Source organism: Homo sapiens, chromosome 5 (assembly GCF_000001405.40).
Source record: "Homo sapiens chromosome 5, GRCh38.p14 Primary Assembly".
NCBI classification, from domain to species: domain Eukaryota; kingdom Metazoa; phylum Chordata; class Mammalia; order Primates; family Hominidae; genus Homo; species Homo sapiens.
In genome coordinates, this window is record NC_000005.10 from 23,502,885 (window position 1) to 23,574,973 (window position 72,089).

General features: G+C 37.1%; 1 protein-coding gene across 2 annotated transcripts, besides 1 other annotated feature; it reads left to right on the top strand.

The window, feature by feature from the left end:
• Positions 3,780 to 4,279: an enhancer, noted in NCBI's record as "H3K4me1 hESC enhancer chr5:23506773-23507272 (GRCh37/hg19 assembly coordinates)". NCBI's record gives its function as "activates a minimal SCP1, AML or CMV promoter by ChIP-STARR-seq in naive H9 embryonic stem cells {active_cell/tissue: H9 hESC(naive)}" and the evidence as "EXISTENCE:reporter gene assay evidence [ECO:0000049][PMID:30033119]".
• On the top strand, positions 4,271 to 25,209 carry PRDM9 (PR/SET domain 9). 2 transcript variants are annotated; one of them, NM_001376900.1, is made up of 11 exons: positions 4,271 to 4,443; positions 6,066 to 6,218; positions 6,586 to 6,709; positions 7,036 to 7,143; positions 14,997 to 15,046; positions 18,139 to 18,295; positions 19,420 to 19,521; positions 19,730 to 20,001; positions 20,407 to 20,474; positions 21,450 to 21,643; positions 23,349 to 25,209. In NM_001376900.1, exons 2-11 carry the CDS (start codon positions 6,150 to 6,152, stop codon positions 24,887 to 24,889), a joined length of 2,685 nt encoding a protein of 894 aa, NP_001363829.1. In that variant the 5' UTR covers positions 4,271 to 4,443; positions 6,066 to 6,149; the 3' UTR covers positions 24,890 to 25,209. The 2 variants fall into 2 exon arrangements, with proteins under 2 accessions (NP_001363829.1, NP_064612.2); NM_020227.4 differs by lacking the exon at positions 4,271 to 4,443 and adding an exon at positions 4,725 to 4,828.
• Positions 25,210 to 72,089: the final 46,880 nt, after the last annotated feature.

Genomic DNA, 72,089 nt, shown 5'->3' on the forward strand with positions numbered 1-72,089 from the left:
AGCCAAGGTAGGCGGATCACGAGGTCAGGAGATTGAGACCATCCTGGCCAACATGGTGAAACCTCGTCTGTACTAAAAATACACAAATTAGCTGAGTGTGGTAGTGTGTGCCTGTAATCCCAGCTACTCGGGAGGCTGAGGCAGGAGAATCACTTGAACCCAGGAGGCAGAGATTGCAGTGAGCCGAGATTGTGCCACTGGACTCCAGCCTGGCAACTGAGTGAGACTCCATCTAAAAAAAAAAAAAAAAAAAAAAAGCAATATGCAAAGTAAGTTTGCCACACTGTTATTGATTGCACAAATTGCACACATTTCTTTAAAGTTCAGCAAGACATTTTCAAACATTATTGAAATTTGAGTTAAAGCTTTTGAATCTTTAGAACTTGAATCTCACATATAAGGTAATAGCAGTTTTGTTTAACACGTTAAAAAGCATGGTTACTATTCATTTGGAAAAATAAAGATAAAATTAGCAAACTAAAAAGTACAAATACCAATTTATTGAAGTATGTCTTTTCATCTACTAAATTGTGCATTAAGAAATAAGATAATTTATCCTTTATTTTTCATCTCCCCAATGGTCCTTAAAATAATGCTTTATTAATGCAGGTTTTTACAAAATTGGCATACGGTTTGCACTTAAAGAGACTGATATGAAACCACTATCCTCTAACACTTTATAAAATCCTGGAGAAAGTATGGATTTTCATTTGCTTCAGGTTTTATTCATCTTAAACTTACAACTAACTCTTTTAAAGTATGGTCTATAATTGTAGCTGTATAGATTCCCCCACTGACATGGCAAGAGATAAAAATGTTTATTTTTTTTTAACAAAGAAACACACACATACATACTTGAAGCAATGAAAGATAACACATTTCTCTTATGCTTGTGATATGGTTTGGATTGGTGTCCCTGCCCAAATCTCATGTCGTATTGTAATCCCGTATGTTGAAGGAGGGATCTGTTGGCAGGTAATTACATCATGGTGGTAAATTCTCTCTTGCTGTCCTTGTGATAATAAGTTCCCATTAGATCTGGTTGTTTAAAAATGGGTAGAACTTGTGCCTTCACCCTCTTCCTCCTGCTCCAGCCATGTAAGACGTGCCTCCTTCCTCTTTGCCTTTCACCGTGATTGTAAATTTCCTGAGGCCTCCCAAGCCATGCTTTCTGGACAGCCTGCAGAACCATGAGCCAATTAAACCTCTTTTCTTTATAAATTACCCACAAAGACACAAACTTCATGGCTCAACCAAAAAATCACTCAAGATAATCTATAGACTTAAATTTCCAAATATAAAATTGTAGAAGTTATAGAAGAAAACCTACATGGATTTGGGTTGGTGATAAATTTTTAGATACAATAGCAAAAGCAAGTCCATCAAAGAAAAAAAATTGATGATGTGGACTTTATTAAAATTTGAAATGTCTACTCTGAAACATCCTGCTACGAGAATGAAAAACCAAGCCACAGACTGAGAGAAAATATTTATAAAACAAACCTGAAAGGGATTTATATGCAAAATATACAAAGAAATTCTAATGCTCAGCAAGAAGACAACACAATTAAAAGGTAGACACCTCACTAAAAAAGATAAGACAACAAACAAGCATCCAAAAGAATGCTCATGGCACTTGTCATAGGGAAAAGCAAATTAATGCAACAATGGTATACCACTGAGCATCTACTAATGTGACTAAAACCTTTTTTTAATGTAATAAAAATTACAACAGGAGGCTGGGAACAGTGGCTCATGCCTGTAATCCCATCACTTTGGGAAGCAAAGTCGGGAGGATCACTTGAAACCAGTTCAAGACCAGCCTGGGCAACATGTGAGACCCCCATCTTTACCAAAAATTTAAAAATAAAATAAAATTAACCAGCCCTGGTGGCACACACCTGTAATCCCAGCTGAGATGGGAGAATTGCTTGAGCCTGGAAGGTAGAGGCAGCAGTGAGCAGTGTTCGCACCACTGCACTCAGCCTGGGCTACAGAGCAAGACTCTCTCTCAAAAAAACAATTAAATAAATAAAATTAAAATAAGTTGCAACAGGAACTCTCGTTCAATGCTAGTGGAATGCATAATGATACAGCAACTTCAGAAAACAATATGGCAGTTTTTATTAAAGTTAAACATACTCTCACCATAGAGGCACTCCTAGGTTTTGGGGGTTTTTTTGTTTGGTTTTGTTTTTTGTTTTGTTTTGTTTTGTTTTGAGATGGAGTCTCACTCTGTCACCCAGGCTGGAGTACAGTGGTGCAATCTTGGCTCACTGCAGCCTCCATCTCCCGGGTTCAACCAACTCTCCTGCCTCAGCCTCCCAAGTAGCTGGGACTACAGGCAAGTGCCTCCACACCCAGCTAATTTTTTAATTTTTTGTAGTCGGGATCTCCCTATGTTGCCCAGGCTAGTCTTGAACTCCTGGGCTCAAGTGACCCTCCCACCTCAGCCTCCCATGTAGCTTGGACTTAAGGCAGGGACCACAACACCCAGCTAATTAAAAAAACATAATTTGGTAGAGATGGGCCTCAATATGTTGCCCAGGCTAATCTGAAACTCCTGGCCTCAAAGAGTCCTCCCTCTTTGGCCTCCCAAAGTGTTGGGATTACAGGTATAAGCCACTGCATCCCACCTTTGATTTTTTAATCAAGTTATTTTTTGTTGTTGAGCTTTAAGACTTTTTTTTATAAGTTTCTGGATATTAACTCCTTATCAGTTATATGATTTGCAAATGTTTTCTCCCGTTCTATATAGGTTGCTTTGTCACTGTTGATTGTTTCCTTTGCTACACAGACGTTTTTAGGTTTGACGTACTCCCATCTATCTAATTTTGCTTTGGTTGCTTATGCTTTTGGTGTCATATCCAGGAAGTAATTGCTCATTCCAATGTTATAAAGATTTTATTTTTTTTCTTCTTGGAGTTCTGTACTTTTAGGTGTTAGATTTCAGTCTTTAATTTATTTTGAGTTAATGATAACAGATAATGCATCATACGGTAGCATTCCATATAATGGAATGATATGGTTTGGATTTGTGTCCCTGTCCAAATCTTATGTTGAAATGTAATCGCCAGTGTTGGAGGTGGGGCCTGGTGGGAGGCCTGTGAAGTTTGTCACAGGACAAACTTCTTATGAATGGTTTAGCACCATCCCTCTTTGGAACTGTATAGTGAGATCTGGTTGTTTAAAAGTGTATAGCACCTCCCCGCCTTTCTCTCTTCCTCCTGCTCTGGCCACGTGAAGTGCTGACTCCCCTTTCACCTTCTGCCATGAGTGTAAGTCTCCCAAGAAGCCAAGCAGGTGCCAGCATCATGCTTCCTGTACAGCCTGCCGAACAATAAGCCAATTAAATCTATTTTCATTAGAAATTACAGTCTTAGGTATTTCTTTATAGCAGTGCGAGAACGGACTAATAGAGATGCCAATCCCCCAGGCTCCGTATCTCCTTGCAGGAGACTCTGGCATTAGCTGACCTCTGACCCAGGAGACAGCAGGGGCAGCTTCCCTGTGGGACTTGGGTGCCTCTGTTCTGAAAGTCCTCCTGCCCACTGGCCCCTCCCAGGGCCCATGCCTAGCCACTCTGCAAGAGCAGGTGCACACACAGTGCAGCCTCTGCAGCCCAGCCTGAGTGCATCGCTCCACCTGAGTACCTTACCCGTGACCCAGGAGTACATTGGATTCCCCAGCACAGCGAGAGCCCAACCTCAAGCCATACTTCTTGGTGTCCCCAGGGCTGTGGCACGTAGCTAGGGATACCGGGGGCGGGGGGGAGATCTGTGGCTAGCACTTGAACGGGGGAGGAGCCCCCACTCTCAGAGCACTGAGAGAGGTGAGACATTTGGGACACTGGGCAGCGAGGGAGCGAGGCATGCCTCCCTCCAGAGGGCCAGTCCAGAAAAGGGGCGACCTATGCAGCCTCTGCCCGAGGGAGCCCCGCAGCCCAGAACACCTAACAAAAGCAACGCAGGCAGCCACCAGTGATTACAGGAGGCTCCCCCAAGACCTAGGAGCTGGTAAAGGGCTATTGCTCTCCCGTCTCACCGCAAAGCACGCCTGCGAACGCAAAGTACAAAAGAGCCTTGCTACCGGAGATAGCAGCCGTGCCTCTTAAGCACCATCTATTGGATCACGGCCCTAACTACAACACCAAAATTGGCCAGCTAATACAACATCTGTGAAACCAAGCACAATTCACCCACACGTAAGGGTCCTGTACAGAACCCTGGCCCTCTGAAGCATCCAGAAACGAAGCCAGCTGACAATACCCAACTTACACCACAGTTAAAGGAACACCAACCCTCCCAGATGAGAATCAGTGCAAGAACTCTGGCAATTCAAAAAGACACAGTGTCCCCTTGGAAGACCCAGGCCTGCGGAGGGACGTGAGGAGCAGCCCCGACGCCCGACTCAGTCGCAAACACCGGAGTTGGGGAAAACCAAGTAATAAAACCCTCGAAACTGCGCCTGCGCGCCGGAGGGTTACACGCAATCCCCTCTGGGAGGGGAGGGACCTTCCTCAGGGGCGGGAAGAGCCAGGCCCCTCCCCCACCTCCTGAGCCCCAAACCGGGTTGTGCCCGTGACTGACAGGCAAGGCTCCGCCCTACTCCCCGCCCATTTAGCGCCTCCTGACTGCTGAATGGCGGGCTCGCCTTGGTCTCCGTGCTGATTGGCTGGCAGCTGTACAGCCTGGCACTTCGCCCTCCACCACATCTCACCTCCTGAGGGACTCTGAGAGAACGCCCGGCCAGGGTGAACGCCGCGGCAGGAGAGCACGGGAGATTGTGAAGAGCATGGGGAGCCTTTGTCGTGCAGCGTGAAACCCTTGTAAACCCTCATCCCGAGACCTTCAAATTTTAGCTTGGGAGACCCCAGATCCCCTCACCCTGGGAAGCTCCAAATCCTCTCAGCCTCAAGAGACCCCAAATCCTGCCACCTTGAGGGATTTAAAATCCCCTCAGCATGAAACCCCCAAAGTACCTCAGCTTCAGAGACTCCAAATCCCTTCACCCAGAGGAACAGCGAATCTCCTAATGCTTAGAGCACCAAATATTCTGAGCCTGAGAAGCCGCAATTCCCCTCACCCTAAGGCAACCCAAATCCCTCAGCCTGAGGAACCCTAAATATCTCACCCACAGACAGACCAAATTTCCCCAACCTCAGATAACCTAAATAGCCTGAAAACTCAATCCCTTCAGCTTCAAGGACCAAATAACCTCAGTGTCAAAGACCCTAAAACCCCTTAATGAGAGATCCAAATCTCCTTTACCTGAGACCCAGAATTTCCTCAGCCTCAAAGATCTCAAATCCTTTCATCCTGAGGAACCCCAAATCCCCTTAACCTGATGAATCTCAAATCCTGTCAGCTTGAGCACTCCAAATCTCTTCAGCTTAAAAGACCCCAAATCTCATCCTGAAAAAACCACAGATACTATCAGCCTGAGGGATACCAAAGCTCCTCAGCTCGAGATACCCCAAATTTCCTCAACCTGAAAAACCCCAATTTCTTCAGTCTAAGACATCTCAAATCCCCTCAGCCTGAGGGACCCCAAATCTCAACCTGAGAAATAGCTTCCCCTTAGAGATGCAGACTGCTTTACTCCTGGATTTTTCTAGAATCCTCAGGTAGAGGTCCCCAAATCCTGTCTATGCGAAATGTTCATTTTGTCTCGCTGAAACAGAACTCTGCCCCTCAGTCTGACCCAAGTCTCAGCAGTCGGGGGGCCTCAAGGTCTCCTTGGGACTCCTCTGGCTCTCACACCTCAGGACTCCCCTCAAACACCGGTAGCTACAACCCTCCAGGCACCTGTGCCACCCTTCTCCAAATGAGCCTAGCTGCAGGGGAACTAAAAGAACAAAATCCAGCTTACATTAGGTGGTAGCTCATGGCCAGTGGAGGCCTTCCCATCCCATCAGTACCCTCAAATCTCCCTGGGGTGCTCGAGACCTCACCAGGAATCCACATCTTCCTGCTCTGAACACCCAGCCAGATGGAGAAGACAGAGCCTGGTTCTGGGTAGTGCTCAGGGCTGTTGCCCCCTCTCAGCACCTTCTCCTTCCACAGGAGCCTTTGGCCTAGGAGCTGGGAGACTCAGGGCCCTTCTCACACTCAGAATTGGAGCAGGGCCTTCTAGACAGTCCCAGCACCATGAGCCCTGAAAAGTCCCAAGAGGAGAGCCCAGAAGAAGACACAGAGAGAACAGAGCGGAAGCCCATGGTGAGAAGTGGAGGAAGCGAAGCTGGACTCCTAGCAGGAGCTGATCTCTGGAGTGCTGCAGACTCCTGGCCTGTACCCTTGGGGGACCCTATCTGAATGTGCATGGAATGGGGGCAGCTGGTCCTGGCCAGGACATGGGGGAGAAAAGAACACTAGCATCAGCGACTGCTCTGTGTCAGCAGAGAGCTAGGAAAATGCTCAGGGTCTGCTCAGTTAAATGGGACACAGTCTGGAGAAGGAGGGAAGATCTTTATGTTTCACAGAGACTCCCAGAGGCCCCAGGCTATGTCCTACACACAGGGTAGAGGAAAAGGACCAGCTTGATGTGTACTAGTAAATCACTGATGGAATCTGTTACTTCCTCTAGGTCAAAGATGCCTTCAAAGACATTTCCATATACTTCACCAAGGAAGAATGGGCAGAGATGGGAGACTGGGAGAAAACTCGCTATAGGAATGTGAAAAGGAACTATAATGCACTGATTACTATAGGTAACAGGAAGTGCTGGGCACAGACCAGCCTGGGAGACATAAAACAGGTCTTTGGTCCCTATATTATTTTAGTTCTCAGGTGGTGGCATCTGCCCACAATTCCCTTTTTCATGTAGACAAATCTGGAGGGAAATTTTGTTCTTTTGCGTCAGTGCAGGGCTGAGTGTGGATATTGACCATGCAGAGGTCACATCTTGACCTTGTTCAAGACTCTCCCAGCTCATCAGACTGAGCAGCACTGGCTTTGTGGTGCTTTCCATTGCCACTGCCCTTTGTTCCTTCTCCCAGCTCTTCCATTTTAGAACAAAATTTTTGCTTCTTTTCAGGTCTCAGAGCCACTCGACCAGCTTTCATGTGTCACCGAAGGCAGGCCATCAAACTCCAGGTGGATGACACAGAAGATTCTGATGAAGAATGGACCCCTAGGCAGCAAGGTAAGAGGGAAGGGAAGTAGGATTTTTTTTTTTTTTTTTTTTTTGAGATGGAGTTTTGCTCTTTTCACCCAGGCTGGGGTGCAATGGCATGATCTTGGCTCACTGCAATCTCCACCTCCCAGGTTCAAGCGATTCTCCTGCCTCAGCCTCCCAAGTAACTGGGATTACAAGCATCCACCACTACGCCCAGCTAATTTTTTGTAAATTTTTTTTAGTAGAGATGGGGTTTCTCCGTGTTGGTCAAGCTGGTCTCGAACTCCCGACCTCAGGTGATCTACCCATCTTGGCCTTCCAAGGTGCTGGGATTACAGCCATGAGCCACCACGCCTGGCCTATTTTTATTTTTTATTTTTTTGAGACAGGGTCTCCCTCTGTCATCCAGGCTGGATGGTGCAATCTTGGCTCACTGCAGCCTCTGCCTTCCGGGTTAAACAATTCTCCCACCTCAGCTTCTCGAGTAGCTGGGACTACAGATGTGCACCACCATGCCAAGCTAATTTTTGTATTTTTTGTAGAGATGGGGTTTCACCATGTTGGCCAGGCTGGTCTCAAATTCCTGGCCTCAAGTGATCCGCCTGCCTTGGCCTCCCAAAGTGCTGGGATGATGATGATGATGATGATGATGATGATGATGATGATGATGGTGATTGTTACTATTATTACAGACAAGGTCTCACTCTGTCACCCAGGCTGGAGTGCAGTGGTGCAATCATAACTCACTGCAGCCTCAAACTCCTGGGCTTAAGCGATCCTCCCACCTCAGCTTCCCAAAGTGCTAGGATTACAGGCATGAGGCACCGTGCATAGCCCCCAGGAAGATTTAGAAGTGACCTCCTGGCCAGGCACAGTGGCTCACACCTGTAATCCCAGCACTTTGGGAGGCCAAGGTGGTCGTATCACTTGAGGTCTGGAGTTTGAGACAAGCCTGGCCAACATGGTGAAACTCCGTCTCCACTAAAAATTAAAAAAAAAAAAAAAATTAGCCGGGTGTGGTGGTGGGTGCCTATAACCCCAGCTACTCAGGAGGCTGAGGCTGGGGAATAGCTTGAACCCATGAGGCAGAGGTGGCAGTGTGCCTAAATTGTGCCACCACCCTCCAGCCTGGGCAACAGAATGAGAAGACTCCGTCTCAGGGCGGGAAAAATAGTGACCTCCTGAAACCAGCCTGGGTTTAGGTCTCAGCTACATTTCAGAATTTAACAAAGGAAAAAGAATCTTCCCTCAAAAGCATAAATGTTCAACAAACAAGCAAAATGCAAGACAGTATATACAGTAAGAGGTTATTCATATAACGTTTGTTTGTTTGTTTGTTGTTTTTGTTTTTGTTTTTGTTTTTGAGATAGAGTCTCATTCTGTTGCCCAGGCTGGAGTGCAGTGGCACAATATCAGCTCACTGCAACCTCCACCTCCCAAGTTCAAGCGATTTTCCTGTCTCAGTCTCCTGAATAGCTGGGACTACAGGCATGTGCCACCACGCCAAGCTAATTTTTGTATTTTTGGTGGAGATGGGGTTTTGCCATATTAGCCAGGCTGGTCTTGAACTCCTTACCCACCTCAGTCCACCCGCCTTGGTCTCCCAAAGTGCTGGAATTACAGACATGAGCCACCACACCTGGCCTCATATAAAGTTTTAAAACTTGTAAAATATATATAGTATTTATAGATACAATAATAAGTGGTAAATGTATAAAATCTAAATGTGAATAAGAGTGCCAAATTCAGAACATTTATCATCACAACAAAAGAAGGAAGGGCTGGCAGGTGGCTTCACTGTGGCTTGGTTAGTTTTTTTGTATGTTTTTATTTTTGTTTTTAAATTTTGAAATACACATAAAAAGATCTGAAACAATTGTGACAGAATGTTGACATTGGACTGAATGGTGATGGATGTATAGGTTTTCCAGTACCATTCTCCATTGTTTTCTATATGTTTAAAATTTGTCATTCTTTTTTTTTTTTTAAATTGTGTTTGCTAAACATTGTTAATACATCATAGAACAATGAAAGCAAACTTAATTAAACTGTAAATCCACGAAAAAGCTTTCTAATACCAATCTCATAATATTGATTTAAATTTCTTAGAAGAAGAAATAATATTAAGTAAAGATATATCATTTATGTACATTTAATCATACTATATGATCCTCTTATACCAAAATGAATCTACTTCTTTGTCTCGATTCTGGAGCGGGTTTGAGAGAGCTGTTTAGTTTCCCTGATCTTTCCCATATGTCACTGACCAGAGACAGCATCAGGTAAATAAAATAATGTATCATAATTATAAAATAGAAGTGTGAAGCTCATTTCCTCTTCTACTGCTTGGTTAGGAGAGTTTAGAAGTAAAAAGAGTCAATCTACCCAAACTAGAGAAAGCAACTTGGATTGGGTCTACGATTTCCCCATCTATGGATTTTAGATTCCTTAGGACCTAAAAATACTGTAAGAGGTATGAAAGGCCAGTGTTTGCTTTTCTGCCAATGTTTTGACATGAAAAGAATGGCTCTTTAGCGGGAATCTATCTCCCATGGTTTACCACACATCTATACATCTTTATCTGAACTCAGTTAAAATCCCTAATTTAAGTTAATTTATTTTTTACTGTGGTAAGAAATCATATAACATATATTTACTCTTCTAACAATTTTTAAGTGTACAACTTTATTAATTATATGCACATAGTGGTGAAATAGATCCCTAGAACTTTTTATCTTGCATGACTAAAACCCTATACCCATTGAACAATAACACCCCATTTCCTCCTCCCTGCAGCTCCTGGCAACTGCAATTCTGTTTCTATAAATTTGATTACTTTAGATACCTCATATACATGGAATCAGCCATGAAATATTTGTCTTTTTGTCACTGGCTTATTTAATCACTTAGCATAATGTCCCCAAGATTCACCCATGTCATAGCATGTGACAAGATTTTCTTCTTTTTTAAGGCTGAATAATATTCCACTCCATGTATATACCACATTTTAAAAATCCATTCATTTGTCAATGGATATTAGGTTGCTTCACCTCTTGTCTATTGTGAGTAATGCTGTAATAACTATCAGTGTGCAAATATCTCTTTGAGATCCTGTTTTTAATTCTTTTTAATATATTGTATACCCAGAAGTGGAATTTCTGGATCATAAGGTAGTTCTGGTTTTAATTTTTTGTGGAAGTGCTATACTGTATTTTACAGTGTCTGCACCATTTTACATTCCCACTACTATGGTTTGAATGTGTGGAAGTTCATGTATTGGAAACTTAATTGCCATTGTAACAGTATTAAGAGGTGGAGCCTTTAAGAGGTGAATTAGGTAATGATAGCTCCAACCTCATGAATGGATTAACGCCACTATCACAGGAGTGGGTTAGTTATTGCAGGAGTGGGTTCCTGATGAAAAGGATGAGTTGGGCCCTTCCCTGTCTTTCTCTCTGTCTCACATGCACACTTACGCTTCCACCATGTCATGATGCGGTTTGAAGCCCCTTGCAAGATGCCAGGGCCATGCTCTTCAACTTCCCAGCCTCCAGAACCACAAGCCAAATAATTCTTCTCCTTATAAATTACCCACTCTGGGCCAGGCATGGTGGCTCATGCCTGTAATCCTAGCACTTTGGTAGGCCGAGGCAGGTGGATCATGAGGTCAGGAGTTTGAGACCAGCCTGGCCAGCTTGGTGAAACCCCATCTCTACTAAAAATACAAAATTAGCCGGGCATAGTGGCGTGCACCTATAATCCCAGCTACTCGGTAGGCTGAAGTAGAAGAATCACTTGAACCCGGGAGGCAGAGGTTTCAGTGAGCCGAGATCACACCACTGTACTGCAGCCTGGGCAACAGAACGAGACGCCGTGTCAAAACAAAAACAAAAACAAAAAAACCCACACACACACATAAATTACCCACTCTGTTACATTCTAGGAAAGCAGCAGAAAACAGACTAAGCCACCTACCAACAATAAGCAAGTGTTCTAAATTTCTCCGCATCTTCGCCAACACTTGCTATTTTCTGTTTTTTTGACAGAGGCTATCATAACAGGATAAGTGACATCTCGCTGTGGTTTTAATTTTCATTTCCCTGATGATTAGTGATGTTAAGCATATTTTTATATGCTTCTTAGCCATTTATGTATCTTCTTTTGAGAAATGTCTATTCAAGTTTTTTGCCCATTGTATTAGTCAGCCCAGGCTGCCACAAGAAAATACCACACACTGGGTGGCTTAAACAACAGAAATTTATTTTCTGACATTTCTGAAGCCTGGAAGTAAAAAATCAGAGTGCCAGCATGGTTGGGTTCTGGTGAGGGGTCTCTTCCTGACTTGTGGGCAACCTCCATCTCACTGTGTATTTACGTGAATTATTTGTGTTCCCACATCAGGAAGGAGAAGGAATTTCTTCCTCTTCTTATTAAAGCAATAATATCTACTAGAAGATTTTTTTTTTTTAGACAGCCTCACTCTGTTGCCCCAGGCTGGAGTTCAGTGGTGCGATCTCAGCTCACTGCAAACTCCACCTCCTGGGTTCAAGCAATTCTCCTGCCTCAGCCCCCCACGTAGCTGGGACTACAGGGGCACACCAGCTAATTTTTGTATTTTCAGTAGAGATGGGGTTTTACCATGTTGACCAGGCTGGTCTCAAACTCCTGGCCTCAAATTATCTGCCCACCTCCTCGGCCTCCCAAAGTGCTGGGATTATAGGCATGAGCCACTGCGCCAGGCCAAAAGCACTAATGCCATCCTAAGGGTCCCACCCTCATGACATCACCTATCCCTAATTACCTACCAGTGGCTCCATCTTTAAATACCATCATATTGAGGTATTAAATATGCTTCAGCATATGAATTTGGGGGAAACAAAATTCAGTCCATACCACTCATTATTTAATTATTTGTTTTGTTGTTGTTGTATTATAGGAGTTCTTCATATATTCTGAATATTAACTCTTTTTTTTTTTTTTGAGACAGAGTTTCGCTCCTGTTGCCCAGGCTGGAGTGCAATGGAGCGATCTCAGCTCACTGCAACCTACACCTCCCGGGTTCCACCGATTATTCTGCCTCAGCCTCCCGAGTAGCTGGGATTACAGGCACATACCACCACGCCCAGCTAATTTTTTGTATTTTTAGTAGAGACAGGGTTTCACCATGTTGGCCAGGCTGGTCATGAACTCCTGACCTCAAGTGATCCATCTGCCTCGGCCACCCAAAGTGCTGGGATTACAGGCATGAGCCACAGCGCCTGGCCTGGATTTAACTCTTTATCTTCTTTTTTTGAGTCAGAGGTCTCACTATGTTGCTCTGGCTGGTCTCGAACTCCTAGGTTCAAGTTATCCTCCCACCTGAGCCTCTGAATAGCTGAACTATAGTCATGTGCCACTGCACTCAGCAACATTAACCCTTTATCAAATATATGGTTTGCATATATTTTCTTCCACTCTGTAGGATGCCTTGCCACTCTGTTGAATGTTTTCTTTGCTACACAGAAGTTTTTAAGTTTGATGTAGTCTTATTTGTCTATTTTTGCTTTTATTGCTTATGCTTTTGGTGTCATATACAAGAAGTTATTGTTCATTTCAATGTCATAAGCTTTTCCTCTGTGTTTTCTTCTTGAGGTTCTGTACTTATAGGTTTTACATTTCAGTCTTTAATCTATTTTGAGTTAATTTTTATATGAGATATGTGGTAAGAGTCTGTCTTCTCTTTTGCATATGTATATCCAATTTTCCCAACACCATTTCTTGCAGACTGTCCTTTCCTCCATTGTGTAGTCTTGGCATCCTTGCTGAAGATCATTTGACCGCATACACAAGGGTTTATTTCTGGCCTCTCTATTCTGTTCCATTGGTCTATATGTCTGTCTTTATACCAGTACCACACTTTTCTGATCGCTGTAGCTTTGTAATATGCTTTGAAATCAGGAACTATGAGGCCTTTAACTTTATTCTTCTTTTTCAAGATTGGTTCAGCTATTCTGAGTCCTTAGAGATTCTATATGAATTTTTGGATATTTTTCCTTTTCTGAAAATAATGGCATTGGCATTTTGATAGAGATGGCATTGAATCTATAGATCATTTTGATAGTATGAACATGTTAACAATATTAAGTCTTCAAATCCATGAACACAGGATGTCCTTCCATTTATTTGTGTCTCCTTAAATTTCTGTCGGCACCGTTTTGTAGTTTTTAGTGTTCAAGTTTTTTGCCTCCTTGGTTAAGTTTATTTGTAATTATTCTATTCTTTTTGATGCTATTGTGGTTGGGATATTTTTCTTAATTTCCTTTGTGGATTGCTCATTGTTACTAAATAGAAACACAACTGATTTGGGGTGTTGATTTTGTATGGTGAATTCATGTATTATTATTATTTTTTTAGATGGAGTCTGGCTCTGTTGCCCAGGCTGGAGTGCAGTGGCGTGATATCGGCTCACTGCAAGCTCCACTTCCCTGGTTCACGCCATTCTCCTGCCTCAGCCTCTCGAGTAGCTGGGACTACAGGCGCCCGCCACCATGCCTGGATAATTGTTTGTATTTTTAGTAGAGACAGGGTTTCACCGTGTTAGCCAGGATGGTCTCGATCTCCTGACCTCGTGATCTGCGCACCTCAACCTCCCAAAGTGCTGAGATTACAGGCGTGAGCCACCATGCTCGGCCCGAATTCATGTATTACTTCTAACAATTTTTTGGTAAAAATCTTTATAGTTTTCTTTTTTTTTTTTTAAGATGGGGTCTCGCTCTGTCGCCCAGGCTGGAGTGCAGTGGCACGATCTCGGTTCACTGCAACCTCTGCCTCCCAGATTGAAGCGATTCTCCTGCCTCAGCCTCCTGATTAGCTGGGACTACAGGCGCCCGCCACCACACCTGTAATCCTAGCACTTTGGGAGGCCAAGATGGGCAGATCACGAGGTCAGGAGATCAAGACCATCCTGGCTAACATGGTGAAACCCTGTCTCTACTAAAAATAAAAAATTTAAAAATTTAAAAAATTAGCTGGGCGTGGTGGTGGGCGCCTGTAGTCCCAGCTACTCAGGAGGCTGAGGCAGGAGAATGGCATGAACCCACGAGGCGGAGCTTGCAGTGAGCCAAGATTGTACCACTGCACTCCAGCCTGGGCGACAGAGCGAGACTCCATCTCAAAAAAAAAAAAAAAAAAAGGTTGGGGGGGCTTTTCTTTTATGATCTTTTTATGTTAAAGTGATTTCCTTCTATTCCTAGTTTGTTCAGTGTGTTTGTCGTGAAAGGTCAATTTACATTTTAAAAATTAATGTACTAGATACCTTATTAGGTATACTTTAATAGACAGGATGAAACAAAGATGAAGTTTTATCTATTTTTTTAAGTCTTAAGAAAATTAGCAATGCCTTTAATAGAAACATAGGCCTTAATGATACTTCAGAAAACATTTCCAAATCGCCTTTGGATAATACTTGGAATCATCACTCTCTGATTCAGAATTCTCTGTCTCTAATGAGAAACTCCAGAGTTAGGCCCGGCATGGTGGCTCACGCCTGTAATCTCAGCACTTTGGGAGGCAGACGCAGGTGGATCACCTGAGGTCAGGAGTTTGAGACCAGCATCGCCAACATGGAGAAACCCTATCTCTACTAAAAATACAAAAATTAGCCGGGTGTGGTGGCGTACACCTGTAGTTCCCAACAACTCACAAGGCTGAGGCAGGAGAATCGCTTGAATCCGGGAGAGGGAGGTTGCAGTGAGTGGAGATTGAGCCACTGCACTCCAGCCTGGGCGACAGAGGGAGACTCCGTCTCAAAAATAAAAAATAAAAATAAAAAATAGAAGAGAGAATCTCTAGTGTTTGGAAACATTTACCAACCAAACCACTGATTTCTCATCACCTTTTAGTCAAACCTCCTTGGATGGCCTTAAGAGTGGAACAGCGTAAACACCAGAAGGTAAGTATTTCCCAAATCCTATTGACAAGAAACCTTCCTCATGGATCCAAACACAGGTAAGAGGAGGAGAATGTACAGACTATCATAGGAACTAATGCCTTCTTTTCCTGATCTCTTTAGCACAGTGTCTGACATCATCATTATTTTAAGAGTTAATAAGAACAGCAACAATAATTGCTACCATGGTGTTATTTTCTCAGTATTTTCAGACTCTATTTTAAGCATTTTACATGAATAAACTTTACATATAGTTCCTATTCAACTTTATATATAGTACCTATTAAGTAGATGTTGTAACTATAGCCATTTTACAGATGAGAAAACTGAGGTATAAAAATGTTCAGTTATATCCCTGGGATCACATTCAGTGTTGGTGCAGTCTAATCCAAAACTCCTTCTCTAAAGCACTTACAAGATCATTAACACAAGATCATTAAAAGTTTCATAGTTTTATAAAGTTTATGCTGTCTTACCCATATGTGTTACATCATTCGTCCAACTGACTTTTTAACCTCAGTTTTTCTCTGTTATGGTAAAGTGAGATTTGCACTGAAACACTCTGATTAAGGGAAGCTTCCAAGTAAATAGACAGTTCATACTGTGTTTGGTCCCAGAAGGAGATAGGGTCCCTACCCTCATAAGGGACCCATTCTGATCAGAGGAAGCAGCTTCCAGCCCTGAGGAGTTTCAGCTTTGAAGACTGAGAAACAACAAATAAGAAAATGGTTTAAGACTTCATATAGGTTACATCCTATTAAGTAAAAATATATTCTTCTGGAACTGATTTCAAATTCTCATTCCTACAGAAGGCAGTAACAGCTCCTTCCTCTGGGCTCCAATTAGGGAACTGTCATGTTGTTTGGAATTATTTGTTTAGCCTGCCTGCTGCCTCTTCATTGTGAGCTCTTCAGGAGTCTGGTCCATATCTGATTCTTCTCAGAACTCCCAAGCCCAGATCAGGGCCTCTGAGAGCCTCCTTAGTGTTTTCTGAATGACTGATTCCAAGTTTATGAATTAAACTATAAGTAACAGGGTCAAGGAATGCTGAAAATATCTTTGAGTTAGATTTCAACTGTAGAGATGTTATCAGGACTATGAGATAATTTTCATTTGTTTGTTATTTTTCTGGGTGGTGGTGGGGTGATTTGAGACAGAGTCTGGCTCTTTCGCCCAGGCTGGAGTGCAATGACTCAATCTCGGCTTACTGCAGCCTCCATCTCCTAGATTAGTGCGATCCTCCTGCCTCAGCCTCCTGAGTAGCTGGGACCATAGGCATGCACCACCATGCCCAGCTGATTTTTACGTTTTTTGTAGAGACAGGGTTTTGCCATGTAGCTCAGGCTGGTCTTGAACTACTGGGCTCAAGCCATCCTCCCACCTTGGCCTCCCAAAGTGCTGGGATTACATATGTGAGCCATTGCACCCAGTCTGTGAGAAAAATTCTTTTCTTTTGTTGAGACAGAGTTTCACTCTTGTCACCCAGGCTGGAGTGCAGTGGAGTGATCTCGGCTCACTTTAACCTCCCCCTCCTGGGTTCAAGTTGTTCTCCTGCCTCAGCCTCCCAAGTAGCTGGGATTACAGGCACCCGCCACCACACCTGGCTAGTTTTTTGTATTTTTTGTAGATATGGGGTTGGCTAGACTGGTCTCAAAACTCCTGACCTGAGGTGATCCGCCTGCCTTGGCCTCCCAAAGTGCTGGGATTACAGGTGTGAGCCACTGCACCTGGTGAGAAAAATTATTAATCTCACATTCATACTGTATTAAGTAGTTCAAAAAACACTTTGGTGAACATTATTATCTTTCATGTTCACTACAATATTAAGAATTAGCGCCAGGGGCAGTGGCTTACACCTGTAATCCCAGCACTTTGAGAGGTGGAGGTGGGCAGATCACCCGAAGTCAGGAGTTCGAGACCAGCCTGGCCAACATGGTGAAACCCCATCTCTACTAAAACTACAAAAATCAGCTGGGCATGGTGGTGGACACCTGTAATCCCAACTACTCAGGAGCCTGAAGCAGGAGAATCGCTTGAACCCGGGAGGTGAAGGCTGCAGTGAGCTGAGATCGTGCCACTGCACTCCAGCTTAGGCAACAAAGTGAGACTCCCTCTCAAAAAAATAAAAAAAAAAAAGAATTAGCATGGTCTGATGGTCTGAGTGTGGGGGCTCATGCCTATAATCCCAGCACTTTGGGAGGTTGAGGTGGGTGGATCACTTGAGGTGAGGAGTTCGAGACCATCCTGGCCAACCTAGTGAAACCCCGTCTCTAATAAATATACAAAAATTAGCTGGGTATGGTGGCACATGCCTGTAATCCTAGCTTCTCGGGAGGCTGAGGTAGAAGAATCTCTTGAACTTGGGAGGTGGAGGCTGCAGTGAGCTGATATCGTGCCACTGCACTTCAGCCTAGGCAACAGAGCGAGACTCCTTCTCAAAAAAAAAAAAAAAAAAAAAAGCATGTATGCCAATTTCTGGATCAGGAAACTAAAGAGAATTAGCTAACAATACACCCTTATTCAAGCAGACAAGCAGAAGTGGTACAGGAACTAATTAATCTAATTCCAAAGCCAAATATTCTTTCCAGGATATGGCAACATGCAACTTTGACATCATTTTCTTGGTTGTCTAGATATATTTTTGCCAATCGTCTCTTTGTTCTGTTCCCAATCTTACTGCTCTATTACCTCATTTTCCAGAAGTGCTTTGTCCCTCTGTGCTTCTCTACATTTCCCCTTCTATCAAAAGTCTACTAGTTTATGGAAGATTCCCTCCTTCTCTTTGTAAGCCCTTACCCCCTTCTTTCACAGATCTTGTTGATTCTCCAGCTAGTCTTCCCAAGTATTCCTCCTCCTTCCCTTTGACTTACATAGAACATTTTAGAGAAAGTTGAAGGAAAGAGCCTTAAGACATGGGTTAGAGTCCCAGATTCACTACTCACTTAGACCTTCTCTTTTCCCTCTAGTATTTAGACACTCTAGGTATTTTCAAGGTTTGAACATTAACTAGAGTCATGCATATGAAAACATGTTGCAAGCCGTAAAGAACTAAAGAAATTCGTGTTGTCTTTTAATATGTGACTCTCACATTAAAGGGAATGCCCAAGGCGTCATTCAGTAATGAATCTAGTTTGAAAGAATTGTCAAGAACAGCAAATTTACTGAATGCAAGTGGCTCAGAGCAGGCTCAGAAACCAGTGTCCCCTTCTGGAGAAGCAAGTACCTCTGGACAGCACTCAAGACTAAAACTGGGTAAGAAAAAATATTTGCGGGGACTTTAGTCCCTCTATGTCCTCTAGAAAGGTTGATGAGTATGGTCTACCTATGTGGGGTGGACTTTGCATAGGCCTGGGCTTAAGCTGGACTCAACTGTGAGACCAGAAGGTAGATGCAGTATTTTGTTAAAATTATTTATTTATTTGTTCACTGAGACAGAGTCTCACTCTGTTGCCCAGGCTGGAGTGCAGTGGCGCAATCTCGGTTCACTGCAACCTCTGCCTCCATGAAAATAGATGTTTTCTTGCCTCAGTCACCCGAGTAGCTGGGATTATAGGCGTGCGCCACTGTGCCCGGCTGATTTTTGTATTTTTAGTAGAGACAGGGTTTCACCTTGTTGACCAGGCTGGTCTCAAACTCCTGGCCTCAAGAGATCTGCTCACTTCAGCCTCCCAAAATGCTGGGATTACAGGCTTGAGCCACCATGTCCAGCCTTGGATACAGTATTGAATAGCATGTAAGAACATTAACTTTGAAGTCATTCACTTGGGTTATAATCTACATAGAAGCACTGGGGCCTTGGGCAAATCTTATAAATTCTCTGAGCTCCTGAATGGTAATCTGTAAAATGAGACCAAGTATATATAGACCAAGTACATTGTTTGAAAGCATTAAATTAAATATAAATGAACCCATACATGCAAGGTGTCCAATAAGTACCTCTCTGATAATAGATATTCTTTTGTGCATTTCTACATTTCCTCTTCCATCACATGTCTACTAGTTTGTAGAAGATCCCCTATAGAGATCATACTTTATCTTAGTGTTGTATGTCCAGGCCTTTGTTCAATGCCTAAGATGTAATGTGACCTCAAGAAATATCTTCCAAATGAATAAATGCATGAATGAACCATTTTGTAAGTAGAAATGTTGGGAGGTTAATGGTATAATGAGAACAGCCAGAAACTAATATTAAATAGGCATCTGCAGTCAGTGTGGGTGTGGGGTCTAAGTCTCTCTGAAGCAGTAGTTAAAGAGGGGGACACTAGAGTATGTAGAAAGGTAGATGCCAATTTGATGGTAGATTTCACATTTTCTTATGAAACAAGGACAAACACCCCAGATTCCCAATTTTACCCGTCTACTCTTCTCCAACCTAGAACTCAGGAAGAAGGAGACTGAAAGAAAGATGTATAGCCTGCGAGAAAGAAAGGGTCATGCATACAAAGAGGTCAGCGAGCCGCAGGATGATGATTACCTCTGTAAGTGACACTTTTGGCCACTCACACAGCTTGCTGTTATGTCCTGGTGCAATAATTTCATCATTTGGCCCACAAATCATTCCCTTACTCTAATGAATTAGAGTACAGGATTAGGGCTAAATAATGTGAATGCCAAGCTCTTTCTGAAGCTCTTATATCAAGGAACATGCATTACAACTTTCCTAATCTCTGCTTCCCTCACTTCCAGATTGTGAGATGTGTCAGAACTTCTTCATTGACAGCTGTGCTGCCCATGGGCCCCCTACATTTGTAAAGGACAGTGCAGTGGACAAGGGGCACCCCAACCGTTCAGCCCTCAGTCTGCCCCCAGGGCTGAGAATTGGGCCATCAGGCATCCCTCAGGCTGGGCTTGGAGTATGGAATGAGGCATCTGATCTGCCGCTGGGTCTGCACTTTGGCCCTTATGAGGGCCGAATTACAGAAGACGAAGAGGCAGCCAACAATGGATACTCCTGGCTGGTAAGAAGAGCCTGCCATTTCCCCTGTTCTGTCTTCCCACATCCCTTCTGTGCCTTTGGTGGGGCATAATCTTCTACATGTTAGTATATAGGTAAGGATAACATGGTTAGCTCTGTGTACTCAAGGTTCTTTGCATGAACACGGAACTCCTATTTAGAGATCAGAGGTTACATGGGAGCAGAGTGGTACAAAGACAAAGAAGTGCATCCTCCCTGTGGAGCTTCTGCTCTGATTGGACAAACCAACTCAGATGTGTAGATAGATGATGACTAAGGTGCATACCATGTGGTCTCAATTGGCAGCTGAAGCTATGCAGGCCCAAAGGCCATTGACGACAGTGGAGTAAAATAATTCTTCTGATTTTTACCCTCTAAAAAGCCTTTGCCTTGTTTTTCTGAAACTCAGATCACCAAGGGGAGAAACTGCTATGAGTATGTGGATGGAAAAGATAAATCCTGGGCCAACTGGATGAGGTAAGGCCAGTAGCTCTCTGAGTTGCAGAGAGAACCTTCATCTCTCACAAAGCTGGATTTCCTTCCTTATCATTATGCCTCCCTCAATGATTTTCACATTCCCTATTTCTATTTTTCTCCATACAATGCTGTTTTATACCATCAACATTTAGAAATAATAAATAAAAATATAGATATTATGATTTATTGGTATCAAAACATAAATATGTATGCTAGACAAAATTGAGGCACCAAGATAAACCTTGAGAAGCCTAGATTCACGGGGGACTCTGAATTCATGCTTTAATTTATGTAATCCACGTTTATTAAGCACTTTGTATGTTCCAGGTTAGGAAGTGAGGTTCACTACTTGAACAGAAGTGAGCTGCAGGATGACTCAGCCCCTTTCCACAATGGGCTCTCGTTCTATCAGAGAATAGAAAAATGAATCAACTATTACTGTTCTATGTTATTGGGCCAAGAGAAAGAGACTTCTAAGTTTCTCTGGGAATCTGGGGAAGTCAGGTGAATGGCACCTGAATGAACTGTAGGGTGATTAGAGGAAGGTCTGTCAAAGAAAGATGGACTTGGGCTGAGTGTAGAATGATGTGCACTAATCTAGAAGCAGAGTACATGATCAAGCACCAAGTTCTGTGGTATAAAACAGAATTAATTTAGAGTTTAGAGAAGCTAGAAGTCAATGTGTTTTATGGCCAGTCAAGGTGGAGGTAAGTCTGGAGTTGGGCTTTGAAAAAATGGTTGATTAGGCATGGCAGGGAAACATTCTAGGCAGGATGAACACTGTAGTCAGAAGTGCAAGTTCATATGACATTGTGAAAGAGATTTAGGAATGAGCAGAAGGTTCCCGGAGGAGTGGTGGGGGAGTGGTCAGCACTAGACCATGGAGGCCTAGACCAGCAGGTGATGGGCCATACCTGGATCTGATACTGGGAACTCACTGCCTCTTTTCTTTCCCTTTGCCTGCCTTGACCCCAGGTATGTGAACTGTGCCCGGGATGATGAAGAGCAGAACCTGGTGGCCTTCCAGTACCACAGGCAGATCTTCTATAGAACCTGCCGAGTCATTAGGCCAGGCTGTGAACTGCTGGTCTGGTATGGGGATGAATACGGCCAGGAACTGGGCATCAAGTGGGGCAGCAAGTGGAAGAAAGAGCTCATGGCAGGGAGAGGTAGGCATCACTATTACTCTTTTAAAAGGACAGGAAAGAAAGAATTATCCTAGAGAATTTTCATGGTTTAACTCTTAAGTACAGTAAAATGCCATCTAAAGTCAGTAAGATTTCAAATCAGTGGCTTCCAAAATTAAACATTCATGTTATATACCTTTGCCTCTTTGGAACAATTTTCATATTTTTAAATCTTTGTTCTGATTTTATATTCTAAGTACTTCATGCACAAAGTATATAACAGCATATAGTGCTGAAAGACTTAAAGACAAAAATCAAGTTCTCAAACACCTACCAGCTCTCCCAACAAGGTAGTTTCTTCTGGCATTTCCTTGATATTTCCTAATGATATGCATGTGTTGTTATTCATTCATTAATTACCTCAATTAGCTGTCATGTGAATTCCTACTCAGTGCCAGACCATGTTGCAGGAAGTGTAAATATAGATTGATCAAGACAATCAGAAAAACTGCTCTTGACATGTGAATTAGGGAACCATATGATTACATACAGACATATGTGTAATATCAGACAGTGATTAGTGCTTTGAAGTAAATGAATCCAGAAAGAATACCTGGGGATCCGTGTGAGGTGAGAGTAGAGTGTTGCAGCGGATTGTCAGGGAAGATTTCTCTTAGGAGACAGCATTTGAGAAGTGCAAGTGCCTGTGGGCCAAGGGTTCCAGGCACAGGGCGCAGCTAGTGCAATGGTCCTACGGCCAGAAAGAATTCAGCTTTGGTTCATTTTTGGAAAACAGTCTCCAGTGGGTCATCCCCTCAGAGCTGCTCCAGTTTCCAGATGAGAGAGAATGGTGGGCAGGATGAAGGTGGGGAGCACGGAGGTAAGTCTGAGTAGGGATATATTTTGACACAAGACTTCCTATTGTATTTGAAATGGGCTCAGACTGAATGAAATATCTCAAAAATGAATACTTGATGGGCAGCCTGAGAGAGAACATATTCTCATTTTATGATTTGTGGAATCTGAAATGGAATCTATGCACCTAGTTGGGGTAGCAGGACCCAGAGTCCTTTAGTCAGTGGGACCTGGACCACTCTGTGTTGGCCAACCTGAATCCCACTTCCTGATGGAGAACCAGGCACATAACAGTCCTCAATTAAATATGTCCTTTTGAATGAGGAGACTCAAATTCAGATTTGCTCACACATCTTCTCTTTAACCACATTTGTGGATCTCCAGCCTGAGTGCTCTTAATAGATCCTTTTCCCCTCTTAGGAAATCACTAAGGACAATCTCACCTAAGTCATCAAGAGTGTTATTTCTCAATAGAATAAAATAGCTGAAGGTCTCATGTCAGCAAAAGTGCCCAGGGACCAGGGAGGGAGGATGTGGCAGAGGGTGATCAGGGAAGGCTTTATAGGACTTGGAAAATACCTGCAGTGTGGGGAAAAGGTCACTGCAGTTCCATCTATGTAAGGAATGACACTGCCCTGATGCTGGTTGAGGTTACCTAGTCTGGCAGATATGTAGAAAAGGACCAAGATGTGGGATTTCTGGATTTTTTAAGATGTAGTGAATAAAAGTGGAATGGAAAAATGGACTGTAAAGGTCCATCCAGCACTTGGTGGGAAAGAGCTTGCATTGTTAACATATGAAGAATGATTGTTTCTTCATTTGATCTTCATACCTTCATATGTGGTAAGGCCTGAACAAAACATCTACCCTGACCAAAAACTTCCTCTTTCAGAACCAAAGCCAGAGATCCATCCATGTCCCTCATGCTGTCTGGCCTTTTCAAGTCAGAAATTTCTCAGTCAACATGTAGAACGCAATCACTCCTCTCAGAACTTCCCAGGACCATCTGCAAGAAAACTCCTCCAACCAGAGAATCCCTGCCCAGGGGATCAGAATCAGGAGCAGCAATATCCAGATCCACACAGCCGTAATGACAAAACCAAAGGTCAAGAGATCAAAGAAAGGTCCAAACTCTTGAATAAAAGGACATGGCAGAGGGAGATTTCAAGGGCCTTTTCTAGCCCACCCAAAGGACAAATGGGGAGCTGTAGAGTGGGAAAAAGAATAATGGAAGAAGAGTCCAGAACAGGCCAGAAAGTGAATCCAGGGAACACAGGCAAATTATTTGTGGGGGTAGGAATCTCAAGAATTGCAAAAGTCAAGTATGGAGAGTGTGGACAAGGTTTCAGTGTTAAATCAGATGTTATTACACACCAAAGGACACATACAGGGGAGAAGCTCTACGTCTGCAGGGAGTGTGGGCGGGGCTTTAGCTGGAAGTCACACCTCCTCATTCACCAGAGGATACACACAGGGGAGAAGCCCTATGTCTGCAGGGAGTGTGGGCGGGGCTTTAGCTGGCAGTCAGTCCTCCTCACTCACCAGAGGACACACACAGGGGAGAAGCCCTATGTCTGCAGGGAGTGTGGGCGGGGCTTTAGCCGGCAGTCAGTCCTCCTCACTCACCAGAGGAGACACACAGGGGAGAAGCCCTATGTCTGCAGGGAGTGTGGGCGGGGCTTTAGCCGGCAGTCAGTCCTCCTCACTCACCAGAGGAGACACACAGGGGAGAAGCCCTATGTCTGCAGGGAGTGTGGGCGGGGCTTTAGCTGGCAGTCAGTCCTCCTCACTCACCAGAGGACACACACAGGGGAGAAGCCCTATGTCTGCAGGGAGTGTGGGCGGGGCTTTAGCTGGCAGTCAGTCCTCCTCACTCACCAGAGGACACACACAGGGGAGAAGCCCTATGTCTGCAGGGAGTGTGGGCGGGGCTTTAGCAATAAGTCACACCTCCTCAGACACCAGAGGACACACACAGGGGAGAAGCCCTATGTCTGCAGGGAGTGTGGGCGGGGCTTTCGCGATAAGTCACACCTCCTCAGACACCAGAGGACACACACAGGGGAGAAGCCCTATGTCTGCAGGGAGTGTGGGCGGGGCTTTAGAGATAAGTCAAACCTCCTCAGTCACCAGAGGACACACACAGGGGAGAAGCCCTATGTCTGCAGGGAGTGTGGGCGGGGCTTTAGCAATAAGTCACACCTCCTCAGACACCAGAGGACACACACAGGGGAGAAGCCCTATGTCTGCAGGGAGTGTGGGCGGGGCTTTCGCAATAAGTCACACCTCCTCAGACACCAGAGGACACACACAGGGGAGAAGCCCTACGTCTGCAGGGAGTGTGGGCGGGGCTTTAGCGATAGGTCAAGCCTCTGCTATCACCAGAGGACACACACAGGGGAGAAGCCCTACGTCTGCAGGGAGGATGAGTAAGTCATTAGTAATAAAACCTCATCTCAATAGCCACAAAAAGACAAATGTGGTCACCACACACTTGCACACCCCAGCTGTGAGGTGGCTTCAGCGGAAGTCTGCTGACCCCTTATATTCCCCGAGAGTATAAAGAGATCGGAAATAACTGATTAAACAAATCCGCCACTTTCATGACTAGAGATGAGGAAGAACAAGGGATAGTTCTGTAAGTGTTCGGGGGACATCAGCATGTGTGGTTCTTTCCCGCACTGATCCCCTCCATTTTTTGTTTGTTTTTTTGCCTCCTGTTCTAATAAATTTTGTCTCCATACAAATCTGAACCCCAAGTGTGTACCTCATTCTTCCCTTATCACTGAAGGCAAGAAGAGTCCAGAAGGGCCACAGAGAACTCATGTGTTCAGCTCAAGACTCCACAGGAATTCAACCCCCAGAAAGACATAAACTTGGAGTCCGTCTGGTTTAATTATTGGAGAATCGATTCCCAAGTCCAGGAAGAGAAATGTAAGATTCTAGAAAGTCGCAGCAGGAAAGGGAGTTCCCTGGTCTCCTGGGAAGTGTGGCTTCTTCTCCTAATGGACACCTCTCCTCTGCTGCCATACTCTCCCTTGGCTCCCCAGTCTCCTCTCCTGATCTCCTCCAATCTCTGTAGCCCAAGATGTGAAAGCCAGACAAGAACACGCGTGTGTGTATATATGTGTTCGGGTGTGGGGGTATGTGCCCTCCGTGTAGGTAACTGTGTGAGTGTGGGGGGTTTCAAGGGTGTGTTAGGAACAACGCTCAAAATCCTAAGGAAACTGAACACTCGAACGAAGGATTCTTAGCAAAGCAATTTTACTTCTGTGCAGAGGGGTGCCTCCTTGGCCGGTCGCCATGAGAGCACACCTGAACAAAGAGGCAGGAGAGCCTTTATTCCTGACACAAGTCCTGCCCCTGTACCTTTTTCCACTGGCTGGGGTCGGGTCGTACAATCTAAACTAATCCCAGTTGGCTAAAGATTTGATTTTTTTAGATAAGGTGGGCAAGTAAAAAAAAAAAAAATGGAGACGAAGGGGAAGGGGTGTCTGTAATGAGCTAGGAAGTTAGTCCTCTTTCCAAATAAGGAAAGGAATGTGAGCTGGTGGTACTGATAACGCCTAGTACTGTGGTGTGCCTGGGCATCTAACAAAGGCAGAAAGGAAAACAGAAGAAAAAGGAGAAAGGAGGGGAGGTACTATGAATTAAAGAATAAAAGATTGATCAGATTATTTGAAGAGAAACCTCATCATATCCCACAGGTGTGTGTGCATGTGTGTGTATCTGCACACGTATGTGCATGTACTTGTGTGTGCATGTGTGTGTCCAGTTGAGGGCACCAATCAGAGAAGGAATGCCCCTGCTTCTTCCAGGGGAATCCTAGATCCTCATTCTCTTTCTACAGAGCAATAAAAATGTAAAAACAAACACCTTACTCTTTTTTTAACAAAAGATTATGAAAATAAATAAAGGGATAGATTTTTTTTTTAAATTAAGATCCACACTGTCTGTCAAGACCCAGCCAAGCTCGAGGAGGGCAGACAGACCATCCCAGCAGGCCTAGGAAGAAGCTTTCCTGTCTTCCTGGAAGGGCTTCGGAATCAAGCCTCCGTATACCTCCCAGCAGACACATGACTGAAAGGTGCTGAAGTTTCCCTCAGAAGAAAGTTGAACAGGGGTGGTGCAGAGAAGAAGGAAGTACCCCAGATATATGGGCCATCAGCTTTGCTGCCGTGAACAAGCTCAGCCTTTGATTCTGAATCTGATTCTTGAGGTGAGAGAAGGGCTCTCAGACCAAAATGTCCCCAGGGCATGTAGAGTCAAGAGGGGAAATGGAGTGATCAAAATCGAGTCAGTTCCCCGCTTTGAACAATCTAAGTCCCTTTTCTCATTCAGTTAAAGCCAGCAGAATCCTCAGTTGGGACTTGGTAGTAGGGGGTATCTGCTAGATGGTACTAGCCATCAGGCATTTAATGAGGGGACATTTCTATGAAAATAAACAAAAACAAAGGCTAATAGTTGGAAACTCAGTTTCTGAGTCCACAGGGCAGTCAGTGGAGAGGATTTCTAGATGACTTTAAACAATTGCCCCCAGGCGTAGGTGTAGAGATCATGATTGAAGTCCCACACTTATTTCACTCTGGGCCCGATAAAATTTGCACACCTCATAGCTCAGACTGCTCTGAGCTATTTTTCTTTTCTTATCTTATTTTACAATCTAGAACATGTAAAGGATTGTCCTACATATCAGCTAGTTCAGAGGCATTTCAAGTGAAGCAGCTTCAGATCTATATTTAACTATCATTATAGTTAGCCTTTTCTGTTCCACTGCAGTGATCTAAGCCATGACTATGTTCCCGGACCAAACCGAGGGTCGGGCTGCTTGTTCTCACGGCCCAATAACGAGATGCAGACGAACGGAGAGAGAATGGGGAAAAGCTTAAAAGCCTTTCCTCTGAGAAATGAAGCAAGATTAGGATACCTAATATCACAACAGTTATTCAGCACGGTACTGAAAATTTTAGACAAAGCAATTAGGCAATATAAATAAATAAATGGCATACATATCGAAAAATAAGAAGTCAAATTATTTCTATTTGCATATGATATAATCTTATATACATAGAAAAGCCTAAAGACTCTACCAAAAAACAACAAAAAAATCCTCTTAAAACTGAGAAATAAATTCAGTAAAATCGCAGGATACAGTATCAGTACACACAAATCATCAGTACTCCTATATTCCAATAACAAACTACCAGAAAAATAAATAAAAAAAGTGATCCCATTTATAGTAGCTATGAAAAAAATACTTAGGAATAAATTGAACTGAGGAGGTGAATGAAAATCTCTACAATAAAACTCAAAACCACCAATGAAAAAAATTGAAGAGAACCCCTAAAATAAACAGGCATATCATGCTTATGAATTGGAAGAATTACATTGTTAAGATAATCATACTACACAAAGCAATCTACAAGGTCAGCAGAATCTCTCTTAAAATACCAATGACATTCCTCACAGAGGTAGAAAAAAATAGCCCTAAAATTTATATGGAATCAAAAAAGACTCAGAATAGACAAAGCAATCCTGAGCAAAATAGCAAAGCAGGACACATTACACTACTTCACCTCAAAATATATACAAATCTATCTTAACCAAAACAGCATGGTATTGGTATGCAAACAGATGCACAGACCAATGAAACAGAGCAGAGTACCCAGAAATAAATTCAGGTATTTAGAGGCAATTGATTTTTGACAAATTTGCCAAAAGTATGCATTGAGAAAAAGACATTCTTCAATAAATTATGTGGGCAAAACTAAACATCAATATGCAGAAGAATAAACTAACTTCTTATCTCTCACTGTATACATAAATCAACTCAAAATGAATTAAATACTTAAATTTATGACCTGAAACTATAAAAATACTTCCATAGGGGAAATGCTTCAGGACATCAGTCTAGGCAAATATTTCATGCATAAGTCTTTGAAAGTACAAACAACAGAAACACAAATAGACAAATGGGATTATATCAAACTTAAAGCATTCTGCACAGCAAAGGAAGCAGCCAACAGAATGAAGAGACAATCTGCAGAATAGGAGAAGATATTTGTAAATTATTATTCCTCTGACAATGGATTTCTGTTCAGAATATACTAGGAACTCAAACAACTCAACATCAAAAAAAATTGATTACAAAATGGGCAAAGAATATAAATAGACATTTCTCATAGAAAGACATACAAATGACCAATAAACAGATGAAGAAAAAATTCAACATCACTAATCATCAGGGAAATGCAAATCAAAATCAAAATGAGATTCTACCTCTCATCCCAGTTAGAATGATTATTAAGAACATGAAAACTAGCAAATGCTGGCAAGGATGTGGAGTAAAGGTGGTTGTTATACATTGTTAGTGGACATAGAAATTAATACATTCATTATAGAAACAGTATGGAGTTCTCTCAAACTAAAAATAGAACTGCCGAAAGACTCAGGTTCCCACTATTTTGTATTTATTCAAAAGAAAAGAAATCAGTATATCAAATATATGCCTGTACCCTCCATATTTATTGCGGCACTATTCACAATAGCTAAGATACAAAATATACCTAAATGCCCATCAACAGATAATTGTATAAAGAAAATGTGATTATATATAATGAAATATTATTGAGCTATAAAAAATGAAATCTTGTCATTCCCAGAAACATGGATAAGCATGTAGGACACTATGTTAAGTGAAATAAGTCAAGGTACAGCAAGATAAATACCACATATTTTCACTTATATGTTGGAGCTAAAAAAATAGCTGAGCTCAGAAATAGAGAGCAGAAAAAATATTACTAGAAGCTAGAAAGGTCTTAGGGAGAAGAAAATAGAGAGAGGTTAGTTAACGGATACAACATTATAGCTAGATAAGAATACTCTCTAGTACACTATAGCACTGTAGGGTGTATATAGTTAACAATAATTTTCAAAAAGCTGGAAAAAAGGATTTTGAATGTTCCCAACACAAAGAAATAATAAACATTTGAGATGTATGCATTGTGTACATGTATTGAATTATCCTTTTATATTCCATAAATATGTACAATTATTAAATGTAAACTAAAAATAAAAGGGAAGAAAAGAAATCTATAAACTTGGAACATCCATAGGGTAGATCTCATCTATATCCTTCATCCATAATCAAGTTTTTTATAGAGGAGAACTCCAGAGAACTTCCTTCATTTATCTCTACATTTTCGGATTATGCTTTTCTCCTTTCGTTAAAAATCACGTCTACGATACTTTATAAGTTGTCCTAAAATAAATTCTTTCTCTATGTTCAATCAAAAAAGAAAAGATTTGACTTAATAGTAGGTATAAGAGGTAGAGAAAGTTAATAGAAAACAAAGGAAGATTTTTATTAACCTACTCAACAAATCCATATATTTAAATTAGACATCCTATCTGTAAAGGGGCAGAATATTTAATGACCATCACTTAAATTCATTATCGGTGAAATATTACTTAACTAGCACATTTTCATCAAAAAATTCTCTGAGTGAGCATTGTGCTTCCGCCTTAGATATATGACATGATAATTTCCCTTTTTTTGTAAGACATTTTATACTACTTTTATATTATCCAACCACCTTCTACAGAAAAAAAGATACGTGACTAAAGTCTATACTTTGTCTGATAGCATTATTACCAACTTAAAATTGTCTAGTATTAAAATTTTAGAGAGATGAGCTTATTCCTGCAAGAATGGCTATAATGAAAAAAAATAAAAAATAATAGATGTTGGCATGGATGCAGTGAAAAGGGAACACTTCTAGACTGCTGGTGGGAATATAAACTAGTACAACCACTACGGAAAAGAGTGTGGAGACTCCTTAAAGAAGAGACTTTCAAATTTGCTTAATTAAAAATCCTCATTTTAATAGTGAGCAAAAAGAAATCAAGCAAGACTAAATTATTTTCCTTAGCTTCTCATTCACAGAGTTAATATGTACATAGATCTAATTCCCACTCCAATTTTTCCTTTCCTTGTTCACTGTCATTAATTTGTCCTAAATTTTGTAGTGGTTTACAGATGTCAAAGACTGTCTCTGATGTGGGTCCAAAGAGCAAACTAGTCACTGTCTTACGGTGCTTTTATTCTGGTGGAGATAGAGATTAATATAAATTAATAACTTCTTACAGTGATAATTTCTATGAGAAAAAATTAATATACTAATGTGAGAAAGCTGAATGAGAGACCTAAGCTGAGGGATGTACTTTATAATGGGAGTCAGGAGTTGAGGCCAAGTGACAAGAAACAGCCATGCTGTGAAAATCTGGGAAAAGAATGTTCGATGTAGATACAAGACGTTGTACAAAGTCCCCGGGGTAGAAAAAAGTCTCTCCTGATCAAGGGTTAGAAAGTGAATGTAAGCAAAGTACATCTAACAAACATGTGGTGTAGGCTAATGAGGAGTCTGAGCCCAGAGACCCCTGCACACTTCAATACAGAGCTTCGACTTTATTGAAAGAATCCCTTTGGATCCTGTCTGGAGAATGGACTGATGGGTGACAAAAATGAAAACAAGAAGAACAATTAAAAGGCTATTATTCCTTCCTTAATCAGACAATAAATTACTTTTTTAGAAATGTAAACTCGTAAAAATTAAGGAAAAAAGAATAAACAAACGTAAGAAAATTCTGTCAAAATTATTGATTTTCTTCTTAAATCATGTATTTACTAAGTACTATATTTTGAATATCTCTGAACAAGTTGTGACAAGTAAACAAAATGAAGGACTTATTATAATTTACAAATCCGGGGAAAAGCAAAATTGTTTAAATAGTGAAGAGGACATGTATCTCAGAACATATTTAAATCTATCTACAAAAAAGGATAATGAATTTGAATGTTATGTGTCAGAATTCATTTTTAAATTGTAAGCTGTATTTCAAGTATCATACATATAATTTGTGGTTATTACTTATTTTGTAAGCTTACCATTTATTTTTAGAATGCTAAACATGTAGTGTTTTGTTACATACAAAAGAATGTTACTCAATAGGACTTTGTGAAATTCAATGTGAGTTTCTATGCTAGCTAAACTCTACCTATTATTTTTTTCTATCATGGACTGCTGTCCTTAAAAGTTGTGTAATTTTTTTATCATGACTATTATGCCCTGCCTTAATGTAATTAGTAATATTGCTGTTAGTTTTCAATTTGGCAGTTTATAGGGTACATAATATAAGTTATAAAATTTCAAAACTTCAAATAATGACCAAAGCGGAGAAAGCTTTTATTTCAAAAAATGATGCTATTCTAGAACACTTGCTACTCAGGTATAATTTTGAATTACTGCTTAATTCTATTACAATAATAAATGTAATTTATCTATGATAATTCATGAAAGGAACTAGTTAAGCTTGCATTCTTTATTTCTACTAATAATACCTGATATACAGAAAATTTTCGGGTACTCTAAAAATCACTCATCATTTGTAGGAGTAGAAACCCAGAGTTCAAAATTTTAGGTACTTCATTGACTTGAAAGTTCAAAAGGATGTCCAAGTAATAGCCTCTTAAATTTTCCTGAGGCACATCAGAAATTTAGCCCTTAATTATTTTCTATTCAACTACTTTGCAAAAAGTTGTTTCAAAGTGAAAGTTGTTAATTTCTTCTAATACAGTTCTAACCAAATTATTATATGCTATATAAGAGAAATGTCACAAAATGCCCAGCTTAATGAAGATACTCATATTTCTAAAAGTGATCAATTTAATCAATTTTATCTTGTTTAAATCATATGAATGTATAGGCAGGAGAGAGATAGATAACTAGAGTTATCTAATTCTGGTTAGCTAATAATAATCATGTAACCAAATAGTCAAGAATTCTAAATGTATTAATTTTATCATTATGTAAATACATTTTCTGGTTGTCACAATCATTAAAAGAATAAATTTTTCTTCTTTGAATGCAAGATAAAGACTTGCATAAAAAAAATGTATTGCATTTTTTTCCCTGCCCCTCTTCTACTTATGATGTTTTATTTATATAAATGGGGTTTTGGGTAAATATTGTCAATGTCAAATTATTGCTTTCTAATATTTATTAGAGAGATTTTCAAAGTTTAACTTTGAAATATAACTTGCTTAAATAATTGTATCATTTTAAACAAAATTTGTTTTTTTCCACTTATTTGTTTTGGCTTGAAATTTATATCATCTGATGTCTATACTTTGAGTGACACAAATTAGCTGCAATTACTAAATGCTTATTATATGCCAAGGATTATACTAAATATCTCATATGCATAATCTCATTTGTTTCGTGGGACAACTCTATGGAATAAGTGTTATTAACTCCATGTTCCAGAAAAGAAAACTGATGTGTACTTAGATTAAATCTATGAATGATTAAATCTGAATTGAAATCTGGAATTACTTGGCACTGGAGTCCAGGCTCTGGGTTCTGCAATGTATGCCATGCTCTAGGTTGTGCTCTGTTTCTCCTGCTGTGCATTTGCTTTTTTATTTCTTTTTGTTCTTGCTCTGTTTCATCCCACCTTCCCACAAACCCATGATACAAACATCTTTGAAAAGGTGTGAAATTGCAATTTAAAGAGAAGCAGATATTACTGAACTCCTACCAGCAGAAAGAATGAGTTGTCCAACAATTTTGTTGGTATGAATTTTTTATGAGCCAGGTTGTAGAAGGAATGAAGGCCAACTTTCAATTACAGAGAATAGATCCTTAGTTTAATGAGATCAAGCATTTTTAGTGGCATTGGTCTTGCTTTTCTTTTTTTGAAGATTCAGCCTAATAGGAATTTATAATTTATAGCAATATCTATCAATCTCTGGAAACCCTTAGTGTTTCATGACTTAGCATTCCATATTTTTGGGAAGTTTAATAATTTTTTATGTCTCCAGAAATATTTTAATATGTCGTGACTGAATGTGTTCTGATATGCAGATATCAGTATAAACCAAAAGTTTTCATTTTTGTTTGCAAATATCTGTACAAGTGAAAGGCAGGCATTTGCCTTAAAATACAAATAATATGTAAGTTTTATTTTCATATATTTTTATACATTTGCTTTCTTTTTCTTGTGACAAGAATGAATTCAAATTAACTATGAGATTTTTAAAATTTTCAGCCTCATCACTCATAGCCTCTTAGTTTTGAAAGACAGTAACCATAAAATAGTGTACTAGAAGTAATTTACTCATTTCGTTCTATTATTTTTAAATTGAAAATAACATTACTAACATATTTAGTAACTTATTTAATCTGCACCTAGTGTTTCTTTCTCTGTCTTCTGCTCCATGGACAAATTCTAAAACATTAATATATTTCAGTCAATTAAAAAAACTTTTCTATTCATCCCCTTCCAAATATAGAATATTACTGCATTGGATTCCTCTTTATTGGTTGTTATGGGTTGAATTTTGTACCCCAAGAAAGATATACTGAAGTCCTAACCCACAGTACCTCAGAATGTAATCTTAGTTGGAAATAGGGGCTTTACAGAAGAAAAATGGCTTCAATTTCTAGTTATCCATCTGTTTCATATTTTATTTCTATTATACAATGTGTTATAGAGACAACATGATAGCTGCTATGAATCCAATCTCTTCAGACTGTAGTAGTCCAGAGCTCATTCTCTTTGTACATCTTTCTGAACTACTAAATTTTATGAAAACACATTACATGTGCTTAATGTACCTAAAGAAAAAAAATCAGTTCTTTTGTGGATTTTGAAGTTTAAAACATATTGTGATAATTGCCATATATAAATAGGTCTTCCCTGTCCTCTGCAAACAAAGAATCACCACCATATATTCAGCAACACCCAACATCAACCACTACCCTCTGAAAAATCTTTTTTAAGACAGTTATGCATATAACCATTAAAATCAGTGTTCTACTTATCTGCTCAAAATCACAATAAAAGTAAAACATAAAAGTTCCAGTTATTTCATTAAAAAACTCTAAAACAGAAAACTGAATTTTAGAAAAAGTATTTTTATGGAAAATAAAACATGGCACATATAATTACACAGGGAACAAATGCTCTGTTTTTGTGATTGGCTCAGAGGAATGAAGCTGCAAATTCAAAATTCTTTCTTCATTCTCACTTAGCATATAGACTACAAAAAAATAGTAAAATGCATGCCTTTACATTTACTGTGATTTTAAAGACATAGGAATTTGTTAGTTGTGTTTTCTGAATTCTCGTTCTCTAAATAAAAACAAATGTTACATTAAAAAAAAATTGTTCCTTCAAAACTTTGGAGTGGAAACTGACTATAATTCCAGGAAGCTGCTTTGTTTATCTATGAAATAAATAATTTGAAATTAAAAGTTCATGTTTAGTAGTGATGAAAATAAATTTTACAAACTACCCAGTTAAGTACTAATAAAGGATACTCAAATTTCTGCATTCTGTTTTACTTGAATATTTATTTGCATATGACTATTTTCCTATCTTTATGAAAAGCTGTTTAATATTTAGTGCATGTCATTCTTATTCATGTTATCATTTAAGTAGCAGCAATTTTGGAAATTAAATATTTTCCAATGTGAGATATTTGTTGAGGTTTTAGCCAAAGTTAGAGATTAATATAATTGTTTTGAGTAATACTATAGATTTATATATAATTAAAGCAGAAATATTATAGTATTACAATGTATAATTATTATTTTTGAATAGAGATAATCTAAGTTGTTACTATTTACTTCTATATTATGTTGATATTTTTAAATTAAATTTTCTTCTAATATACATTGTTTCATATTAGTGTAACAATTTCTCATCTCTGTATTGTTTAAAATATATACATATATTTAAAATATATATAATCACAGCAGAAAACAGTACTCATTTAAGCAACTCAATTTTTTAAAATTGTATTTTAAGTTAAGGGATATATGAGCTTTTTGTTATATAGGTAAACTCGTGTCATGGGGGTTTGTTATACAGATTATTCCATCACCCAGTTATTAAGCCCAGTACCTAATAATTATCATTTCTGCTCCTCTCCCTCCTCCCACTCTTCCCCACTGAAGTAGACCCTAGTGTCTCTAATTTCCTTCTTTGTGTTTGTAAGTTCTCAACATTTAGCTCCCAGTTACAAGTGAGGACATGTGGTATTTGGTTTTCTCTTCCTGTGTTAGTTTGCTAAGGATAATGACCTCCAGCATCATTTATGTCCCTGAAAATTTTAATGAAAGTTCAGATTTACAAAAATAGAAAAGAAGAACATACAGAACTACTGAATCTTAGGTTCCTGAATTAGTATCTAAAACACAGATTAGATAAACATAAAGTCAACAGAAAATTTTTCCCCACTTCACCATGAAAAAATTATCTTATACTTGCCACCGCTCCCCACAGCATCTTCCTGTCTCTTCTTTTTGTGCCAATAAGATGACCCCAGAAAATCATGTTAAGTTACTCCATCTTGTCCCCAGGAGGACACTTAGAATCTTGAAGCCAGAAGTCCTTCCACAATAGGTCTTAACATTCTAATATTATCTCTCTATAATTTAAAATAGCAAACATATGTGTTATAGCTGCTGCAAAGTAAGAAAAAATATTGAAATGTGTGTTACTGAACATTAATAATTTAAAAAATAGTTTAACATTTTCATTTTGTTAGATAGATTTGTGTTTGTCTCTTGTGATTTTGGATTTTCCCTCCAAAAAGCTTTGTTCTTCTGCATGTAGTTGTTTATGAATTTGACAAGGCTACTGGGAGTAAGAGCATAAATTTCAGGGTTATCTGTAAGTTACTTAAGACATCAGAGAACCCCACCACTTGTATATACTGAGGAAGTGTGAAATATTCAGGAATTTGCAGAGACATTAAGCATGCAATCACAAAATAAAGTCAATAATTTTGAAGTCGGATTAGTTGATAATGGTTCTTCAACAAAGAAACTGTTTCATTCATTATTTCATGTCACATTTAGGATCAATATGGAACAACTATTAAATGAACCAAATTAAATATGTCAAAAGTGTACTAGAAAATGTTGAAACAATTATGATACTACCCCTAAAAACCATGCATGTGTCATGACACACTTGGCTTATAACTTCCAAGGATGACTCCCAATGAAGAGTGCATAAAGTTTAATGAGAAACTACACTAGAAAGCACAAAATCATGAAAGAAAAAATTTCATCTCAAGCACCATTCACACCACAGAACAAAAACCTTCAGTTAAAGGAAGAATGACTATACGTGGAAAAGAAGGGAATAAAGAATATTACAAAGGTGAAGAAAACAGAAAAAAATTGTAGACTAAAACTGTTAAGTATCTTCATACCATTTTCTTATTCAGGAAAAACTTGAATAAGTTAGCTAGAAATGCTAATGTATTATTAAGAAAAGGAGACTGATATCAACAGTTGAAGTTGCCAGTGGGTAAATGTAAGGCCTAACAGAAAATTCCAGGGCTGGGTGACATAGATAGTGTGAAACACATAATTATAGGTCAGTGGTTCCAGAAAGTTCCTGAACTCTTCTTCAGTTATCTCCAAATCCTCTATGTTTCTGCCTCATTCTACACTTCATTTCCTTCACTTTTTTTATTCTTTCCTCTTTCCTTACTCCTTTAAGCCTAAATTACCCTAGTTCATCATTTCAAACATTATCTTGCTAGCATTCTCAACTTTTTTTTTAACATTGCACATTCCTGGCCAAACCTTTCCATGTGTTATTTTTTGCTATTGCATGCAAGTTGTTAAGAGTTGCTGGAGAAGACCAGTTCAATGTAATAATAAAAGCAGATAAATTCCACTATTGATCAATTCATGGTCTTTAATGACTTTCAGATTTGCATTACTAAAAACAGTAAATTCTCTCTTCCCGCTTTTCCACATAGTTATTTGAGCTTCTATTTATTTTTCAAATTTACTTTTTTTTCTCCCTTCAGTGTTACAGATGATCTCTACTGCTACTTTATGAAGAAGCTAAAAACTATCAAATAAAACCTCCCATGATTAGTTGCCACCTCGGCTATAGCTGTCTTCATTTGCACTAGGTTCACATCTTTCCTTCTTCCTTTTGTTTTCAGGGAGCAAAGCATTTTTCTTCCTTGTCTGTAAGGCTAGTTATTTTATTTCTCTAAATTCCACGCTAATCTTTATTCTCAGAGACTAATCTTTATTCATATGTATAAATTATCACTTCACTTTTGTAATATCAACTTTTCTCACTTTAATAAATCCTTTCAATCGACATCTACTTTTCTGTAAACCTGTCTGTGTTCCAAAGTCATCATCACTTATATCTCCATTTTCGAGTTCTCATTTGGCTTTTTATGGCCTCCAGAATCAGATTACTTCTGATATGAGCTTATTACTGACATCTCTATTTTGATAACTTACTGTGACACTAACATCAGCAAATATATAGGAACCATATTTAAGTATCCCTTTTCCCCAACTCTGACTTCCAAAATTGACTTCCAAACTCCCAGACATTTTCTTCTTTTCTTTGACTCTCACTTCCTTTCCAAATGTCTTAGGTCAGTCTCCTAATGTGATCTGCCTGAAGCCAGTCTTGTCTACTTTAATCTGGTCTCCAATGTTAGCTAGATATGTTTCTTTCTTTAAAAAAGTCATTTTATTTTTCAGATAAAAACTTTTCAGTGAGTTCTAGTTACAGTCAGTAAAAAATCCGAAATCTATCTTGCCCAGCTCATTTCACCCTTCTGCTGGACTTTTTGCAAGTCTCTCTTAAATATCCTTGCCTTGTAAAACATATGAATCATTCTCTCACTTCCCAACCTTTTCAAAGACTATTTATTTAATGCATCTTTCAATCTTATCCAAACCGTGTTTGTAGTTTCGTGATCTAGTTATCGCTTCCTCTCTTTAGCATTCTCTGACGACTTCAAGAATCATTACATGCCCCCAAGAACTCTCATGGTAACCTGTACTTTTGTGTCACTGAGTTCCTTAAATACTTGGTTCTTTATATACTTCCATGTTCATTCTCTAACAGCTGATGCTTTCTCTGAAACCATTACAGTTCTATGAGCATGATGAGGAAATTAAGTGCCATTTCTGCTATCTAATTTCTGTTCCCACTGTTTTTAAATATATTTTCTCAATCATTCTGACTGCTACACCTGCTGCTCATCTAGTAAATACTCTTATACATAAAGGCAATTTTAAACTGATTAAGGTCTTTCTCTCCAATGAATAAGTTAGGCCATTTTAAAAGAATAACAGTAATAAATATAAACAGAATGCATCCTCCTCAGTGAATCCTTTAAGTGATATGCTGCTGTGCTATTGCTTCATTCGGCATGAAGGTGACAGTAGCTTAGACCTACTGAGGAAAAATGGCTTTCTTCTCTTTACTTAAAAAGCAGTCTCTGACAAGTAAATAAGGCACATTATTTTTCATTAAAATATATCTAATGATGACTCTGCGGTGGTCATCTCAGCACATAAATGGGCTTACCATTTTATTTTTTAAAACCATAAAGCACCTTTATACCATTGTTTGCTTACTTCACCCATATTCTCTCTCTCTCCCTTTTTTTTTTTTCTTTTTTGAGACAGAGTATTGCTCTCTTGCCCAGGCTGGAGTGCAGTGGCACAATCTCATCTCACTGCAACCTCTGTCTCCAGGGTTCAAGCAATTCTCCTGCCTCAGCCTCCTGAGTAGCTAGGACTGCAGGCACCTGCCACCACACCTGGCTAATTTTTTTTTTTTTTTTTTTTTTTTTTTTTTTTTTTTGAGATGGAGTCTCGTTCTGTCGCCAGGCTGGAGTGCAATGGCTCAATTTTGGCTCATTGTAACCTCCTCCTCCCAGGTTCAAGTGATTCTCCTGCCTCAGCCTCCTGGATTACAGGGGTCCACCAGCACCCCAGCTAATTTTTTTATTTTTAGTAGAGACAGGATTTTGCCATGTTGGTCAGGCTTGTCTAGACCCCCTGACCTCAGGTGATCCGCCCACCTCAGCCTCCCAACGTGCTGGCATTACAGGTATGAGCCAGCGCCCCTGGCCCCAATTTTTGAATTTTTTTTTCAGTAGAGATGAGGTTTCACCATGTTGGCCAGGGTGGTCTCAAACTCCTGACTCCAGATGATCTGTCCACCTCGGCCTTCCAAAGTGCTGGGATTATAGGTGTGAGCCACTGTGCCTGGGCCCATATTCTATTTTATCTCTGATAGCGAAAGTGTTTCATGCTTATCAAATATCCATATTAATCCAGCCTGTATCCTAGTGTGTTCTATTTTAAGTTGATAAAATATATCTCCCCAAAATGGTATTTTCTGATATGTAGTGATAAATACCAAGTTTAAAAATTGTTTAGCCACCACAGTGAAGTGGAAAAGTCTCATTCATCACTTATATTACCCCCTTCCCTTATTTCAAAATGATTTTTAAAAATTCACGGGCAAAATGGAATGAATGCATTTCAGCCATTCTAATTTGGGCAAAATGTGATTAAGGCATATTGCTTTCAAATTTGTACTGATCAGAGAGTGGTTAATTGCAGTATCCAATTTCATTATAAATTGCAACTGTTGAAACCACAGAAGCAATTTATTTATTTTTATTATCATTATAAAAATAATTTCACCTTTCATTTTAGATTTAGGGAGTACATGAGCAAGTTTGTTATATAAGTTTGTTACGTGATGCTAAGGTTTAGGGAATGAAAGTTCCTATCATGCAGGTAATGAGCATGGTACCCAATAGATAATTCTTTCAGCCACTCAGTTCCTCCCTCTCTGCATCCTCTAGAAGTCTCCAGTGTCTAGTGTTCTCACTTTTATTTTCATATGTACACAATGTTTAGTTCCACTTATAAGTGAGAACATGCAGTACTCAGTTTTCTGTTCTTGAATTAATTTGTTTAGGATGATGACCTCCAGCTGCATCCATGTTGCAGCAAAGGACATGATTTTGTTCTCTTTCATGGCTGCATAGTATTTCATGGTATATGTGCACCACATTTTTCTTTGCTATTGTGAATAGTACTGTGATGAACATATGAGTGCATGTGTCTTTTTGGTAGAATGATATACTTTCCCTTGGTTATATACCCAGTAATGGGATAGCTGAGTCAAATAGTAGTTCTGTTTTAAGTTCTTTCAGAAATCTTCAAACTGCTTTCCACCGTAGCTACACTAATTTACATTCCCACCAACAGGGAATAAGCGTTCTTTGCCCCAGACAGCCTTGCCAACGTCTGTTATTTTTTGACATTTTAATCATAGCCATTCTGACTTGTGTGAGATTGTATCTCACTGTGGTTTTGATGTGCACTTCTCTGTTGATCAGTGATGTTGAGCATATTTTTAGATGTTTGATGGCCACATGTACGTCTTCTTTTGAAAAGCGTCTGTTCATATTCTTTGCTGACTTTTTAATGGGGTTGTTTTGTTCTTGAGTTTCTTATGGATTCTGGATATTAAAGTTTGTTAGATGCATAGTTTGTGAATATTTTCTCTCTTTTAGTAGGTTGTGTGTTTACTCTGTTGATATTTTCTCTTGTTGTGCAGAAATTATTTAGCTTAATTTGGTCCCACTTGCCAATTTTAATTTTGTTGCAACTACTTTTGAGGACTTAGGCATAAATTCTTTGCTGTGGCTGATATTGAGAAGACAATTTCCTATTCTAGGATTTTTTTTTCTAGGATTATTTTTATTTTAGGATTATTCTAGGATTTTTTTTTTTTTTGAGACAGTGTCTCACTCTGTCACCCAGCTGAGTGCAGTGGTACAATTTCAACTCACTGCAGCCTCCACCTCGTGAGTTCAAGGAATTCTTCTGCCTCAGCATCCCAAGTAGCTGGGATCACAGGCGTGCACTACCATGCCCCACTAGTTTTTTATATTTTTAGTTGAGATGGGGTTTCACCATGTTGGCCAGGCTGGTTTTGAATTCCTGACCTCAAATGATCTGCCCCCCTCCATCTCTCAAAGTGCTAAGATTACACACGTAAGCCACCACAGCCAGCCTCTAGGATTCTTATAGTTTATGTCTTACACTTAAATATTTAATCTATCTTGAGTTAAGTTTTATACATGGTGAAAGGTAGGAGTTCAATTCGATTCTTCTGCACATGACTAGTCAGTTGTCCCAGCATCACTTACTAATAGGGATTACTTTATCTATTGTTTATTGTTATCAACTTTGTCAAAGACCAAATGATGGTAGATGTGCAGCTTTCTTTTTTTTCGTTTTCGTTTTCCATTCTATTCCATTGGTCTATGTGTCTATTTTTGGAACAGTAGCATGCTGTTTTGTTTACTATAGCTTTATGGTATAGTTTGAAGTCACTTAATGTGTTGCCTCTGGCTTTGTTCCTTTTGCTTAGGATTGCTTTGGCTATTCAAACTCCTTTTTGATTCCATATGAGTTTTGGAATAGTTTTTCTAATTCTGCGAAAAATGATGTTGGTAGTTTGAAAAAGATAGCATTGAATCTGTAGATTGCCTTAGGCAATATGACCATTTTAATGATACTGATTCTTTCAATCCGTGAGGCTGAAATATTTTTTGATTTGTTTGTGTCATCTATTATTTCTTTCAAGGGTGTTTTGCTATTCTGCTTATATACATATATGTGTGTGTGTGTGTTATGTTTACACACATATATATATATACATAAGATGTATATATATCTTTTACTTCTGTGGTTACAGGTATTCCCAGGTATTTTATTCTTTTGTCACTACTGTAAATGGGATTATGTTCTTGATTTGGCTGTCAGTTTAAATGTTATTGGTGTATAGAAATTCTACTAATTTTTATAAATTGATTTTGTTGGGTTTTCTAGGTGTAGGATTATATTGTCAGTGCAGAGAGTTAATTTGACTTCTTCTTTTTCTATTTGGATAGCTTTTATCTATTTCTCTTGCCTGATTTCTCTTGCTAAGACTTCTAGTACTATGTTGCATAGAAGCTGTGAGAGTTAGTATCTTTATCTTGTTCCTGTTCTTAAGGGGAACGCTTCCAGCTTTTGCCCATTCAGTATGATATTAGCTATGAGTTTGTCATAGATGCCTCTTTTTAGTTTGAGGTATGTTCCTTTGCTGCCTAGTTTCTTGAGGGTTTTTGACATAAAGGGATGATGAATTTTATTGAAAGCTTTTTCTGCATCTATTGAGATAACCATATGTTTTTTGTTTCTAATTCTATTTTTGTGGTGAATCACATTTATTAATTTGTGTATGTGGAACCAACCTTGCATCACAAGAATCACTTAATCATAGTAAATTAATTTTTGATGTGCTACTGGATTCAGTTTGTTAGTATTTTGTTGAAGATTTTTGTGTCTGTGTTCATCAGGGATATTGGCCTGTGGATTCTTTTTTTTTTTTTTTTTTTGTCATATCTTTGACAGACTTTGCTACTGGGGTGATGCTGGGTTTGTTGAATGAGTAAAGGAGAAATTCTTCCTACTCAATTTTTTAAAGAGTTTCAATAATATTGGTACCAGCTATTCTTTGTATGTCTAGTAGTACTTGGTTGTGAATGCATCTGGTCCAGTGCTCTTGATGATTGGTAGGTTTTTTATTACTAACTCAATTTTGCAACTCAATAACGGTCTGCTCAGGGTTTTGATCTCTACTTTACTCGGTATTGGGAGGTGGTGTGTCTCTAGGAATTTATCCATTTCTTCTAGATTTTCAAGTTTGTATACATAGAGGAGTTCATAACAGTATGCTATTAATTTTTATATTTCTGGGGTATTATCATGTCAACTTTGTCATTTCTGATTATGCTTATTTGGATCTTCTCCCATTTTTTTCTTTGTTAATCTAGTTAGTGGTATATTGATCTTATTTAGTCTTTTGCAAAACCAACTTTTGGTTTTATTAATTCTTTATATAGATTTTTGGATCTCAATTTCATTAAGTTCTGCTCTAATTTGAGTTGGTTTTTTTCTTCTTCTAGCTTTGAGTTTAATTTGTTCTTATTTTTCTAGTTTCTATAGGTGTGATGTTAAGTTGTTAATTTGAGATGTTTCTATCTTTTTTTATTTGTATATATTTTTTGAGACGAAGTTTCGCTCAGCTGGAGTTGCCCAGGCTGTAGTGCAATGGCACGATCTCGGCTCACCACAACCTCCACCTCCTGGGTTCAAGCAATTCTCCTGCCTCAGCTTCCTGTGTAGCTGGGATTATAGGCATGCACCACCATGCCCAGCTAATTTTGTATTTTTAGTAGAGATGGAGTTTCTCCATGTTGGTCAGGCTGAGCTTGAACTCCAGACCTCAGGTGATCCACGTGCCTCATCCTCCCAAAGTGCTGGGATTACAGGCATGAGCCACCGTGCCCAGCCAATGTTTCTCTCTTCTTGATGTAGGCATTTAGTGCTATAAACTTTCCTCTTAACACTGATTTTGCTGCATTTCACACTTTTGGGTATTTTTTTTTCTCTGTTTTCACTTATTTCAAAGAACTGTTTGATTTCTGCCTTAATTTTATTGTTTATCTAAAAGTCATTCAGGAACAAGTTAATTTCCACATAATTGTATGGTTTTGAGATATATTGTTGGTGTTGATTTCTACTTTTATTCGTCTGTGGTCTGAGACTATGCTTGGTATGATTTCAATTTTCTTGAATTTATTGAGATTTGCTTTATGACTAAGGATGTCATCAATTTTGACTGTATTTCATGTATACATGACAGGAGTATATATTCTGTGGTTGTGGGAGGAGTCTTCTATAGATATATATTTGGTCTAATTGGTAGAGTGTCTCATTTAAAGTCCAGAGTTTCTTTGTTAATTTGGTGCCTTAATGATCTAGCTAATGCTGTCAGTGGAGTGTTGAGGTCCCCTACTATTACTGTGTGGTTGTTTAAGTATTTTCGTAGCTCTAGAAGTACTGGCTTGATAAATCTGATTGTTCTCATGTTAGCTGCATATGTTTTTAGGATAGTTAAATCTTCTTGTTGAGTTAAGCCCTTTATCATTATGTAATGCCCTTCTTTGTCCTATTTTACAATCGTAGGTTTAAATTCTGTTTTATCTGATATAATAATAGGCACTCCTGCTCTCTTTTGTGTTCTGTTTTTGTGTTAGATCTTTCTGTAACCTTTACTTTGAGTCTGTGGGTACCATTACACTTCGGATGTATCTCTTGAAGACAGCAGATTAATGGATCTTGTTTTTTTTTAATCCAACTTACCACTCTGTGCCTTTTAAGTGAATGCTTTTAGACACTTTATGTTCAAGGTTAATACTGATATGTGAGGTTTTGATCCTATGATGAAGCCATCAGCTGGTTGTTTTGTAGTTTCTGTTGTATAGTTGCTTGAGAGGGTCAATGGATTATTCACTTCAGTGTGTTTTTATAGTGGCAGGTATTGATTTTCTCTCTCTCTCTCTCTCTCTCTTTTTCTTCATGTTTAGAACTCTCTTAAAGATCTCTTGTAAGGTTGGGGTAGTGGTAACAAATACTCTTAGCAATTTTTTGTCTATAAAATATTTGCATTTCTCCTTCACTTTAGAAGCCTTTTTTTGACGAGATATGAACTTCTTCTTTGGAATTTCTTTTCTTTTAGAATGCCAAAAAAGGCCCCCCTTTTATTCTGGCTTCTGTGGCTTTTGGTGAGAAATCCACTGTTGTTGCCCTGATGGGGTTCCACTTGAATGTAATCTGATCTTTTTCTCTAGCTGTCTTAAATTTTTTTTTAATTGACCTTGTGCAGTGCAAATAGTGTATGCTTTGGTGGTATTTATTTTGTACAGTTTCTCACAGGTGTTCTCTGGATATCTTTAATCTTGATGTTTACCTCTCTAGCAAAATTAGAAAATTTTTTTGAATTATTCTATCAAATATGTTTTTCAGATTGTTTATGTTGTCTTCTTCTCTCTCATGAATGCTAATAATTTGTGGGTTTGGTTGCTTTACATAATCCCACATTTCTCAAAGACTTTGTTCATGTATTTTAAATTATTACTTTTTAATTTTTTTGTCTCAGTGGGTTAGTTCAAAAAAACCAGTCTTCAATATTTAACAGATGGATTTTAAAAGAGCAAATATTCTCTCTGAAAGTTCATATGGCATCTTTTTTTGTTGTAAGGTAAGGAACAAAATGATATTAGATTTATACCTCAAAACTACAGGTCTCCTTCTATAATACATACACTCTTAAAACAGTTACCATTATTATCACTAAAGCAATTATCATTACTAAAAAGTTACAACAAACATGAAGTTATACTGGAATAAAATGTGTTCCTTCTCAGAGGTAACAAGAGAATCACTAGTCATTGACAACATAGTGAAGTTTATATGATAAAGCAAATTGGCTTTTAGAAAGTGTGAAAATTGATTATATGTGTTGAACTAAGAACAACTGAAGAAGCAATAGCAAATTCCACTGGTACAAGTCACTGTGGGGTGAAACTCAGGAAAGGCAAACATAACTTGCTTCATGGAGAAGGAAAAGGTATTCAGAATATGGCTATTGCCTAATGGAACACACACACACACACACACACACACACACACACACACACACACACAGTGTCCTGTTGAGAACATGGTCTTCAATTTATTATAAAAGGTTTTTATTAAAATTTTTTAAAATTAAAAATAATGTTTTTAATGTGAATATTTGTATACATTTTCCCAAACTGTTAAAAAAGAAAACTATAGATAATGGCTAAATTTATAAACCAGGGAGGTAGACACATACTATTAACCAAGAATGTTTCAAATAAGAATTTACATTATAAATATATATATTATATGTAATCTTTTTGATATTTCCCTCTAGCTAAGCTTTCTTTTCTTACCATCAAAACTAGCATTAGCAATGAGATTTTCAGTCCATGTCTATAATTTTATACATCTCCATACTACTTCTCAATAAAACTGTAGTAACTTCTACCCAGAGCACTGCACTAAACCTGATTTTAATGAATTCATCAATGATTCTTTGTTGCTCATGCAGTGGACTTCTCATTCAGTGTAAAAGCTCAAAACATTTGAAATTATTGACTTTTTATTGTCTTCACTCTTATTGCATGTGGAATTATTCCTATGACACTTGCCTTTTGGCTTTTAGGATTATTTTATATATATATGAATCACTTATTTCCTTATTTGATTATAAGCAAATTTATTGACTATGCAGTACTGTTCTACTTTTTATGTGCAAACTTTCACATATTGGTGACAAAATATTTATGAATGAGCAAATTAATGTTCAGCTGTCATAAAATGTGTATTTATCTCTCTTTAGATATATAAATATAGATATGCCTAAAGATGTGTATACCAGAAATCCCCAGTTAAAGAAGAGTGCTTTGTTTCACATTATTCTTTCTCTAAAAGATTTAATCTAATTGATATACTTTATCTAAAGTAGAATGAGTTGAGGATGTCTCTACTTTTTATTTGAATATGTATTTAAGTGCCTATTTTCACCAGGCCATGTTCTAGAGACTAACATGCAGCCGCTCATAACCTACTCCCCTGGCCCTAATTCTGTTGGGGCTCAGAAAACAATACCCCAAAATAAAGGCTTCAGAAACAGCCCCAGAAGCAAAAGTTTCTCTCTGACATTCTCATGCCCTCCTGTCTCTCACCCTTATTCTCCCCAGACCCAAGCTGTAGAATCTGGAAGCCCTCTTCCTCATGGTTGATCATAGAAACCGATCATAGAAACCGGAACCCTTTTTACCCACATTCGGCTGTAAAACCTAATAATGTTACTATTTCCCCTGCTGTTCTATGTAAAAATTGGCCATAAAGAAATTATCTGACCTACTTTGTTTGATTGCAGGTCATAAGACCCTCATTTCAGAAAGGGTCCTGCTCCATACCCAGAAGGAAGGAAGCCTGCACTGAAGAATCTGGACAGACAGGCCTTTTGGGGCTTCCTCATTCAGTCTAATAGATTATGAAAACGTAACTCTTGTGTCCAATCACAGTTCTACATGGCCATCCATTCTCCATCAAAACTAAGTATTAAAATGGACGATTTCTCTTGTATCTTTGGGTCTTCATTCTGAACACATCAATGTCATGTAAGACTATGACCAAATAAATTGATATGCCTTGTCTGTTGATTTTTTTTTTCAGTTCACTTTTTAGTAAACCTTCAGAGGATGAAGAGGAAATTTTTCCTTTACCCCTGTAGTTCTATTATAGAGATAAATCATTTTCACTAAAATAAATTTTGAATTTTTTTCATTGATGACATAAGCTAACATTTTAAAAGGATTAAAAGGTCAAGAATGACTAGAACTGCTATTTAAATTACCTTGTCAAGGAAGTCATGTTGGAGAGAAACTCTTTGTGTTAAAGTTTGCTTATATTTCACTTTAACCTAAGGTACGCTGTAATAACAATAACCCAAAACCGCAATGGCTTACAACAATATTTAATTTATCCGTCACATGAAATGTGGAGTGGACTTGTAGTGGAAACACAATCAAAGTCTAAGTAAACGTGTTTTAAAAAAGATATTTTCCAGTTGATTCTGTAATTCTATGGAGATGCAGAGGATTTACAACTGTTAAAACAAATGTGAAAAAGAACAATAGTAAATGGCTCACGTTAATTCAAAAAAATTAATTTCAAAAAAAGTCGTGAGGCTATAATAAGATGTAGTATTGCAATACATATAGACAAAAAGATCAGTGAAGCAGAAGAAAAATACAGAAAACCAAACACACAAGTTTGGATGCAGAAAGAAATAAATTAGTCTTAAAAAATAGGGTGCTAAGACAATTCTACGGCAAATTAAAGTTTCTTAAATGAGATGGGAAAATATATAAAAATAAAAATTAATCACAACCCTTGCCTCTTAGTAAAAAAAGTACGATATTAATACCAGACAGATTTTTGATTTAAAAATAAAAGGCAAAATAGAAATCTTTAAAAGAAATCATAAAAAATATGCTTATGCCAAATAGTATTAAGATCTGTTTATTTCACTGTATGTAATTTTTAGCTCTATAGATATTGATTAGAAAAATTTGCAGAATCATCAACAATGATTTAATATAAAAATATTATATCATTGTTGACTCAAACACAGTACTTAGGAAGAATAAAAAGAAAAATAAGACACCATATACACATAGCAACTAAACCCTATATAAGTACATAGCATAGTGGTGACACAGTAACACCAAAACACTATGATGAGAGCTTAAATAAAGGCACAGCACAAACACTATTGAACTATAGAAAAAAGAGTCCTGAACTTTTGAAGGATGGAGAGAGGAAAATAAATGCCTTATAGCATAAGTGTTCCTCAAGCCTACAAATCTTTTAACACTAACAATATATTTGATTATGATTTTTTATTTTGTTACCATTTAAAAAGGCGTTTACTGGATATAAAAAGATAGCAAGATATTTGATTCAGTTTATCATATTTTCCTTTATAAAAAGTAACATTTAATGCAGAAACTTTTGAATTAAAATGCATTGCAGACTCATAATGTCATTTTAACATGTATTACTATACTTTGAATCCACTCATGGCTGAATCTGAAATATATATTTGAACAGCTGTTAGTTGAAATAAAAGTACTCATTTCTTACTAGACCAATTTTATGTAATGCTGAAAACTCTTTTAGCATTTTTGTTTAACTAGGGTAATGGCAAAATGCCTAAAAACATATAAGTTGTGTGGCTGTACCTTGTATATATGTTTTTCTTCAAGTTCAACATTTTTAGTGAGAATCGTTTCTACAAAGTCTCAAAGTAAAATTAGAAATGTTTAAAAATTACAAAAAAAACAAAAAATAGAAAAAGTTGTGGGCCTGAAATGGTCACTTTGCCATTTGACTGACAAAGCACACAGAAGAACTCACGTACCACTTGACATTTTGCTTTTTATAATTGATCATCATTTACATATATTCTTTTTCATAATTGTGTTTTAGTTCCTTAAGCGAAGGTTCAGTCAATGTTCTTTAACTCTTCTTATTTTCACCAAATATTATTTCAATCATGATGGTATTAAAAAACCCAGGTAAAATAACATATCATAACTTAGAATAAATTTTAAATTAATTATTCAACTATCATATATAGTCACCCACCATATGGGGCACATAATTGTCTACTTTAAAACATGTCACTTCTTGAATTTTTTCTGTTCAGAATGTTCAAACATGACAATGTATTATATCTATTGTAGCTGATGATGTTAATTTCTCTTTAAAAATTGTAATTAGTTTAGATGATAATTCCCCTATAGGAACATTAACTAATTGATAATCCCTCAAAAAATTTGTTTCAATGGTTTTATTTAGTTTTATTGATAAAAAAGTAGTAGACACTTATTTATTTTTAATTAAAAAATTATTTAAAAAAACATTTTAAAACATTTTCCCTTCCAAATTTATTTCAGGTTCAGAGGGTACATGTGCGCATTTGTTACATGGGTAAATTGCGTGTTCTTGTGGTTTGGTGTACAAATTATTTTGTCCATGTAGTGAGCATAGTACCCAGTAGGTAGTTCTTTAGTCTTTACCCTCCTCCTACCCTCCACCTTTAAGTAGGCCGCAGTGCAGTTTTGTTCCCCTCTTTGCGTCCATGTGCACTAAATGTTTAGCTCCTAATTAGATGTAAGTACATGCAGTATTTGAGTTTCTGTTCCTAGGTTAACTCAATAAGGTAATGGCCTTCCGCTCCATCCAAGGTGCTGCAAAAGACATAATTTCATTCTTTTTTTTCAGGCTGTAGTACTCCATGATGTGTATGTTCCACATTTTCTTTATTCCAGTCCACTGCTGATGGCACTAGATTGATTCCATGTCTTTGCTATTGTGAATGGTGCTGCTGCAATGAACGTATGTATGCGTGTGTCTTTACGGTAAAATGATGTATAGTCCTTTGGGTATATAGTCAATCATGGGACTTCTGGGTTAAGTGATAGCTCTTTTTTAAGTTATTTGAGAAATCTCCAAACTGCTTTCTACAGTGGCTAAACTAATTTACAGTCTCTCCAGCAGTGTATAAGTGTTCTCTTTTTTCTGTAAATCTTGCCAACGTCTGTTATTTTTTTGACATTTCTATAATAGCCATTCTGACTGGTGTAAGATGGTATGTCATTGTGGTTTTGATTTGCATTTTTCCAATGATTGGTGATGTTGAGTATTTTTTTCATATGCTTTTTGGCTGCATGTATGTCTTCTTCTGAGAAGTGTCTGCTTATGTCCTTTGCCCATTTTTTTAATGAAATTGTATTATGCTTGTTGATTTAAGTTCCTTAGAGATTCTAGATATTAGGCCTTTATGAGATGCATAGTTTGCAGATGTTTTTCTTATTCTGTAGGTTGTCTGTTTGTTCTGCTGATACTTTTTTTTTTTTTTCTGTGCAGAGCTCTTATTTAATTAGGTCCCACATGTAAATTTTTGTTTTTGTTGCTATTTGTTTTGGAGTCTTTGTCATGAAATCTTTGCCAGGGTCTACATCCAGAATAGTATTTTCTCGGTTTTCTTCTAGGATTTTTATAGTTTTAGGTTTTATATCTAAGTCCAGACATTTTAAGGAATAATAGGCCAGGCGCGGTGGCTCATATCTGTAATCCCAGCATTTTGAGAGGCCAAGGCAGGTGGATCACAAGGTCAGGAGATCGAGAACATCCTGGCCAACATGGTGAAACCCCATCACTGCTAAAATACAAAAAATTAGCTGGGTGTGGTGGAGGATGCCTGTAGTCCCAGATACTTGGGAGGCGGAGGGTGAATCGGTTGGACCCAGGAGGCGGAGTTGCAGTGAGCTGAGATCGCGCCACTGCACTCCAGCCTGGAGACAGATTAAGACTCCATCTCAAAAAAAAAAAAAAAAAAAAGAGAATAATAGTAAAGTATGAGCCAATTGGAGAACATTTATTTCTACATTTATTTAGTTGTAATGAATTTTGAATGGCTCAAAGATGTGCAGATCACCTATAGTTTGTGTTAACATTTTCTGCTGCAAAACAAACAAACAAACAAAAATCCATAATAGTAATTATGTAAAATGTAATATCATGTTATTTTACTCCAGAAGCAAATGGGAGAAGGTATATCTACATCTGTATTTACACACAAAAAACATAGGTGGTTGACATAATTATATATAATGTATAAATATATGCATATTTTCATGTGTAGTTTACATAAGCGTGTGAATGTGACTAAAAATATACAGTAAAATCAGCTATAAAATATATAAATTCATTATGAGATAAAATAAACAATGAATGAAATTGCAGCTAATAAAATCAAAATATTATTATACCTAAAGAGATAAATATGATAACATGTAAAAGAATTTATAGCTTCCAAAATTAAAAAGCTAAAATAATTCATGCCTAGCTGGTATGCACCTTATAAAATATTAAAGGAAGTTCTTCAGGTAGAAGCAGTATTACAAATATTGATTAAAATAATGAAATTAAATTTCAGCATTAATGTTAAACAGAATTTTTTTCTTTTCTTAAATGATACTTGAGTTTCTTTGTGTCTCTATTAGAGGCAGACTGCTCATTTACAATATGTGACACATCTCTGAAGGAAGATGGAGTTGAGATTAATACACTTGCTCTCTGTGGATTGCAGACTATTACTCCCAAAATGCCCGTAAAATACCAAAATACCTGGTCTTCAGAGAGTCATAATATTTCATACAACATCTTCTCTCCCTGTTATCTTATGACCTCAGAGTCACATTCTTTACCCTTTGAATACTCTACCACATGTTTTACTGTTGTTTTCTGTTTTATGTCCCATGTGTACTCTGCATTGATTAAAAGTTTATAAAAGTAACCTCTTGAAAATGATAACTACCTAAGTATCTTTAACAAGGTCATTTCCAATATACTTAACCACTTTTCTTCAGTCTCTTCAGTTCTAAAGGAGACTCAAGGCTGTTACAGAATCGCCTTGCTTCATCTATCTTTAAAACATCATTTACCTTTGGTTTTCTTTTGTCTCTCAAATTTCTTTTTTTCCTTCTAAACATTTTCTTAATTTTATGGAAAGCTTATATATCTTGGCACTTGTATCTTCTGTCTTTCTCTTAACATTGTCTTTCTGGCACTTCCAGCAAAAGAAAGTTAGGCCACAATGTTAACCCTTCTCTTGCCATGCTTCTTTCTCTTTTTTAACAATTACTTGGATACATTAGGGAACTTCTCAGTGTGCCTGACAAGATGTATTTTAATTTATCATCATTTGATGTTGAACCTATAATATTCTGGTTGCCACTTTTACAGTTTGAACTGCTCTTGCAGAGTTGTAATATTTATGTTGCTAATTTTTATGTTTTATCATATTTCACCATTCTATACTCTATGACACATTGTCCTATATGCTGTTTTAAATGATTTTTTTTTCCTTTAGTGTCTTTGACCCTTTCTTTACAAGGTTTGACCTCTATTTCTTTTGGTGTTCATTTCAGACTCCTGTCCAAGATATAACTGTGTGATGTCTGTTTCTTTGTATGCACACACACAGATACACACACACACACACACACACACACACACCATCTTTATCAAACCATTATAGAACATATGTTTGCATTGAACACATCACTTAAAGAGAAATTCGAACCATAAAGTTTTGATACAAGAAGCATTTTAATGAAAAGTTTAAGATGAAAGTCTTTGGCTTAAGATATTTATCCTCACTTTGATATTTCCTACGTACAATCATCCAACTAATAATATCACTAAGCATCTATTTCCCATCTGAGGAATTAGAAAATAAAATACTGTATACAATGATAGAAAGAAAACACAAGAGTGTGTAATATACCTTATGCTTATAAGACATATAGGAAATATCACTGCCTTAATAACTATATAGCTCTAAATATGCTCCTACTAATAATAAAAGTATATACACATGGAAAATGTTATATCTTAGAAGTACTTTTACAGTTTTTATGAGAGGTTATTCAATGCAACTATGTTTTTGTGCATCATCTGAATTGTTTGTCTCAGTTACCAAAAACTACATATTTAAAGAAATTCTGTCCATTTTATGGATATTAGATTTGAAGTGATTATTGTTCAACATTGATATAATGAATTTAATCTAAATCTCAGATATTGTCCTGATGCCATTTAAAATTATTACAGAATATGAGTATTTTATCCTAAGTTCATTTAGATATACAGTGTTATCTATACAATGTTTCTTTTCATTATTAGCATGATTTTTTTGTAATTCTGAAATATGAGATGAACACACTCATGTCATTGTCAAATACTGTGGAGTAAAATCAATACAAATGTAGAATGATACATACAGTGCTGCTTCTATATTTTACATTCAAAGCACATAGATAACAATTTAATTAGATTAGATAATTTTCAAAGAAATGTTCATATTTTGATCATTTTGATATATATATCTTAAAATAATTTTTTCTTGGTCAAGAGGACTTTCTATAATAATATCCTATAGCATGGTTCATGTATGTGTCATGACATATTTGATTCTCACTGAACTGACTAGACATTTGATCCATATATATGAATGTTTGTGGTACATATATACATGTATGTGTATATGTGTATATCACTATTATACATATACATTGCATGTAATATTTTATTATAAGTGCTAGTTTGTTTCCTTACATATTTAGATGTACTTAATGCGAAAAATATTTTCCATATTTTTGGTTTGTAATAAAAGTGTATAAGATAATTTCCTCTTTATTATAAAATGATATATCTTATGCAAGACAAAGGCTAGGACTTTAATTAAATAGGATAAGATGTTAGAGTCATTGCTGTGAATTTTTGAAAGGTAAAATGTATGTTGTTTTTTTATGAAATATGTATATTTTTGATCAGTACATGCTCGCCTTCCACCTTGAAAGCCTGCATACTGTTGACAGAGGAAGATTTTACTGCTTGCTACTTTTTGAGTTCTACTAGAAGCCCATCATGTTGCTTTGAGGTATTTCCAGGACTATCACTCTTCACGTACCTCTCTTCTATCTTTGATTTTATTCAACCTTGTCGAATCTCCCTGTCTCTCACCTTCTCTCTCTCCTTTTGAAAAATATTCTTTTTATGTTATCTGTTAATAATAATCGAGAAGTTTTATGCCTAGTAATATGCATCATGGAATTGTATCAGCTTACAGGATCATATTATTCAAGGAAAGAAATATAATGAAATATATTCAGGCAAATATTTAATCTCAGATTTGGCTCTGCTGTCATTATATTCTCTGATTAATGTACCTAACAAGTCTACAAACCCTGGGAGAATGAGAAGTGTAATAGGCATGAAATCTTCCTACAGTTAAATAACAGGAATCATAGCACTTATGTGTAAGAGTTCACGTTTTATTGGTTAAATGTTAATGCTTATGATGATTGTCAAAGAATAAATTTTCATATTTATAATTAAACTACCGCATTACAAAAATGCGAATGTACATATGGCTACAGAGTTAATGAACATTTCAATGTTTAAACATTAGCTTTAGAGAAAAAAAAAACAAAACAGCTGTTCCAGGTAACACCAGTTGAGTAGGTAATTTGTAATTAATTATAGACACATATGGCCATTGCTACTCATGCACAGACCAAATGTTTCCTTGCTAATAAAAAAGGCAAGCGTTCAATTATCTGTAACCATTAAAGAGTATTTTTATTGCCATATTGTGAATTAGTTTGATGTAATAATCCATCCTAGATTTTATATATGAATCATTTTACAAAACCGATTTTTTTGATTTGGCAAAAAAATGCCCATGTCTATAGAGAAAAAGTGAATTTCTTTTGAGTAACGTTTTAACACTTGAGAGGTAGTTTCATGATTAGAAAAAATCTAAAGGTGTTTCATTTATCTTATTAAAATGTAGCTAAACTTATTGGTGAGAAAGAGATAAAGATAATATCCAGGTCAGTAAATAATTCTCTATTGTTGTAAAATAAGTTGTAATTAATGCCTACATATCTATTTCATATGACTTCATTTAAATGCTCTTTTTCTTTGCCTCACTGTCGCTTACAATTATTCTAAAATAATCCTTGATACATCATGGTTATTCTCATTCAAATCATTGACATTTACTCTCCTTTTGCCTTTGTTGAATTTGGTTGCATACTTTGACATAAGACTATGTCTAAAGAAAGACAAATCTAATTGTTTTCTGATTTTATTACCTCAAATTATATGATTATGTGTATTACCTCAAATTATATGATTATGTGTTGACATATTTGCATTTCTCAATTTAACTTAATAACCCAGAAGATTTAAATGAATTATTATACATTTATGGCTCAGAAATAGAAAATGCACATTTTAAAACTCCTCAATTCTCTCTGAAAAACCAGATATTTCCAATTTATTCACTTAAAACTGACATTAATTATTATTTTAAAATATCTCTTTCACTCCTTTATGAATGACAATAAAAAATATACTAATGCCTATTGTGTTAGAAACTGTACCTTGTACTGAATAGTATGTAGTTTTTACTTTCACTTTTAAATTAACTTTCAATTCCATTTTTTCAAAGGACTTTGAATATGCTAACATTTGATTTGTCTATACTTTTCTTTGGATTTCATGCATTCTTTGAAGGTTTGAAAGAATAATGTTAATTATAATTCATATACTTGATTTGTGGCATAACTGTCACTTGATGTAGTGTGAAAAATAAATATTACAAATTATGACTTTTCAAGTTTTATATAGTTGAAAAAAATAATATCAGATTTGGTGCAGGAAAATTTTAGGCTTAGATGGTTTAACTTGCTTGATGCTTGGTTGATTATTGGTTCCACGTCCACACTTGAAAATCTATGTATGCTCTGATATCTCACTCTTCTCCACAGTAAGGTAGGATCACAATCAAATTTTAAGTTCAGTCAAGATGACATCAAAATTTTTCACAAGGAAATTATATATAAAACTAAAATGAAAATTAACAGACATACATAGATATGGGTATCTGTAGTACAAAGCTCTCTGGTCCTGTTTACTGCAACTTGGTTAAATATTGATCCCAGTGATACAGCTTCTGCTACACTACACTCATGACTTTTTAAACATATTGTTTTACTATGGTAAAATGTATACTATAAAATTTACCATTTTAACAATTGTTAGGTGTACAATTTAGTGGTATTAACTATATGCACGCGGTTGTGCAACCATCACCACTATCTGTCTTTTTTGCCGGATGCAGTGATTCACTCCTGTAATACCAGCACTTTGGGAGGCTGAGGTGAGAGGTTTGTTTGGGTCTAGGAGTTAAGACCAGGCTGAGCAACATGGCAGGACCTCATCTCTACAAAAAATACAAAAATCAGCCAGGTGGGGTGGCACGCTCCTGTAGTCCCAGCTACATGGAAGGCTTCAGTGTGTGTGTGTGTGTGTGTGTGTGTGTGTGTGTGTGTGTATGACAGAGAGGCTGATACGGGAGGATTGCTTGAGCCCAGGAGTTCGAGGCGGCAGTGAGACTGTGATCACGCCACTGCACTCCGGCCTGGGCGACAGAGTGAGACTCTGTCTTAGAAAAAAAAAAAGTGTCTTTTCTTTTTTTTTTTAAATAAAAAAAAGAAAAAAAATCAACATCTCTCCTTATTTACAACTGCATTCCCCTTTTCCAAATTTCACATACTTTTACGCCTCAGAAAAAAAAAAGCCAGAGCTCTTTATGAGGTGACCATGAAATTAAATTTAGAGTTAACATGAAAAGTGCTTCACATACAATTTATACTATGTGCTATTTAAATACACACACACACACAGACACACACACACCAATACACACATGCAATGCATGGGAATTAGCAATAACATATATGGATGTTTCACATATAACTTCCTATGCCATCGATAACACAGTAGGTGTTAAACTCACGCACTTATAAATCAAGAAAATTGGCTTCACAACCATTTTTTTCATTTTTTCTAATTTTAATTAAATATGTACTTATTTTGGCATAACTAATATTTTACCTACTGCTCTGTCACTTTTCTTCTTTACTTCTTTCCTTCTTTTCTCCTTTTCACCCATCTTACCTTTCTAACTTCATTCATTCTTTTATTTTCTTCTTTGAATAATATTATATGCTTCCAAGGAATATATAAGTTGAAGAATGGAAATAAAGAAAGTAGTGGTATCTGTTTGTAAAAATACTTTTATCAAAATTAATATTATTTCCTAGTCTAAATATATAACACATACAAAAACGGAAATTGCCATATAAGATATTAATATGTTTTTATTGTATATTTTTTCAAAAAAATGCTGAAATAAATTATTTTAAACAGAGTAGTAGCATATAATGTGAAAGTTACTTTTGCCTGGAAATTTTCATTCTTACAATTTCCTTGTACTTATAAAGATATAAATAATAAATCCAGATATAAATATAGCTACAGTTATATCTTTATTATACTTTATTACACTACAGATATTCTATATTTTTATAGATATCATTCTATATTTTTAACAATATGTACATATTTAAAGTATAACATGCATATGGAAAAGTGTAACATTAATAATTGTATATTTCAATGAATTTCCAAAATTTAGCATTTTTATAACCAAGACACAAATCAAGAGTCACAACATTACCAGCAACAGAGAACACCTCTCAGAGCCTCCCCTACAATCTTCCATCAGGTTTGTCTGTTAACATTATGTTTATCTTTGATGTTAATATTTATAGATATGGTTTATTGTTAAATGTAAACACAGAATTCTCTCAGAGAGAATTGTACTAAATTGTCATACTTAATAACTGATTTTGCTTATAGATATTTCAAATTTTTACTTTAAACATGACTGCAATAATCACATTTGTACATATGTCTTCATATCTTTTGAATATTATTTTGGTGCAAAAGTAATGGTGATTTGCCTTTACTTTTAAATGGCAAAAACACAATTACTTTTGCACCAACCTAATACTTTCATGTTATATATTCTAATCCTTGGAATTACTAAGTCAAGGAATAGGGACCACACCAGTTGTTACTGAACTTAAAATAGAAAGAGAACTTTTACCTCTCGATCAAAAGTAGTAGGTTTATAGGCCAATGTTTCTGCTAAAAACGTTAGAAAATATCACATTCATTAAAGATATATTTATAATTTATATAATTATATATAAATAAATATAAATTTATTTATATATTTAATGAATGAGTGTGTGTGTGTGTGTGTGTATATATATATATGTCAGAGATCTGTGAACACATTGAAGTCTAAATTAATTAAGATTACCAGGAAGGGAGAACAATTCTAAGGAAAGATGATGGTAACTGGCCACTTTTTCATCTGTGGAAATTTGCTTATACTAATTATAAGCTAAAAGTAGGGCTTGACCAAGGGAGCGTCTCCCAAATGGGGCTAAAAGAAACTGCAAAGCTTTTCTTTATCACATGAATCGGGAATATATCTTTGAGAGACCATAAATGCATCTTTAACTTACCCCAAAGGACCACCTGATAAGTTTGTGGCATTAAAGGAGCATAAGGTGCTGGCTTACGAGCTTCTAAAAGAAATTTTGCAACATCTTACATTGCATAGTGCATAGGAAACAAAGACTCACCAGGACAAAGCTCCCAAATTAAGCACTAGGTTAGTTTCTGATTGGAGAAACTGTTCTGAGGAGCTCTGAAAAATAGAACTACATTTATCAAAGTTTTAGTGTTGATAAGAAGGGCACCCGATAGGTTTTCATTCTCAGCTATGAGTCCACAGACACGACTAGAGGTGAAATAAGTCTTATTAAAAGTAAAATCCAGTCTCGACCCAGTTCAATCACAGAATAAATGGAGATATTCAACCCCTCAAGCTTTCTTTCTAGCAAATGAAAGGGACTCTCTATGATTTGAAAATAAAATCACTCTATCTTGAGTGTGTGTGTATGTGTGTGTGTATGAGAGAGAGAGTGTGTGTGTGTGGCTGTGTATGTTTAGACATATGAAGAGTAAAGAATATACGACTAAGAAAAAAACAGATATTAGGTGTCATCCCAGAGATAATCAGTACATTTCAATTATCAGATACCATAAATAGGATAATCATGTTAAAGTTAATTAAGGAATAAATGGGAAAAATAGAAAAATAATGTCAGGAAATTTGAATCTACATACAGAAATCACAGATTCTTTTCTGAAGCAAAAATTATAACTACTTTTTTAAAAGAAAGGCTTAATAGCATTTTGCAAAAATCAGATTATAAGATTATGAAACATGAATGTAAGACAAGTTGAGTCACCGAAAAAAAAAAAAAGAGTAAAAAAATTGAAATAACAGAAAAGAGTGTATGTAACATTTAGGACATTTGCACAAGTTTTGTAACATTATTATTGAAATCCCAGAAGAATAAAAGATAAACACAGTCAGACAAACTATAAAAGAGATGGTGTCCAGTAATGCCAGCAAATCACAAGCAAGATAAACATCCAAGTAAGTCACACCTGCCGACATTATAATAAAACCGATATGAACAGAGACTCACCCCACCAAAAAAAAAGACTTTATCTTACATGGAGCAACAACAGAAATAATGGCTAACTTTTTGTGCAAAACAATGAAGTTTAGGAGACAATACAATAAAATCCAAAACATACTAAATAATAATAACAATAATAACTAATGTAGAACTCTACATGAAAGAAAACTGTCCTTCAAAAATGAATGCGCAGAAACAATTGTTTTGTCATATAAAAAGTAGGCAAATATATTGTAATCAAACTTGTACTATGAGAAATAATAAATTTGTTTACACAAAACAATACTAATCCCATAAAAATATGGAAATTTAGAGGAAATGAAGATCACAAATGGATGAAAAGATGAGAAAATATAAATAAATACCATCAACACACTATAAGCATGCTAGTGTCTTATGTGGTTTAAACTATTTGTAGAAATAAAATGCATGACAATAATGCAAAAAAGGAAAATGAAAAAGATTTCAAGGACTCATAAGTTCTAACAGTATCAAGAACTTGCTAAACATAAACATTTTTAAGTTATAATAAGGTAGAACTTCTGGTTTTAGTTCTGACAGGCAAATTGCTTAGAAGTCATTCCTGTGGTCCTTACCAAAAGAAAAGGTGGACCAACTGAAATTTTCTCCTCAGAGAACTCTGGTTTCAGGAAAAACTATGATCCTGCTCTGGAGAGATAGGCACATCCAGAAATTCACAGCTGAGATATGCTCATCTGGATCAAAAGACACTGGAGTCTTCAACTAGTAGGAACACTGAAAATTTTAATATTTGCAAATTACTGGAAGATAAGTATGAACTAGCATTAAAGTAATAAATTCCACAGAACCACAGTATTACAGGGGTCCCCAAACTCTTTTTTTTTCTTTTTTTATGAGACGGAGTTTCACTCTTGTCGCCCAGGTTGGAGTGCAGTGGCGCCATCTCGGCTCACTGCAACCTCCGCCTCCCGAGTTCAAGCGAATCTCCTGCCTCAGCCTCCTGAGTAGCTGGGATTACAGGCGCCAGGCACCACGCCCGGCTAATTTTTTTTTTTTTTTTTTTTTTTTGATTTTTAATAGAGACGTTCGGTCAGGCCGGTCTCAAACTCCTGACCTCAGGTGACCTCAGGTGATCTGCCCGCCTCGGCCTCCCAAAGTACTGGGATTACAGGCGTGAGCCACTGCGCCCGGCCCCAAACTCTTAGAGACTTTATTTCCAGGAACTTACTAGGTTTTCATGAGGAAGTTCCCAGGAAATTTCCCTTATTGCTTTGACAAGGCGATGACAAAAGTAATTGTTAATCAATTTTCCCAAATCCTTCTCCATAATAAGACATACTCTCTGGGGACAGACTGCCTGGGTCTTTTCCTAAGAGGAAGAATGGCAATCCTCTTACCCCGGGTCCTTAGAGCCTTCCCGGCTTATGTTCTTGGAGGTGGTGGGAGCAAAACAGAGTCAATAGAGTCAGGGATTCAAGGACATGAAGTTTCAATGATGCTAGATGAAGAAATTCTAGAGATTTGCTGTTCAACCTAGTGCCTAAAGCTAACAATGTGGTGTTATGCTCTGAAAAAGCTATCAACAGAATAACTCTCAGGTTAAGTGTTCTTACAACAAACACAAAGCAAAGCGAAACACAAACTTAAATAAAAGGACTTAAGGAGTCCTTGGGAGGTGTTGGATATGCCTATTATCTTGATTATGATCATTGTATCATGGATGTTTACATATGTTCAAACACATTAAATTGGGTACATTAAACATGTGGGATTCTTTGCATATCAATTATACCTCAATAAATTTAGAAAACAGAATTCTGCAGACATGAAACAGAATATGAGGCAAGGGGGGAAAATAGTTATACCAGTGGAGAAACACTTGCAAAGGCCATAGACGTGAGACCGAGGCCCACTGAAAGACTGAGATTTAAGTGGAAGATTATAAAACCTTCTCCCTCATGCCTTTCCATTGCATACGTAGCATAATAACAATGACTTCAGCTGAAAGAGCTACAAGATACAGATCCACTTAGTTTTTGGAGAGGCACAAAGTCAAGACAAAAGGTTAAGACAAGAATGTTAAAGACATTTGAAGACTTTGGCACAATGAAATTACAGTAGAATTAAATAACAGAAATAATATATTAAGGATGTAGGTGCTAAATTAAGAATATTATTGTTTAATAATAAAAAATATCCACTTAACAACAGATGGAATAACCAGACAAATTTAATCAAAAACATAAAATATCTGAGCAAAAGAACAAAACTGACTCATATATTACATTGCATACATATTACATAGCAAATAACAATGATAGAGTCTAAATTAGTTTTAATGGCATATGGAAGACTGATTAAAACCAATCAAGAGCTGGCCTTAATATGTTTTCTGGTTGCAGAAAAGAAAAAATATATATATAGCAAAAAGATAACTACAAAATTCTTAATGAATCAAATAAAATAATATACTTAGACACATTTCATAGGAAAAAATCAATATCAAATATTGTTTTATTAAAGCATATCAAGGCCTAATATATACCTTTATTTATTAGGTCTTATTTAATGTTTCAAATTTCTATGTACAGTTTTTGTACTTTTAAATTTTATTATAAGGTACTATATAATTGTTTATGCTGTTGAACAAGACATTTCAATTTCCATGATTTTATTTATAAATTTAAAATTTCTATTTGAAATTTCTTTGTTGAACTTATATACTGCCACTTTGTTAACTTTTTAGTAATAAACTTCATCTTTAAATAGTTTTAGATTTACAGAAAATTTGTGATGAGAATACAGGGATATGTCAGAAAGCCCGCACTCAGTTTCCCCTATTATTAATGTCAACCATTAATAAAGTACAATCGTTATAATTAATACAAGCATATTGATACATTGCCATCAACTAAAGTCCATACTTTATTCATATTTCCTTGGTTTTTGCCTAATGTTATTATTCTCTTCCAAGATCTCATCGGTTACGACTTTCATTTAATCATTGTGTCCCATGAGGTTCCTCTTGGCTGTGACATTTCCTCAAACTTACCTTGTTTTTGGTGACCTTCACAGGTGTTAGTAACAGGCCAAGTATTCTATCGAATGTCCCTGAAGTTGAATATGTCTGTTGTTTTTTTCTCATCATTAAACTGGGTTTATATGTAATTCACAGGAATGCAACAGAGATGAAGTGCCATTGGCATTCTATCTTATCAAGGGTACATATTGTCATTGTCTTACCACAATTTATATTAAACCTGACTGTCCAGATGAGATACTGTTTGGCATTTTTATTTTGATTATCAAAGTCAAGGTACTCTTATTCCTCCATTTCACACTGTACCCCTGAGAAGGAAATATCCATGCATAGTCCCAACTTAAAGAGTAGGGAGTTATGTCCCATCTCCAGGAGGACAGAAAATGTATAAGAATTATTTGTAATTCTTCTGCATGTGAAATGTCTCTTCTTCCCACTTATTTATTCAAATAATTATGGACTTATAAATATTTATTTTATTTTATATTTTGTTTTATAAACTAATACTAATTTATTTGTTTTATTGCTCAAGTTGTTCTAGGAGCTCTTTCAGCTGGCTCTTGTGCTGCTTTGATCTATCCTTCTAACATTTCTTGATTGTTTATTTTTGAGGAATTTCTTATTTTCTGGCACTACAAGGAATCTGAGGTGCTCCAAACTCATTGTGTATATGTTTCCTGTTCTAGTGCTACAATCAGTCATTTCTCCAAGAAATACTGGTTCCTTCGATTGGAGAAAGATATCACAAAGCAGGAACTGGGTAATAAGTATACTCCTTGCTACAGGGATATTTGCTCCAGGCCCTCTCAGCTAACAGAGAAAGGAAATACATGTTTGTATACTAACTCTGGTATATACATGTGATATGGTTTGGCTTTGTGTTCCCACCCAAATCTCATGTTGAATTGTAATTCCTAATGTTGGGAGTGGAATCTGGTGGAAGGTGATTGGATGATGGGGGTGGATTTCCCCCTTTCTGTTCTCATAATAACAAGTGAGTTCTCATGCTTTGAAAGTGTGTAGCACTTCCCTCTTCACTCTCTCTTTCTCCTGCTCCACCATGTGAAGATCTGCCTGCTTCCCCTTTGCCTTCTGCCATGATTGTAAGTTTCCTGAGGCCTCCCTAACCATACTTCCTGCTCAGCCTGTGGAACTATGAGTTAATTCAATTTTTTTTTCAAAAATTACCCAGTCTCATGTAGTTCTTTATAGCAGTATGAGAATAGACTAAAACAACATATATGTGTAAACATTTCTATATATACCTATCTGTATCTGTAGTAAGCTAGATATAAATTCATACCGAGGTCTCCAATTGTAATCCATTATTTCATGGAGGATTCTAGCCTTCTTTTCTTGCTCATCCATGAATTCCTGCTCAAACTGTGAGAAGCATGACTCTCATCACAAATGATTCATTTACATTTAATTGTACAATTCCAATGTACATGATAGCACTATCAATGTTTTTAACTATAACCTTTTTAATACAACTTTATAGCTGATAAAGTTGTATCAGCTGTATCAGGTGTTAGTAATAGGCCAAGTATTATAAAGTTAGTAACAGGCTAACTTTATAGCTGATAAAGTTGTATTAAAAGTTGTATATAGTTTTCCTTGTCTTAAAATCAACTCATTTGCAATGCTGTCTGGTCAGAAATTTTTCTCTCCACTCACTACATTGAGTTTGTGTTACAGATTTGTAAATTTTTTTTTCTTGTCACAGTCTGCATTTCATGCTGGGCTTCTGCTGACTTCTTAAATGACTTTTAAAGAGTATAAATTAAGATTCACCCTGTGCTGTAAGTGTTTTGAAAAATGCATAGTGTTATGTATTCAGTATATAGAATTACAGTATATAGAATTACAATTCTATATACTGTATATACAATTACAGTATATAGTATATACAATTACAATTATATATACTGTATATACAATTACAGTATATAGAAGTTTCAAAACCCTTATAGAATAGTTTCAAATCTCATATAGAATAGTTTCAAATTCTGTCTCTCACCTGATCACCCCTCTCTACTCCCCATCCCTGTCACTTGGCAACCACTGACTTTTTAATCACTTTTATATGCTGCCTTTTCTGGAATGTCATGTAATAGGGATTATAGAGTATTTAACCTTTTCAGATTGGCTTTATAATTTAGCAATATGCATTTATTATTTATTCATGCATTTTTTGTGGCTTCATGGCTCTTTTTATTGAGGTAAAATATATGTTAACATAATATTTCCCATGTTAATCACCTGTGAGTGTAAAATTCAGTGGCATTAAATACATTTACAATGTTGTATAACCTCACATCTATTTGGCTTTCTCTATTATCATCACGGTTTCGCTATACATTCAATTCTCTGAGGCCTACCCTAACCACCTTTTGTAATATTATATTCTACCATCACAGTGCTTTCACACCAAAAACCTCCTCAAAATGCACTACCTTTTTCTTCTATCCTTGCCATTCACAACTTTCTAACACACAAGTCAATTTGCATATTTATTTTCTTTTTGTTCATTTTCATTGTTTCTTGCTAAATATAAGCTCCATGAAGGCAAGGATTACTGTTTTGCATGCTAATATATAGAAAGAACTTAAAAGAGTATGATGCACATAATAAGCATTCAATAAATATGTAAGCTAACAATTAATTAATTGAAGGAATCAACATAGGAATCTCTGTGTGAGTCACTGGGACTTAGACAAAGAAATATACTTAAGTAATATTTTGGCTGGGAGCTGACATCAGAGCTGGCGAGCCACTAGATGCCACTTTTGTTTTTCTCTAATTCTTACCCCTGTATGAATTTTTGCAGCAAGGAGCTTTAAACTTATGGGGGAAGAGGATGAGATGACCAGTCTGGCTTCCCATGGGGTTTTGTAAAACACTCCATGACCTAATTTTGTAACTCTCCCTCAATAATGTGGGGCTCAGAGTTCTTGCAGTTTCTTTTTCAAAATTGCTTTCACTGAAAAGAATAATTTCCTAAAGTTTTTAAGATTGAGAATATGCTTTAAATTAACCAGTCGGTTTTCATTCTTTTCTATTTCTGTTTCCAAGAAATTCCTCAAATATGTTGCCTACTTATGGCACACTTGCAATTACCTGATGTCTTACGGATTTAGTTGGTTTTCCATTTAATATCTATTTTTAATTAATTCAGGTTGGAGTTACTTTATGCAGTTATTTATGTCTGGAAGACCCTGGGAGTTTATTATAAGTGGTATGCACATCTATAAGCTCATAGGGCATTGGATATAACCAAAACAAATAATATGACTCACAGATAATTTTACAATGATTTTTTTTGGCTACATAGAATGATGCTATGAATTAAAAAATGGATAGTATTCAAAGGTATTAATACATTTATTGAAGTGTATGTGTGCATGTGTGTCTATGACAATCAAAGGCATTCTCATTATGAAATAGCCTTAATTGTTTTTGTAAAAAGTAATTTTTATATTAAAAGTAGGCAGACAATAGAATTTCTAATTTCTATGAACATAAAATTTAGGCTACATTTACAAAAATTTGATATAATTGAAGAAATTTAATTCTATATATTTTTCAATAAAAATTACAACTGGTTTAGAAGGCTGGGCATGCTGGCTCACTCCTGTAATCCCAGCATTTTAGGAGGCCGAGGAGAGTGGATCACCTGAAGTCAGGAGTTCGAGACCAGGCTGGCCAACGTGGCAAAACCCTATCTCTACTAAAAAGACAAAAATTAGCCAGGTATGGTGGCATGTGCCTGTAATCCCAGCTACTAGGGAGGCTGAAGCAGGAGAAGGCAGGGGAATCACTTGAACTCGGGCGGAGGTTGCAGTGAGATGAGATCACTCCACTGCACTCCAGCCTGGGTGAGAGAGCAAGACTCCATCTCAAAATAAATAAATAAAAATAAAATAAAATAAAACTGATTTTGAGAAATAAATTAGAATTATAAGAACATGTTTGAGTATAGTATTTTAATATATTACAGATAAATTTTAGTATCAGAATATATATGCATTCTATATATGTATATATTTCAAAAGGAATAAAGAAATTGAAAAGTATTAGAGAGTTAACAGTATTTGATCAATTAATATTCTAGGCCTATAAAATATAAAACAGCAAGTTCACATAGTACTGAAATAAATAACTGTTTATATAGATATTTAAAACTTGGAGAATGAATTTTTAAGTAATGTCTTTACTAGTTTATGCTTTATAAGAAATTACAGCCGTATATGTCTGAATGAAGAGATTATTACAGAAACAAAATAATTGAACCAAACTCATTTCATATGAGTTAGTGTAAAATTATCTCCTTTCATGTGGTTCAAGATGCTTCTTAAAATTCCCTTTAAACATCTTATATTACCTGATACTGTCCTCATTTTTCAATCACATATGTTCTAGAGGATAATTTTGGGATTAATTTGTAATGTACTATGATAAGAATAATATATCTACTGAAGAAATGTTCTAAGTATAATAATGTACTGTTGAATCAATTTGAATGCTTTAATAGTCATAATTTTTAAATTCAGTTTTAATAACTTTTTATGCTTAAGACAGTTTTGGTTGCTGGAAGCAGAAAATAATTCTATACTTTATCTCGAAAATATATTTCTCTCAAAAAATATTTATATTTTTATGCTTAAGACAGTTTTGGTTGCTGGAAACAGAAAATAATTCTATATTTCTCTCAAAAATATCAGTGACCACTGATAAATGGTCCTTTGGTATTTGCTTGAGCATCACTCAAAAACATTCATTTCCTTTCATGTGTATCAAGTGCTATTTTTGGCCTGGAACTGTGCTAGGCTGGAAGGTCAACATTCAATAGGAGTCTTATCCTTAAGGAATTTACTATGTAACTAATGATTTACAAGTAGCTAATTAGAGCATTACTTTTTAGTGAATTATGTGCAATGGTTGGCCTTCTCAGTCAAAATTAAACTGTATTAATTAACTTTTATTAATTAAAAAATTTCTTAATTAAAAGTTGTTATTAATGAACTTTTATTAAATAAAAGTTATGCTGATCCATAAGAAGCACACTATTCAGTTACAAAACACACTGAGCAGGGAAAAACATAAAATAAAATTCCAATTACAAGAAATTTAGGCCAGGTGTGGTAGCTCACACCTGTAATTCCAGCACTTTGGGAGCCCAAGGCAGGTGGACCATCTGAGGTCAGGCATTCGAGATCAGCCTGGCCAACATGGTGAAACCCCATCTCTACTAAAAATACAAAATTAGCTGGGCGTGGTGGTGCATGCCTGTAATCCCAGCTACTCAGGAGGCTGAGGCAGGAGAATTGCTTAAACCCAGGAGTCTGAGGTTGCAGTAAGCCGAGATTGCACCATTGAACTCCAGCTTGGGCGACAAAAGTGAAACTTTGTCTCAAAACAAAACAAACAAACAAACAAAAACCAAACCAAACCAAACCAAAACCAAAATAAGAAACTATGACTAGAACATTAAGGTTGTTTAAAGACATGGTTAGCCAAACAGGTATATGTCTAAGAGACTGAGATTATAACAGTCATTGGGGAATAGCTGTTAAAAGTCTTAGGCCCCTTTAATTACAAAAACTTTAGGAACAGGAGTCTTGCATAAATGGTTAAGCTAGCTAAAAGTTGAACGATATGCAAAAGGCGTGTTTCAAGATTTATTTAACAGTAAAGATAGAATTAAGATACTGTATGATAGATAGGATATCAAAAAGCCAAAAAAGCCAAGAGGTTTTATTGTCCATGCACTCTCTGAAGGAGTAAGTAAAACATGAAATTAAGACTAAAGAGCAGTTTTTTAAAAAGTGAAAGAGCAAGATTTAAGAAACAATAGAAAGGAAATAAAATGATGGAATACATCAGTAAATTTAAGGAAGGATTAAAAATAATAATAGTAGCCAGGTACCCTGGCTCACGCCTGTAATCCCAGCACTTTGGGAGGCCGAGACGAGCAGAACACGAGGTCAGGAGATCGAAACGGGCAGAACACGAGGTCAGGAGATCGAGACCACCCTGGCTGACACGGTGAAACCCCGTCTCTACTAAAAATATAAAAAATTAGCCGGGCTTGGTGGTGGCCGCCTGTAGTCCCAGCTACTCGAGAGGCTGAGGCAGGAGAATGGCGGGAATCCGGGAGGCGGAGCTTGCAGTGAGCCTGGATCGTGCCACTGCACTCCAGCCTGTGTGACAGAGCGAGACTCCGTCTCAAAAAAATAAATAAATAAATAAATAAAAATAAATAATAATAATAATAATAGCAGGCATAAAAGTATTACTGATAAATACATTTCAACAGTTTGATGATGTTGAATCATTTAAGTGGCAGACAATACAAATATAAAAATTAGAGTAATCTGGGAGTTTTAAAGAAGGATAGAGAATTCTATGGTTTATGTCTTGCTAAAAAGAAAAATACTGATTAGCTTTATGCTTTATAAGAAAATCATGAATGATGCAAGATAAAATTTTAGAATAAGCACTAAGAGAAGAACAAAACAGTGAATAAAAAAAAAGAAAAAAGATTCAGGTAAAAAGAGCAATATAGTTCTCAAGATTGTGCATGATTTTACACAACTTTCTGTTAGATTAGTGGGTTAACTGAAATATTTCTTTAAAATAAAATCTCATTGGATTATAAGTAAAGGTAGTATGTTGGTATTTTTTCTTTCAATTTTTCTGTTTTATAAATGGTGCCAAACATGCAGAAATAGGATAGTATTGAGCAATTTATAATTAAAAGCCTTGTCCCCAAATCAGAAACTTGGACTGTGTAATAAAAAGAGATCTTGTATCTGACTGCGACAGCTCTATGATTATCTCTCGACTCTGCTTCTGCCCCTTGGCCAAGATAAGGATGAGATATGCTTCTTGTGATGAATACTGTGTTGTTTAAAGTTTGAAATTCCCCTGGAGGTACTTTGGGGCTAGATTGTCTATATTGTTTTTGAAATATATACTGTAGATTGTGAATACCCAAGTACAAGTCAGCATTACCCATTATCTTAATTATTGGTGTAGTTTCCACAAAAAATTTCCTGCCTTGCTTCATTGCTTTCTTCATTTTTAAGCATACTGGCCAGTGTGTCATAACATAAGACTCTTCTGCCCAAAAGCTTCCGGTAGCCTCCCATCTCACTCAAAGAAAAAACAGATCTTTACAAGTGCCTACAAAGGCCCTATGTAATCTGCCTTCAGTTGCCTGTCTCACTTCGACTCCTGCTTGCCCGATTGTACATGCTCTGCTGGCTACACTGGCTCCCAGTACATGGAATAAGTCAGGATGCTCCATCTCAGTAGACTTAAACTTGCTCTTTCCTCAGTCTGGAACGTTCTTCCCCAGACAAAAAGCAAACCCTCTCAATTCCTTCCTATTTTTATTTGCTTCTTGCAAATTAGGTCTTTCTGGCCGCTGGATCTCTCTTTCTCTCTCTCTCTCGTGTGTGTGTGTGTGTGTGTGTGTGTGTGTGTGTGTGTGTGTGTATTTTAAATATCCTACTTTTCATTTTTATAGATTTGGAGGGTACTAGTGCCATTTGTTTACATGGATATATTGCATAGTGTTGAAATCTGGGCTTTTAGTGTACCCATTACCCAAATAGTGCACATTGTACCCAATAGCTAATCTTTCATCCCTCACCCTCCTCCCACCCTCCCACCTTTTGGAGTCTCCCAGGTCTATTGTTCCACTCAATATGGCCAAGTGTACCCATTGTTGAGCTCCCACTTATAAATGAGAACATAAGGTTTTTTTATTTTCTGCTTCTGAGTTATTTCAGTTAGGATAATGGCCTCCAGTATTATCCATGTTGTTGCAAAAGACTTTATTTATTTATTTATTTATTTTGGAGAGAGAGTCTCACTCTGTCACCAGGCTGGAGTGCAGTGGCAAGATCTCAGCTCACTGCAGCCTCCACCTCCCTCATTCAAGTGATTCTCCTGCCTCAGCTTCCCGAGTAGCTGGGACTATAGGCGCGTGCCACCACACCCAGCTAAGTTTTGTATTCTTAGTAGATGTGGGGTTTCTCCATGTTGGCCAGGATGGTCTCGATCTCTTGACCTCATGATCTGCCCGCCTCAGCCTCCCAAAGTGCTGGGATTACTGGCCATTTTATTTTATTTTTTTAAGGATGAGTAGTATTCCATAATATTTTATATATATATATATATATATATATATATATATATATATATATAAAATATATATATAAATAGTCTATATACAGTGTGTATGTGCATGTGTGTGTATATGTGTGTGTGTAGTCTCTTACATCGTTCTCTATGGCATTATCACTATCTGGCTTAATATATACTTACTTATTTAACCTATTTATTTTGTTTATTACAGGTATACAAGGAAATTCAATTTTTTTTGGCTTCTTTACCACTTGGGTTTAGAAGAGTGCTTTGCACATTGTAGGAGTGTAGAATAGACTTGACATACAGCTGGATATCACTGGGGTCTCCTGAATATCTGGGTTTGTCTGTGGCCAAGTCAAGGGTAGTGGGCTTTATGATTCACAAAGATTAAAAGTTAATTTTAATCCATAAAATTAACCATCCCAGTGGCTATCTAAAGCTGGAAACACCATGGGACTATTTGTTTACTGATGGTTTTAAACTGGCCTACCTGTTAGACAAGTCGGAATGTCCACATGATCAAAAAGGAATAAAAATCACCACACCAGTGGGAACTTATCTTTTAAGATCTCCCATAGCCAAAATTCTTTGTAGAGACCTTGATGATCAATGTCAGAATAAAGACACTGGAGATTTGCAGTGGACTGTTTGTGATTCCTTAATGTTTGCCTGCATTTTATTGCCCTTTCTGTTCCTGAACCTATGCCTTAAAAAAATGTCTCCTGTGATTATGCTCTGTGGGGTATCGTGAGGCTTTTAAACTATCCAAACATCTGAAATTTGTATGGAGGTATTCAATAAATATTTTCCGAATGAATATATCAATTACCCTTTAGTCCTACTGTATAAATGTCATAGTCTGTTCAGGGTACTATAATAAATATAATAGACTGGGTGGCATATAAAAAGCAGAAATTTATTTCTCACAGTTCTGGAGGCTTGGGAGTCCAAGATTAAGGTGATATCAGATTTCACGGCTAGTGACAGCCTGTTCCTCATAAATGGTCCTTTCTTACTATGTACTCATATCGTAA

Bases quoted from the DNA above. Each gene is read 5' to 3' on its own strand.
- PRDM9 (NM_001376900.1), top strand. From the start codon at position 6,150: ATGAGCCCTGAAAAGTCCCAAGAGGAGAGCCCAGAAGAAGACACAGAG. The intron at 6,710-7,035 runs GTAACAGGAAGT...GCTTCTTTTCAG, and splicing joins TAATGCACTGATTACTATAG to GTCTCAGAGCCACTCGACCA. The intron at 7,144-14,996 runs GTAAGAGGGAAG...ATCACCTTTTAG, and splicing joins ATGGACCCCTAGGCAGCAAG to TCAAACCTCCTTGGATGGCC.